The sequence below is a fragment of the Microcaecilia unicolor genome, chromosome 3 (assembly GCF_901765095.1).
Source record: "Microcaecilia unicolor chromosome 3, aMicUni1.1, whole genome shotgun sequence".
NCBI classification, from domain to species: Eukaryota; Metazoa; Chordata; class Amphibia; order Gymnophiona; family Siphonopidae; genus Microcaecilia; species Microcaecilia unicolor.
Genome location: NC_044033.1, coordinates 440,231,667 through 440,303,755, shown reverse-complemented (window position 1 = coordinate 440,303,755; position 72,089 = coordinate 440,231,667).

Genomic DNA, 72,089 nt, shown 5'->3' with positions numbered 1-72,089 from the left:
CTGCTCTTTCAGGAAACGTCTGACTCCCGTAGACAGGAAATCACCTTTGACAGGGCAGTTACTGGGTTCTCAGTGTAGTTTCTGGATTCTCAGTGTCACCAATGGTCACCCTTCTGTTTCTCCTTACCAGCACAGTTTATGTTCTATAATTCTACTTTACTCCCCCTCCTTTACCTTCATCTGTTACATAAGAGACAGATACTTAGAAACTAGGACCAGGTGACCAGCTCTGTGGTCAGTGGTGTAGCCACTTTGGGCTTAGGCCCACCCAGTAGCAGCATACCTATGATGTGACTGGCAGGGATCCCCAAGCCCCACCAGCCAAAAAATCCCAACAACTGTCCCTCCTGCATACCTTGTAAATAGCAGATCTTCACCTGCAGCGAGCAGCAATTGATACATACTGTTCGCACCGGCCCCACAGACTTCCCTCTGATGTATTCCTGCCTATGCAAAAACAGGAAGTTGCATCAGAGGGAAGGCTGAGGAGCCAACATGAGCAGTGTGTATTAGTTGCTGCTCGCTGATGGTGAAAATCTGCTATTTAATAGGTGTGGGGGAAGGGGGATGTTTGAGAGACCATATAGCATGCAGACGAGAGAGAGAGACAGAGAGAGAGAGAGAGAGAGACAGAGAGAGACAGAGACAGAGAGAGACCAAATCACTTGTGGGACAGAGCAGAGTTCTGTCCACCCATCTTGTGCCCAGACCCACCCAAAATTGAGTGTCTGGCTACACCCCTGTCTGCAGGGCCGCCGAGAGGGGGGGACAGGGGGGACAAAATTCCCAGGGCCTGGGCCTCCAAGGGCGGGACCAGAGCTGAGAGACAAACAACAAGGGAAGGCTGAAGCGCCTGCATGCTGCTCTCGCCCTAACCCCCGACGAAGTAAGAACAAGATCGCTTTTGAAATTCGGAAGGAGGGACGGAGGGGGGCCTTGGAATTCGGTCAGACGGACGGACAGACGGAGGGAGAGGGAGGCCTTGGATCTCAGAGGGAGGGAGGGAGTTTAGTAGCGCTAAAGAAATGATAAGTAGTAGTAGTAGTAGGGGGGCCTTGGATCTCAGAGGGAGGGGAGGCCTTGGATCTCAGAGGGAGGGGAGGCAGGCCTTGGATCTCAGAGGGGGGAGGCCTGGGGGAGAAAGAAGAGATTGCTGGACAAGAGGGCAGGGCAGGGGGGAGAGAGAAGAGATTGTTGGACAAGAGGGCAGGGCAGAGGGGAGAGGAGAATTGCTGAACATGGATGGATGATTGGGGGGCAGGGGAGAGAGGAAATGTACTGGATATGGGTGAATGGAGGAGAGGCCAGGGGAGAATGGGGAGTTGCTGGACATGGAGGGGAGGGAAGAGAGGGGAGGGAAGTCAGGAAGGAGATGCACATGGATGGAGGGAAGGGAAGAGAGGAGAAATGCTGAACATGGATGGATGGAGTGGAGGGCAGGGAAGAGAGAAGAAATGTTGGAAAAGGATGAAGGGAAGGAAAGACAAATGAAGGAGATGCACACGGATGGAGGGGAAGGGAGAGAGGAGAAATGCTGGATATGGATGGAGGGTAAATTGCTGAATTTAAGGGCTGGATCGGAACACTTTCAGGACAGATGCCGAAACTTGAGGAAGGATAGGGACAGGGCTACAGAAGGTAGACAGGATGCATAAGGACACAGGAGGATGGTGGACATGGTGAGAGAAAAAATATCAAATGGAAAGAAAACACTGCATAAAACAGAAGACAAGACCAAAGCGAATAGAAAAACTATGATCAGACAACAAAGGTAGAAAAAAGTATTTTATTCAGAATTTATTAATTGGAATATGTCAGCTGTGATATTTTTCATGCAAGTTTCAATTTTTCTAGTATTGCTGCATGCTGAGTCTGACTTCTTGAGGTAACTTTTTAGTTCAGTATTTTGCCTTCATATTTTTTTTATTTCTAGTTCCTTGTGTCATATCTGTTGCCATGTGTTTTTCATGTGTGATCAAGGTACAGTATTTTGCTAGTGTGTAGTATTTGCAGCCCTTTTTGTTTTGTTTTTCATTAGGTTGTGTACTGGTGTTTTAGAGTCCGGTGTAATTATAGTGCTGCCTTTCCACGCATAAGGTTGTAGCTCGTCCTGTCCTTGGAATTAGTGCTGTTATGGTTTGGTAAGGTTATGAGTGGGTTTTTGCACAAGTTTGTGTATAGTGTTTTGCAGTGGAGAGATTGTGTTTTGGCCTTACTGAGGTGGCACCAAAACATCAGAAAAGGTGTAGAGCCTAAATCATGACACACTACCTCTTGAAGGATCTACATATAGTGCAGGGGCCCGGCCCGGTGGCGGACGGAGGGGAGTGGGGGGGGGGGGAGTGGTAGTGACCTCGGGTGGGGGGGGGGCAGGGGCGGCCTTGTCTCGGGCCCGGCCCTGTCTCTTGGCGGCCCTGCCTGTCTGTGGTTCTCTTTTATACACCACCACCTACCTATTTCTGTCTCCAGTACTTCTGCTTTATCATCTGTACTGTGAGTAGAAAGATGTGGTAGCCCTGTTCATCCACTTTTAAAGGTAATCAATAGAAATAAAAGAAAATAAAAAGAGAAAGGAAAATAAGATGATACTTTTGTTATTGGACTAACTTAATACATTTTTTAATTAGCTTTCGAAGGTAACCCTTCTTCATCAGATCGGAAATAAGCACATGTTGATAAATAACAGTATATATAAGTGAAACATTAAAGCATTCCAATGACAGTCTCACAGGATGAGGGTGGGGTGGGTTAGCTGTGAGACAGGGAGAGCTGGGTGGATGAGGGACAGGGAGATATGCAAGGTGATAACAGGGTGACAAAGCACACCCAGATCTTTGCTAAGTCCTTTCTGGTGGATGTCAAAATATTTTATCATTCTGACTTCAAAGGTCTTACGTTCCAGGATTGTCTTAAAGTTTCCTTTTAGTATTCTTACCATAAAATCATTGATACAATGTTCTAGTTTTGTAAAGTGCTGCCCCACAGAGGTGACATCCTGTACTGCAATCTCTTCTGATCCAAAATTCCTAGTTAAGTGGCAGATTCTTTACCCAAAGACTATTACTGTGGTCAGGGCCGGTCTTAGCAAGTGCTGGGCCCTATGCAGACCAATTTGGTGGGGCCCCATCCTAGCCCCACCCACTGTAGCCCCACCCCCACCATAGCACCGCCCCCACTATAGCTCCGCCCCACTATAGTTCCGCCCCATTGATAAGATTATTCCATATTTACATTTTTTTTTTTTATGAAATTTCAAATAAAGACAAATGAAGCTAAACTTGTACAAAAAAACTGATTGAAATAATAAGCACAATGCTATCATGAAACCTCCCCTCCCCAGAAATTATTCAGTTCAAGTCCACTACAATTAGTAGTTCCAATTCTCATAACAAAGGAGAATACTGTGAAAAGGGCGGAAGCCATGTTGAGAATTATGCAGAAGGTTATACTTCTCAGTATAATTTACAAATTGAGATCCTACCACAAACTCAATTAACTTAGCAAGGAATGGAATATTAGCAATAGGTCTGAAATTAGAAACAGAGGTTGGATTACCAACAAGCTGTTTCATCAATATAGGCATCAGAACTATATTCCCGGCCTGACCCTATATTTTGAGAAAACCAACCCAATGTCAGTGCAGAGTTGACAAATAGACAGAAGCCAATTCAATAACTGACTGTAGAAGACCTCGAAAGCCTATTTAAGGGACTTAAAGAAGACTGTGAAATAGGTTCAATTTAGTGTAGTCCAGTCCAGTCCACACAATCATCTATCAACTGCCAATTTAGATTTGAATGCACATCAGACCATGGGACTTCAAATGATGAAACTTTAGAGGCAAAGTAATCAGCTAGTGCATCTGCACTGCAGAAGGGCCTGGCTGTAAAGAAGAAAAATAAATGTTCCATACACGGCCATGGGCCACTTTATTTATCTTTATGTTGACTCGCGATGATGGCTGCCTGCCCCTGCCTGCTGCTGCCTGCTAGTGCTCACCTGCTCCAACCACGACACTCCAGCTCCTTCCCAATGGCTGCCTCCTGCTCACCTCTGACCACGCTCTACAGGCAGCTCGCTCTACAGGCAGCTCCCTTTCCCTTCCCGCTCAGACTCCCGCCCGCCCGCCCTCGAGGAAACAAGAAGTACTCATCATCAGAAGGCGGGCGGGAAGGGAAAAGCTGGGGTGAGCTGCTGCACTGTCTGTCTTTCCGGGGTGGGCCGTTGCTGTCGTCGATGTCGTCGTCCTGACTCCTGGCCTGGGAGTGGACTGGGAGCTGTCGTCGGGCGGGCTCAGCGAGGGGGGAGGGGGGAGGCGGGAGGCGGGAGCGAGCGTCGGAGGCATTCGCGAGCAGCGGGCGGATCGGATCAGGATCATGATGCGAGCAGAGCAGCCGGGTCGACTCAGAGAGGCAGAGTTGAGGCGCGCCGCACGGGGCCCCCTTAAGCGCGGGGCCCTATGCGGCCGCCTCGGTCGCCTCTGCCTAGGACCGGCCCTGACTGTGGTCACATATATGAAGGCGTACCATTGCTAGTGGTCATTCAGCCATTCTCATTCCTCTCTTAGCACCACTGTTAAGTGTCCTCAGATGAGAGAGACATTCAGGGGCCATGTTACTAAACCATATTAAGCACTTACCCCTGGATTCTATTTAGCGCATCTAGATTTAAACACGATTCTGCATATAAATCCAGGCATATTTTATAACTATGCACATAGATTAATTGTTTTCACAAGCTAAGCGTTGTTAACAGCTCTTAACAAGCAATAATAAGCACTAATTGGCAAAAATTAGAATTTACATGCATATATTGCTTAGTGCATTCTGCATTTTACTGTGCATAAATTCTAATGTGCACAGGCAAAAATGGGAATGGTTAAGGGCGTGGAAATGGGCATTTTGTGGACGTTCCAAAATCTACACTTGTTGTTATAAAATATGGGCTAGTGTGCGTAAATCTGTGTGCAAGGATTTACACCAGCCTTTCCTTGGCGTAAATGAACACGCGTAGATTCAGTTGTATAAACTATGCCAAAGTGTATTCTTAATACCACACATAATTTTATGCACAGTATTTAGAATATGCTTAGGTGTAATTGCCTATCATGTGTTAATTTTAGGTGCCATATATAGAATCGGGCCCTTAATGCATGGTTTAATGCACAGTACAGTGTTGTCTTATGGGGCTTTGTTGTCATTTAGCAATTATAGTGTCACAGGGCTTGGCATGGGCAAAATGTGGGTGTGGAAAGCATTTGGCAGTTATCATATTACACTTACCTCTTGCTGTCTAACACAGAGTTAATGCTGGACCACTTACTGCCTCCTAAATAGGAGTGGCTTCCATGTTAACCGGGAATACAAATGTTAATGAATGACCTGCAATGGAAAATACAGGGAACTGGGACCACCAATATGTGCCACAATAAGGGGAGAAGTTGTCAAAGTGTAAACCAACAAAAAAGACATACAGAGAAGACAGAAACGAATGACAAACACTAGCTGAAAAGCTTTCACACAAACACAAAGTCTTCAGACAAATAGAAATAAACATTGTGGGGCAGAGTTCACACATAACACTCTCTATTTTGTCTCCTCTGCCTCATTCCAACAGAGTGCAGAGCTCACCTCCCACATTATAGCACTGCAAAGGAGAATGTATGTGCACCAGCTATATATAATGTCTGAAATGTGAGTTTTTTAGCATGAGCCTAAGGTAGGTTATGTTAACATGGTCTGCTTTACTTTATCAAGGTCCATGTATATTATTGATGACTATTGGTGAAAACACATTAGTAATATGCAGTAGAAACATATCTTACTATGCATACCTAGGGTTACCATACGTCCGGATTTACCCGGACATGTCCTCTTTTTGAGGACATGTCCAGGCGTCCGGACGGGTTTTGGCCAGTCTGCCCATTTGTCCGGATTTCTGGACAAATGGGCGGGCTGACGCTGACGTGCGGCAGACCTCCCCTCCCCTTACTCATGATCTTCCCTGGTGGTCTAGTGTCTTCGGGGCAGGAAAGAGCCCCCTCTTTCCTGCCCGGCACGCTGCTCTGCATCCTGTATGCTGCCTGTTACGGTCTCGGCGAGATTCAAAATGGCCGCCGAGAATTGAAGTCTCGCGAGGCCACTTCAATTCTCGGCAGCCATTTTGAATCTCGCCAAGACCGTCACAGGCAGCATACAGGATGCAGAGCAGCGCGCCGGGCAGGAAAGAGGGGGCTCTTTCATGCCCCGAAGTCACTAGACCACCAGGGAACATCGTGAGGGAGAGGTGGTGACGGGGCCGGGGGGAGGGGAGGTGAGGTGAGGGGGTGACCGGGGGAGGGGAAAATGCGACAGGGGGTGGGGCGAGGTGCAACAAGGGGTGGGGCGAGGTGTGGAAAGGGACGGGGAGAGGGCGTGAAAGGGGCAGGGTGAGGGTGTGAAATGGGGCGGGGTATGGGCAGGGCAAGTGTCCTCTTTTTTTAAGGACAAAAAATGGTAACTCTATGCATACCAAATTGTGGGGGCCTTTACCTAAGCCGCGTAAGCATCTACACATGCCTGAGTGCCAAAATGGAGTTACCGCTCAGCTACCACATGGCTCTTGCAGTAATTTCATTTTTGGCGTGCATCCAATACGCGCATCCGAAAAATAGCTTTTATTTTTGGATGCGCATATCAGACACGCACCAAGTAGCATTTGCCACGCGTAGGTCATTACCGCCCGGTTACTGCGTGAGTCTGTATTGCTAGGTCAGTGGCTGGCGGTAAGGTCGCAGACCCAAAATGGGTGCGCAGCAATTTTGATTTTGTTGCAAGTCCATTTTCGGCAAAAATTTTTTAAAGGCCTTTTTTATAGGCGTGCTGAAAAATGGATTGGCGCGCACCCAAAAGCTGCACCTACACTACTGCAAGCCATTTTTAGGCGCACCTTAGTAAAAGGACCCCTGTGTTCTTAATACACTTAATAAGCCTGAGAATATGTAGAGACTGATGGACAAAAATGTATCTTTATTCTACTGTATATTCTTGTACATTATTGCTTGCTCTGTGTGTCTTCTTGTCAGTACTATAAAGATTTGCTAGGTGTTGTTTTTCTCTTCTAGATCTCCAATTCTCATGCACTTAATACAGCCTACTGAGCATTACATTTGCAGCCAAAAGCCTAATATTCACAATATGAATTCCTTCACATTCCTTCCAAATGCAAACAAGATTAAATGAGCAATATGCATTTGTGTGTGGTACTTTTCTTGCCAGTAACAAGGCTTTCTATACTGCACATCAAATCCTTCTTAAGCTAAATTTGTGTGAGAGCTACAGCTTTGATTCTCATAGGCTCTATCTGCAACTGTTGGAACAAACATTGCCACCTTTTCTTGCTCACTGAATTGAAAGATTGCATTTCAAACTATTGTTTTGTGTAGATACTTATTAACCTGGTGGAATTTAGAACAGAGGATTGCACTCAGCCTCTATTGATTAGTAGTCAGTGGTGCAGTAATCCTGAGGCCTTGATCAATTCAAGCTGTTGACTAGGCCTTAGTGCACAGCAGTGCCCTTTTCTACAGCCATTGATATGCATATAAGGATGTGCAAGTGGCATGAGGGAAGGTTAGTGTGAAGTCAAGTGTTTATGCATTACAGGAAATTCCTAGTGAGGTGATGGCAGATCTTATCAGAGCCTGACACTGTCCAGAGGCTAAGCCAAGCAAGTTTCCTCCCACTCCCACCAACACATATGTAGTTTTTGAGACAGAATACTGAATCTACTATTAAATGATTAGAAATAAGAACAGCCCTGGAAGAAATACAATAAGCGCTTTAACAGTTTTTACTTTTCTAGTTTCTCTCTTTGTTTCCTTTCTGTGTTAATTTGAGTCTGATTTGGCAAAATAGTAACTGATGATATCAAAGCTTCTTTCTTTCTTATACCTAAAAGTTCATTATACCAAGGCTGCGGAAGCTTTTTTCTATTCAGCACTTTTGACAATTTTTACATTAACTGTGTCAAATTAATTCATGTGAGTTTACATGAATGTCTTCATCATAATCAGGATCAAAATGCAAATCTTGGCAGTTTTTTGTAAGTCAATGACTGTTCTTCGCATTGCCACATAAAATGATTCAGGCTTACTATTTTGCTTAGGTCTACTACTGCCTGGGTAATCAGGGCTGGATATGCTGCCACCCCTGCAGGGAGAGAGAATAATAGTCACTTATTCAACAGTGACACCTAGTGGATGGATTTAGGACCCATAATTGCAGGGTTTCAGAAGTCCCAGTGCATGACAAGAGCTCTTGCAACAATAATTGCACCCCCCCCCCCCCAAAAAAAAAAAAAGAAAAATCATGAATGGATATACAAAAGGGGGGAATCCCTGTATATTTGCAAATGTAGGTTCATAGTGCTGGGTGATCCAAATGAGCTGGATACTCAAAGGAGAATGCAGAAAATGCTAGGCACAAAAATATATAATGAAGTTTGTTGCAGCAGGTATAAGAACAGAAGCTGCCTTGACAACAACAGAAGCACGAGCAGAAAAAAAAGGCAATCATCCCATTTCTGAAGTAAGACTTTCAAACAAGTAAGAACTTCTATTTGCTAAACTACAATTGAACTAAGAAAGAATGATACGTGCGTGCATAACTGGACCTCTTCCATGGTTTATCTATTCTGTTAGGGTCCTTGCATAATTTTTGTCAGCTCCTAAGACTATTTTAAAATAGGACTTCCAGTAGAGGAAACTTCTCTGTCTACACCATGTTGCTTATTCACAGGACTTGCTTTTATTGTGACACATAACAGTGAAGCATTATCATCAACATACAGTTCAATTGCTTTCAATACCTCATATTCATTAACTGAACAGTCTTAAGCTTTATTTAGATAAAGTAAGGATTAGGCAATTGATATACCACCTTTGTACTAAAATCCTCAGTAAAATCAGTAATATTCACCTCTGGCTCCAAGTCCACTGGAATGTCTTTGTGCTTGAGACAGAATTTCTCTAAAAGGAGCGTGCTTATTGACCCTGTGGTGCTGTGTCCAAATCTGAAACAGGCCTCCCTCAGTTGCTACCCTATTTTCCCAGGAACATGATATAATCCTTTTAGAACAAGAGGTAAGTTTGCCCTCCAAAGGCTTCAAAATTCTTCTGGCATGACTCCAGGTGATATGTAAAACTGCAGTTCCATGGAGGAATACTGACTAGTCTGTTCTGCAGGCTCAGATCAGTGAAAACCTGGATTCAGCTTTTTGAATCAGAATATTACCAGGGAGTTCACTCACTCATTCCACAAGTATAAAATTTAACTCCTCAAGTAGCCATTTTCCTCCCCTCCTAGTGGAATTAGTACTCAGTTACATCAGAGGATTATAATACACTATACCATTCTCAATTCAAAGAACGGGTCTAGGGTATTTCTTATAAGAACAATGTTTACTAATTAGGGCAATGGATTTTTTTACACATATTTATTTATTAGGATTTATGAACTGCATCTATGAAGATATTTAACTAAGGTTCAGACAATTTCATTAGAATTACAAATGTCATAGTCACAAAGCCTATTTTACAATGACCAATAACCCAACCCCCACACTTTCAAACTCTCTATACCACACTATTTAGAACATTTTTAACTGACCATCAAAAAAAGCAAAAACATTGCATCTCTATTATTTCTCCAGTCTAATCATCAGTCCAATTTTTTTCACTATAGTTTATGCTTCATTTATGATGGTCCATTTAAAAGTGTTCTCTAAATAGTTTGGTATTGGGAATTTGAAAGTGGGATTATTTGGTTATTGGTTTTGGTATTTCCTGGCTTTTTTGCTGGATTGTTTTTCAAAGGCAACACATTTCATGTTAAACTGTACCTGCTGTACATTGCCTTGGGTGAATCTCTTCATAAAAGCAGTTAATAAATCCTAATAAATAAATAAGCATTTATGTGTGTCACAAAATGCCTAGCCATCTGCCTGGGTCTACTCCATGGCCACTTAGAGGATCTGTCTGCAGCACAGCTCAGGTCTGCCTACACCGGCCACTTATGCTCTACACTAGAACCCTCCTCCCACTGACTGGGTCCCAACCACCTCTGGGCGAGTCTCTTGCTTTCAAGGTGTTCCCAAGTGACTTCTAGGTTTCTGGGTCCACAATCCCAGTGGTCCCACAGTTCCTAGGATGCACTCACAGACCCAACACACAAACCACCAGGATTCTTAGTCAGTCTAGACAAGCAGAGGCAATAAACTAAAACATGTCTATTGTCATGAAAAAATTAGAACAATGAACAGAAAAGGTGCAGACAATAACAGATAGATAAATATGGATCAATTATAAAACTAACTAAACATTTGTATACTATCTAAATAGTATCTAGGGAGATAAGGACATATAGCTGCTCACAACTTATCAAATATAACTGTTCACAGAGCCTCAGCAAAAGATCTTTCTCTCTCTTCTCCCAGGCTAAGACTGGAGAAAATGCCAGTACATCCTAGATGAATTTTGAGCTCCTGGGCCAATCAGAGCCTAGAGCAATACGTTTTAAAATTAGCTGGCCACATCACTACAGGTTACCTCTTAACTGAGTTAACTAGGGGGGTCCTTTTACTAGAGTGCACTGAAAAATGGGCTGCATTGGTGTAGATGCATGTATTGGACACACACAAGTCCATTTTTCAGTGCACCTGCAAAAAAGGCCTTTTCTTTTGGCCGAAAATGGATGTGCGGCAAAATAAAAATTGGCGCGCATCCATTTTGCGTCTGAGACCTTACCGCCACCCATTGACTTAGTGGTAAGGTCTCACGCGTTAACCAGGTGGTAATCATCAGCATGCGTACACTGCCAACTACTGCCCGGTTAGCGCTGCAAGCTGGAAATGTTCTGGTGCATGTAGTGTGCGCACGTAAAAAATGAAATTACCGACCGGGCCATGCGGTAGCCGCGCGGTAGTTCCGAATTGGCACCTACACAGCTTACTAAAAGGGTCCCTAAAGAAAGAACAATCTGTTCTCTGTAACAGCTTTAAACATAAACATGCACCACCTGCTGGCCAGACTAGAGAAATACACATCAAGAAATAATACAGTTTTACAGGCTTTAAAAAAAACACTGTTTTGCCACACCTCCCTCCTTATGAGAGAGACCCCAGACTGCAGCCTTTACATATTGCTGATAGGGTCTCAACAGTTCAGTGTCAGGGCAGTTCTGGCTCTTCCTTTCTATAGAGTCCATCAGTATTGCCATGTTTACTGCCTTTCCCATGCTTATAACAGAAGCTTTTACCACACTCAGTACATGCTAATGGTTTTAATCCTGTATGCTTTATTTTGTGAATAATAAGGAGTATCTTCTGACAGAAGCTTTTACCACGCTCAGAACATGTGAATGGTTTTACTCCTGTGTAGATTCTCTGCTGCTTTGTTAGCTTTGATTTACGAATAAAGCTTTTTCTACATTCAGTGCATGTAAACGGTTTCATCCCTGAAGGGACTCTGTGCTACACTGACAATAATTTCCAGCAGCTGAAACTTTTCTTACACTCCTTCCTTGAAACTGGTTTCTTTCCTGGTGAAATTTTGTATTTCATATGGAGCTTTCTTCCTGGTTGAAGCTGCTGTCATTACCAGGACATGAAGATATTCTCTCATCAGTGTTTTTCTGATATTCTGTAATGTTTGCTTTATCAATAAAGCTTTTCCAATATTTTATACTTGTACATCTTTCAATTTCTTTATTTTTCAGGTGCTGCATTAGCTCTTTCTTCATACTGAAATCTTTCTCATACTTAGAGCAGGGGCGTAGCTACGGGTGGGCCTGGGTGGGCCCAGGCCCACCCAGTTTAGCCTCAGGCCCGCCCACCCAGATGCAGATCCTTACCCACTCCCACCCGTGCCGCCGCAACGTTTCATTTAATGCTGTCGGCGCTGCTGTTGTACAGTCTCCCACCCCCGCGGCGGCGCTTATACTTCGCTATGGCGCTGACAGCAACGCTACAGATGCGGCACCAACATCCAACGTGCTCCAGGGCCTTCCCTCTGTCGCGCTGATGTAACTTCCTGTTTACGGAGGCGGGACGTGGAAGGCCCCGGAGCAGGACGTCAGACGTTGGTGACGTATCTGTAGCGTTGCTGTCAGCGCCATAGCGAAGTATAAGCGCCGCCGCGGGGGTGGAAGACTGTGCAACAGCAGCGCCGACAGCATTAAATGAAACGCTGCGGCAGGGGTGGGAGAGGGTGAGGAGGAAGTCAGTGGGGTACTGGCCCAGTAAGGGGAGGCTGGGAGGGGAGGGGCCTGAAGGGAACAGAAGGGTGCTGGACTTGCCAGGGGGGAGGGTTAGGGAAGGGAGAGAGGTTTTGGATTTGCAGAGGGGAGGTTGGAAGGAAGGGGAGAGGTTTGGGATTTGCAGAGGGGAGGTTGGAAGGAAGGGGAGAGGTTGCAGGAGAAAGAGCCAGATGCATAAGGGGAAGGAAAGAGGAAGAGAAGCTGGTTGGGGGGTGGGATCAGAGAGGAGAGGGACACATTGGTATGGAGAAGGGAGAAAGGGGACATAGGGAAGTATACAGATACAGAAGGGAGATGATGGGCATTAGGTGGGAGCATGGGGACAGGGACACAAATGTGAGATGCTATATGGGGATGGCACATGGGCACAGAGGGGTAATGCCTGACAAGGGGGGGGGGGAACTGGGATATGGAATAGAGATAAAATGCTGGAGAGGAGGGTATATGGACACGGGGGTGGGGGGGAGAGATACCAGACAAGGGGGAAATAGGAACACAGAAGGGATATGCTGGGCATGGGGTGCATAGGTGCACAGAAGAATGATGATGGATGAGGGGATATGAACAGAGGGGAGATGCTGGACAAGGAAATAGAGGAAAACAGAGATGGGAGATAGATGATGAACGTGGAAAAAGAAGAAATGTCAAATAGGAGACCCTGGCAAGTGAGTTAAGAGAAGACAGAGGGAAGCAGAAACCAGAGACTGGGACCAATATGATTTGAGAAAAAATGACCAGACAACAAAAAGGTATAAAAAATTATTTTATTTTCAATGTTGTGAATATAATATGTTGGATTTGGAATGTAGATCTTGCCAAAGTTGCCTGCAGCAACTGAAGCCTGCACTGCAACCTTCATTGAAGTTATGGGGAGTGGGGTAGGGACAGAGCATGGGTGCATCAGGTTGCTGTTTTTTCTCTTTCAAAAAAGTTGGCAACTCTAGTGCCCACCCATCCAACCTGTTGGCCCACCCAAAAATTGCCTTCTGGCTACGCCACTGACTTAGAGTATGTAAAAATGTGTTTCTCTGATACATGTTTCCTGTTGTCCTTGTAGTTCTCCCTTTTGACTGAAGGGTTTTCTATAGTCTGTACATTTAAATAGTAACTCCTCAGGGTCAGATCCCTCTGGTAATGTCGCTACTAAGAGGTCAGGTATGTGTTCACCATCCTGACACTCTTCTGGTGGGCTATACACAGCTAGTACTATGGCTGTGCAATTTACATAGGCCTTTAACATATTAACCTGAAAGGTATGCTGCTTTCGTTCTTGAGAGTCCATAGATATAATATAGTTTGTATCATTCAGGCACCTTATGACCTTGTAAGGTCCTGCCCAGTTAGCCTCAAGTTTATTCTGATGTACTGGAACTAAAACAAGTATCTGCTGGCCCTCCTAAAACTCTCTATTTCAGGCCTTACAATCATACCAGGTCTTTTGCTTAGTTTGGGCTGCCTGCAAGTTACCTCTGACAAAGCCCAAAAGGTCTTCTAATTTCTGCCACATGTTAACTACATATTCAATTACAGGGGTGTCAGAAGTGTCAACTTTCCTTTTCCAATGTTCTCTTATTAGGTCAAGGGGCCCTCTCACCATCTGGCCATGAAGCAGCTCAAATGGGGAAAACTCTGCAGACTTATGGGGTACTTCTCTGTATGCAAACAGTAGGTAGGACGAGTATATTTCCCAGTCCCGGTTGCCTGTCTCCACGAAAGTCTTTAACATATGCTTTAAAGTCCCATTAAATCTCTCCACAAACCCATTAGTTTCAGGGTGGTATGGGGTGGTACGTACAGATTTCACTCCACAGTGTATCCACATATTTTGGATCAGCTCAGATATAAACTGTGAATCTTGGTCTGACAGCATTTCTCTTGGATATCCTACCCAGGAAAATATTTCTAACCGGGCAGTGGCCATTTTCTCTGCTTCTATGGAGGATAAGGCTCAGGATCCATGGATTTTTTTTACAAAAAGGTCTTTTTAAAGCAGTGGCGTAGCCAGACAGCCAATTTTGGGTGGGCCTGAGCACAAAGTGGGTGGGCACAAAATTTTCTCTCTCCCTCCTCTCCCCAAAATTGGCTGTCTGGCTACCCACTGCCCCGAACCCCCCCCCCCCCTCAAGCCACCGCTGCAGGTTTCTCCTGCACCACCTACCGGCACCCAATGGGCCTTCTTTCCCCTCCCTCCGTCGGGCAGCGCCAGCCTAACTGTACAACAAAGCTGCACAGCACCGGGTCCGTCAGCATGCTGCCGCTAGCTCCTACCTTGTCATCTTTCGGCAGAGGTGTTAGTTCTGCTGCTAAATCTGCAGCGGAACCACGCGGTGCCAGGGCTGTCTCTCTGTACGCTGCTGCGACTGCTTCCTCTGCGCTAGCCCCGCTTCACCTCCGATACTCTTTCTGAAGAGGCGGGACTAGCGCATAGGAAGCAGTCGCAGCAGCATATAGAGAGACAGCCCTGGCACCGCGTGGATCCGCTGCAGATTTAGCAGCAGAACTAACACCTCTGCCGAAAGATGACAAGGTAGGAGCTAGCGGCAGCATGCTGATGGACCCGGTGCCATGCAGCTTTGTTGTACAGTTAGGCTGGCGCGCGCTGTCCGACGGAGGGAGGGGAAAGAAGGCCCATTGGGTGCTCCATTGCTGAGTAGGCCTGAGCCCAAATTGGGTGGGCCCATACCCGCCCAGGCCTACCCGTGGCTACGCCCCTGTTTTAAAGACCTTATTTCTTCATCTCAATGTACCAGTGTTTATTGACTCCACCTTGATGTAAGCCACCACTACATACAGTGCATCCATATCCCACCACCACAGATGCAACTCATTAACCCCAGGCATACCACTGTGCACACCTCTACCTACGTATCTAGTGAGATCCACCACCAACAAACACCACCCAACACTCACTCTCCCACCACCAACTCACAGTCCTTACACACATGACACCAGCAATCACTCACTCTTCCATCACCAACAAACAATGCAGTCACACACACAGCAACAGCACACAGCAATCACTCTCTCAGCATCAGCAAGCATCATGTCATACCCACTAAGCACTCACTCTCACAGTCCTCACACACACAGCAGCAGCAAACAGGACAAACAGAGCAACAAGGATAAACAAAAGCCAAACAGGTAAGGAGGTGTGTGGGCTTGGGGACACTGAGTGTTGGGAGGGAGAGGGTGAGTTACAGAGGAAGGGGTGGTTCTGGCTGGGTTTGCTATTGGGGGTGGGAAAGGAGCTGAGGAGGTGAGACCATAGGCGCCCCGTATAAGAGGCTTGGGGAGGCTAAGCCTCCCCAGCCCAACCCTGACCATCTTGTGTTTCTTCTGCTGCCCGCCGTCTCCGTCGTCATTTTCACTGCACTGAAGAGTTCTGCCTCGGCACCGGCGAGATTCAGAGTCAGCTTTCTGCCAGCATCGGGGCTTTCTCTTCAGGCGCCTCTCACTCCTACCTCTGCGGAAAAGAGGAAGTTACGTTAGAGTCCAGGACGCCCCTGAGGAGAAGCCCCGACGCTGGCAGAAGGCTGACTCTGAATCGTCGGTGCCGAGGCAGAACTCTTCAGGGCAGTAAAAATGACGACGGAAGACAGCAGCTGCAGGCAGCAGAAGAAACAGGGAGAAAGATGCAAGACTCTGGGGGGGGGGGGGGAGAGCTGCCCAAGAGGAGTTGAAGTGAGCCTTTCTAGCCCAGTAAGTAAACAAGGAAGCCAATTTGGTTAATGTGTTTCCCCAGCATGACATCCTCACTGCCTTCAGCCCAAACAAAACAAACAAACTTTTGAGCTGCTGCATCCAGGTTGTTCTTGATTGTTGATCCGTAACAAGGCTAAAGCTGTTTCTGTTAATAGGCACGGTATTGCAGCTGGTAGAAAAAGCGATTATAAACTCTGTAGTTTGTGCTTATATATCCTGTTTCTGTTTCTTGAGCTTATACATCCTGTTTCCGTTTCTTGAGAGTTTATCTGTGTTTATGTTAACTGTTGTTGTTGTACTCTGCCTTGGGAAGCTGGTGTTATAAAGATGATAGAATACTGTATATTGAAATTAAATGGAAGTAGAATTAAACTCACCTTTCATTGGGGCACATGGAATCACATTTTAACGTCATCTCATTTGTAGGAATTTGCATTTTAGATACACAACTGGATTATTCTGTTTTTAGGCATGTTTCAGGGACAAGTGGTTTTATAGGTTAAAATAAAAATAAATATATTTTTTAATGCAGATCTCTTTTGTTTAAACATAACTAAATGGGCTATAAGCCCCTAATGGTGTATTAGGTTCTGCTCAGTGTAATATTTTTGGTACAGTAAGGTTCAGAGTGTGTTTTTGCACAAAGATGTGCATAGTGTTTTGCAGTTGAGCGATTGTGGTTAGTATATGCTTTGAACAACCACTTTATTCTTTGACATATGATACGTATCTAATATCTAAATTTAATAAAAGGTATTAATTGTGACTCTTATTTTTATTTTTTTTTCTGTGTGTTATCAGACAATTATGGATTTAAGCTCCACCCCTGGCCCCACCCTAACCCCGCCCCTTTAGCCTCCCCAAACAGTTGGGCCACCGACCGCCTATGGGTGAGACACAGAGGAGGGAAGTCAGGGAATGTAAGGGTGACAAGGTTCAGGCTAGGGCAAACAGACACAAGGTAACACAGCACTTAGCAGCTCTCAACTTTCTATCAAAACTATCACTTCCTCCATTCTCCAACTCCACAAATTCGCAAATGGGTCTGAAGACCGTTTTACTGTTACTCTAGACATTCTGATATCTGGTCTAATTCTGTACATTTGTCTTTCCACCACTGGGGAAACATTTTGCTGTCCGTTATGGGCTGGAGACATTCATTGCATAAGACTACCCATGTCATGCCCCCTCTGAAAATGTCCTGATCTAAACGTACTAGCGATTTGGACCAATTTTTTTTCTTTTCTTTGATTATTCGCTTTAGATGTTTTTTCTGCGAGAAATACATTTATCTGTCTTTTGTGTCATTTTTTGGATGTTTTTCTGTTTCGAAAATGAGCCCCAATGTGTACTGATGAACCACCTTTAATAAGGGCATCATAACAGGACTGAATTGGTAAAGCGGCTTAATGTGTCTGCAGCAAGGATTCAAGATAAGGAGAAGACATACTGTGCCATACCTTAAATACAATAAGCAATAACTTGATCTTAATCCATAAATTAGCAATGAATGGAGTTTCAATTAAACAAGGGATAACATGATTACACTTGTCCCTCCCCATTTTTGCTGCCAATTTTGTTGGAAGACCAATAAAGATGGCATTCACTGTAATCAAAGCACAGCAGCAGAAAGGGTTAGAATACAGTATGAAAAACCAAAGATGTCAGAAAACCTTACAGGCAATTTGGTAGGCATATTTTCAAAAAGGATGGTTGAACAACTCTTCTTATAGGGTATTTCATCTAACTGCAAATCTCCCAGTGGAATGGAACCAGATGCCCAGACTCCTAGCCAGGGGTTCTCAACCCAGCCCTCAGGACACATCTAGCCAGTCAGGTTTTCAGGACACCAACAATGAATATGCATGAGATAACCTTGCATCCACTATGTCCATTGTATGCAGATCTATCTCATTCATATTCATTGTGTGTATCCTGAACCTGACTGGCTGGGTATGTCCTGAGGACTGGGTTGAGAACCCCTGTCCTAGCCTCACCGATCCTTCTGCCACTCTTCACCATTTTCTCACATTGTATTTACTTTGAATATTAATTTTTGTTTCATCTGCCAGTTTCATCATGTCACTCCTTTCTCCAGATCACTTTTTAAATATGTTGAACAGCATGAGTCCCAGTACTAGTTCTTGGAGCACTCCACTGTTGGCCATTTTTCAGTTGAAAATTTGACCAAGTTGTCTTGCTTTCAGTTTGTTGTCCGTTAGCCAATTTCTAAATGACAGTAGGGCATTGCCTCCTATCCCATGACTTTTTCCACTTCATTATGGTCTTCCAAGAAAATCATATAATAATAAATGTGGACACTCTTGAGACAGAGCAGTAATTATTCTGAGACTGCACTTCAATCTTTCCCCTGATACCTAGTTTTCAACATTTCATATATCAATTGCATGTACCATGCTCACATATTAGTCACTGCTGTGTGTCTAGTCACTTTCTCTTAAGGCCATGCCTAACTGTACCAACATTAACTTTACAGAACATGTGCTAAATCAGTTTTAGAATAAGTGTTATTTATTCCTGAAATAAATTTAAAAAAAATAAAACATTGCAAGGACACTTTGAAGCGCAAAATATATCAAATCATACCATTATAATTATACTTCTATTATCAGGGGACTATAGATATGTATATTAAATTAAGGAAATGGATTGCCTCGGTTATTAACAGGAAGAGCCTCTGGTTTTCATATTATGTAAATCACTAAATTTAATTGCATTAGGCTTAGCTGAGAGAGCTATTTTTAGAAAGTAGCTCATCCACAAAACAATTTCTGTTGGTTGAATGGCTGCCTCAGCTTCATTTCAGAGATTTCCCTCATAAATGTCAACTTATTACTTCAGCCATGCTTTCGCAAAATAATACCTCATTAAAATTACCCCTACCTTAAAGGGATTTCAGCTCTACAATCTCTGTATTAAACTATTCATGAGGAAACGTGATTGAAGATTATTTTTTGCATTTAATAAAGAAAATTCATGTAACACAGTGCTGAATTTGAATTTCCAACAGTCCATGTCAGTGAAATAATAATTTTGTACTCAGTGATTGCATTCTATCATATAATTTAATTATATTTTAAAAACAGTTTCTAAATTATTGTTAGTAAATATATTTGGGAATTACACCATGGGTAAAAGATAATTTGCTTTAAAGGGCCAGTAAATGGCCATGTGCTAACAAAACACATTGGTGCATGGCCATTAGCTGGGAGATTCCTTATCGCCTCCTATTTAGAAGGTGGTGAGGGTTCTGGTGCTAATCTGGCAGTTACCATGCACTATTCATATAACAGGGGAAGCTAATATTACATATCTCTTGTGCTTTTTGAAACAATGACCTACTAAAATAGCACATCAAACAATCAAATTCAATACTATTCTAGACTATTATGATGATAGACATAACAATCACCACACTTAAATAAAATGCACTGCCTGATCACCACTGGGCACATCCCCAGTGCTAGAAAAAAAAAAAAAAGAATTCCTAGCACCAGAAACAGCACATGCCAGAAGCCAGAACTACCGACAGGTTCCTGAGCCAGCCCACTGGTAAGGCCGATTTCCCGCACACAAACCCAGCAGTAGCCCTGTCACCAGGTAGTAAAAGTGTCCCTTAGCTACTCAGATTTTGAGCAACCAAATTAAGGCATTTATTTACCATACTGCAGTAAAATGTGGACTTAGCACATCCTTATGTGGATCATTCCCATGTGCTATGGCCATTTTTACCTCAGGGTTTCTATTTTCACCATTAATGGCCACACACTAATTTTACCATTAGCACGTGAGCCCCTACCTCCACCCATTATGTAGGCGGTAAGGGCTCACGCACAAAGCACCCGCTAATTGGGTATCACATGGTAATGTAGCTGCACTAACCAATTAGTGCAGAATATGCCCAATCTCCACCCTAGACCCACCCCCAGTGCTAAAAAATAAATTTTATTTTTTTAATGCATGGGTAGTGTGTGAATATCCAAAACTTACTGCGGGATGTGTCACCGTGGTAAACATATGTTAGTGCTTACCACAGTTTAGTAAAAGGACCACTAAGCTTGTTTACAGGCTTGCCTAGACAGCTAGTTCTTGGCTGAAAATAAACTTAAATTAAATTTTCTAAATTATAGGTAATAAGATATATGCACTCAGGGGTCATTTTACTAAGGTGTACTGAAAAATGGCCTGCGGTAGTGTAGATGCATGTTTTGAGCACACGCAGATCCATTTTTCAGCATGCCTGCAAAAAATGTTATTTTTGCCCAAAGTGGACGTGGGGCAAAATCAAAATTGGAGCATGTGCATTTTGGGTCTGAGCTCTTACCGCCAGTCATTGACCTAGTGGTAAAGTCTCACACAGTAACTGGGCGGTAATTACCTATGTATGTCAAATGCCACTTGGCGTGCATCCAATACGTGCGTCCGAAAATAAAAATTATTTTTCAGATGTGCATATTGTGCACGTGCCGAAAATGAAAACAGCAAGAGCCATGCAGTAGCTGGGCGGAAACTCCATTTTGCCGTGCATAGACGCTTACGTGGCTTAGTAAAAGGGTCCCTCAGCCTCTGTTATCAAAATGTAGCTGGTTAGTGCTAGAAATCAATTCTAGATAGCTATACCACTGCATTCCTGTCTCCTTTTTATCAGAGTTTTCATGAATCCAAAAACGTACACACTTCCAGTTACCCAATCTTCCTACCACTAGTCCAACACAATGGCATTTTAATAACTCCACCTGAACTCCCCTTCCTTCTACCTCTAGTATACAATTCATTGAGTTTCAAGTTTCCATATTATTTGACAAGCCCTAAAGCCTGTTAAAATGGGCAACATTTTTGTTGTGAAAAATGTAATGAAATAGCCAAAGCAAGAAATGAGAGTGGATGTCTACAGTACACTTTTATATACTACGACCCTCCTCTCTCTCCTGCCCCCTCCAGCCACCCATGTCCAGCGACTCTCCTCTCTCCCTTGTCCCCCCTCCAGCCACCCATGTCCAGTGACCCTCCTCTCTCCCCTGCCCTCCCTCCAGCCACCCATGTCCAGCGACTCTCCTCTCTCCCTTGTCCCCCCCTCCAGTCACCCATATCCAGTGACCCTCCTCTCTCCCCTGCCCCCCCTTCAGCCACCCATGTCCAGCGACTCTCCTCTCTCCCTTGGAAAATGCTGTACCTAAGAAAAATCTTTGGGTTTTGAATTTTCCAAGGGTACCTAACTTTTCTCCACATGATATGTTTAAGAATTTTCTGAGTACGTCTTTAAAAATTCCAGCAGAGAATATTCCTCCTATTGCAAGGGTGTTCTATCTTCCTTAAGCAAAAAACAGTTTCTGACAAGCATTTTGCAATCTCCTCAGATTTCTATGGATAGTCTGGATTTGACACAATTCTTGTAAAGATCTGATTCTGCTGGTTCTCATACAATTGCAACGCTGCTTGTAATGCTGGCACTTGAATCAGATAGAGACCGGTTAATTTTATTTATTTTATTGCATTTGTATCCCACATTCCCCCACCTATTTGCATGCTCAATGTGGCTTACATAGATTTGTTGACATTGTCATATCAGGATATCAGATACAGTTAGTAGTGTGTAGCGATCAAGAAAGGGAGGGAGTGAATAGGATAGATGTATAAGGTAAGCTTTCATAGTTGAGAGGGTTGGTGAGGTGAGTTAATGAGGTTGTGGGTGCTCATTGTAGGCCTTATTGAAGAGGAATTTTTTCAGCAATTTTTGAAAGATATGTAGTTGTTTCGTTGATTGCTTTCAAGTCTGTGGGTAATGCATTCCATAACTGCGTGCTCATGTACGAGAAGGTAGTGGCATGCATCAATTTGTACTTCAGTCCTTTGCAACTGGGGTAGTGCAGGTTAAGATATTTGCGAGATGATCTTGTGGCGTTTCTGGGCGGTAGGTCCACGAGGTTTAGCATGTAGATTGGGGCGTCTGCATGAATGATTTTGTGTACAATTGTGCAGATCTTGAACACGATGCGTTCCTTCAGTGGAAGCCAGTGACGTTTCTCTCTTAGTGGTTTTGCACTTTCATATTTAGTTTTTCCAAATATGAGTCTGTCGGCTGTATTCTGGGCATTTTGGAGTTTTTTGATTGTCTGTTCTTTGCACCCGGCGTACAACAGTGCATTGCATAGTCCAGATGACTTATTACCATTGACTGTACAAGGGAACGGAAGATGTATCTCGGGATATGTTTTTCAAGGTTAAAGATTGTGTGTATATGAACTCCCACATACATATTTTTCCTTTTACAGAAAAGGCAACACCAGTTTATTTTGCTTCACCCTAAGATTCAGCAATTAGGTGGTCTTTCCTTCCTTCATTTTCCTAGTAAATGCCTGATTAAAATTGGAGGTTAAAATTATATTTTCTTTGATCCACAACAACTGACAATTTTTATTACTAATAGGATGTCAATTGATCCACAGTTAGTTCAGGGTTTGGAGCCAGCCTCATGAACAGAGGTTGTGCGATTTTGAGCATTAGAAGGTAGTGTTTCATTAACTAGAGGACTTTGTTTCCTTTTTTCTTATTATATGTGATTTGTGTCCTCTGTACCCCTTTATATTGTGAACTAGTAGAAAAAGTGTGTATTATTATCCTCAATAGCAGTTATTTGTAATTTTGTAATATTGAATGGTTGTGTAGTACTTTTTCTTTTTGTTTTGCAAGTTAATGCTTTTATTGTAATTTGAAATTTATAAAAATTTTTTAAAAAAGAAAAATGTTTTAAAATGGGTTTTGAAAATACCAATTTGAACATTTTGGCGAAAAAAAAGTGTCCATCTGCCAGTTTGTGCTGCTTTTTGGATGATTTTCTATCTTGAAAATGAGCACCTTTATAAAACAACTTCAAGAAAATATCTTTTTTTTTTTTTACGTTAAAGTTATTTTTCACTACATTCATAGAGTTTGTATGTTATAGAGTGTCAACAGTCAGCTTTTTGACTTCTGAGTAATGTTGATTGAGTAATTTGTGTGATACATTTCTCACCAAAATATTGTATATTCATAACTGACGTTAATTGTTAGATAAGTATAGGAGTGATAAATGTGTTTTTGAATGGTGGTGGTGTCCTGCAGAGATATAGTTTCTTTTGACAGGGCTTGTATATTATAAAGCACAGATAGAGAAAGCTTTCTGACTTCAGTTTAATGTCGATTGATTTGTGGGATGCATTTCCCACAAACTATTGCTTTGGTTCTGGGGCTGGGAGTGGATGTAGATGGGTCTGTGGTTGGAGAGGGATATCCATAATGAATGTGGGAGGGATGGTCACATATTTGTACCCACACTCCCTCCCTGTTTGGTATGTTGGTAACATTGCAGCATAAAGGTGTGGGTGGCAGGTACCTAAGCCCAGACACTGCCTATATGTAAGCATTTTGGTATATCATATATGGATGTCCATTTCTCATGTACTTTAGAACAGGATCTGCTGACATACAGCCTGAGAAATGAGAAATGGATGGCCAAGTGCTGGCTGCACCTAGTTCAGATTTTACAAACTGAAACTTCCAAACTATAAGCAGGGAAACACAAGGGACATGTTGGTCTTTGTGGCAGCATAGGGACATCCATATTATGACGTAGCAACCCAGGTGTAGGAGTAGCCTAATGGTTAGAGTAACTGGCTGAAGGCCAGAGCAGAGAAATAAAGGATGAAGGCTCAAATCCCACCCCCCCCCCCATGTAATTTTCTTATCCTTTTTTTTTTGTGTGTGTTTGTTTGATTTGTTTTTACTGTGAGCCCTTCAGGAAAATAAAAATTGCCTACAGTGACTCCCCTCACTCCCTCCAGTGGAGAATTCGAGCACATTACCGAACCTGGATGTGCCAAGTTACAGGCCTAAATATGGATAGCCATCTTTTTGGACATAAAAGTCCTTTCTCCTTCTGAAATTGGAGCTGGAGAGCCATATTTTGACCCTTCCCTAGTCCCACCCAAAATACAGCCAGACCATGCTCCCTTGCCATATGGACATTCTGCAGTTTTACACGACCATATCCTGGCTTTATAAAATTAGGATTTGGGCACTCATGCCATATGGACATCTAAATGCCAGTTTTCAGAAATTCAAAACAAGAAGAGGGTTTCTAAAATAATTACCATATTGTCTGAATTTTTCACCAAGGATCTTCTTTCCTGCCATAGAAAAATGTAGCCCATCATTACAATATAGCCTTTTATTTTACCATATATTGCATCATCATACTATGTATCTAAACCTACTGTAGAGATTTACATTGCTATTGTTCAGATGACATGGCCTTCTTTAATCAATCGGGGCCCTTTTACTAAGGCACACCTAAAAGTGACCTGCACTGGTGTAGGCGCATATTTTGGACTCGGGTTGGTCCATTTCCTCAGCGAGTCTGCAAAAAAGGTACTTTTTCTTGTGCCAGAAAATGGACGTGTGGCAAGTTTAAAACCACCACGTGTCCATTTTTGGCCTGAGACTTTACTGCCACCCATTGACTTAGCAGTAAGGTCTCACATGCTAACTGGGCAGTAAGAGTTCAATGCATGCAAACTGCCGATTACCATCAAGGAAGTGCCATGCAGTAGAAAATAGAAAAGAATTTCTACCATGTGTTTTGGGCACACGCCAAAAATGGAATTACCACCCGGGGCACGTGGTAGCCAGGCAGTAGTGCCAATTTGACATGCATTGGACACGCGTAGGTGCCTACTGTAATAACTGTACCCCGGTAGCAAACCTTCAGGGGGTGGTAGGCTCCCTTCAGCAGTCCCCAAACAAAGTCCTTCCAGACAACACAGCTTTTAGTTCCAAACAGTTTATTTCCCCTCCTCTACAAATCTCAGTTCAAGGGGGTTAAAGTCCCATTCAGTTTCCAAAACAAAGCAACAAGAAAAAAACTTCCCTTTAAATCCAAGTTCTCCCCCCAGTTCAACAGCCTGGGTTTCAGTTTTAAAAGACTTTCTGCTTGGGTGGTTGCAGAATGGCAGTACATCACCCACAACACAGCTAATTGACTCCTGTGACCACCCACTGCCTTCAGTCCCTGCAACTCTGCCCCAAAGTACAATTACAGCCCATGTCAACCGGCTCCTCCAAACCTGGGGTGCTGGTCCCTCCAGACTCTCCTTCCTCCAAGCACTCCATTAACTCTGCTTCTCTGCTAGGCTGTTGGTTGGAGACCTTCTCCCCCTCCCAGGTGGAAGGAATCTTGTACTGATTTCTAACCCAAGGGAATTGAGCTTTGTCATCCCTGCTCCCCCTTCTGGCCCTCGCCTGCCATAGCAGCTGCTCTTTCCAGTCCTTTTCCCCCTCCCTTCCACGTGGGGGCCATACTAGGTTTTGGGACCTACCACCCCAATCCCTTCTCTCAGGGCCTTGTGGGGAATGTAGTCTGGCCCCATACCTCCTCCTGACCTGCTTAGACCCTCCAACCTCCTTACACTACGCACCTTAGTAAAAGGGCCCCTCAGTTGTCACAAGACCATTTGACATCTTATGCATCCTTCTCTAGAGGTATTTACTCTGCTCAAGTTGTTGTCATTCTCAGTAGAGATGGAACATTGCCACCTGCAGTTACAGCAGTCATAGACCTGATATAAGTGCGAGTGTCCAAATGTAGTACGTGTAACTTACTGTAGTCCATAAATTGCATGTGTAAATGGCAGCTTTACCTATTCCCCTCCCATGTGTCACCCATGTGAATGCTCCTCTTGCATTTACACACTATCCCCTGGATTTTATATAGCATGACTTAAGTTATGCACGCAAATCTGGTCGTATTCTGGATTTGCACATGCAACTTAATTATTTAACAAGCCAATCGGTGCTGATAATTCCCACTTAACAAGCAATTATTGACACTAATTGGCATTAATTAGAATTTATGCGCGTAACAGTCTAAGCGTATTCTGTAATGTGATGCGTGCAAATTCTAAGTCACATAGTTGAAAAGGGGCATGGCCATAGGTGTGCAATGGTAAGGTCATGGGCATTTCTCAAATCTATGTGCATTGTTATAGAATACACCCGGTCTGTGCCTAATTTAGGTGTCAGCATTTACACCAAGTTTTACTTGGCATAACTGCCCGCTACCAAATATAGTCACGAGGACGAGCGCTTGGTTATAATCTGCATGGAAATTTAAGCTTATTCTATAAAGTACACCTAAATTTAGGCGTATTTTTAGATTCTTCAGGCGCCATATATAGAATCTAACCCTATGCCACTTATGCACCCCTTACAGAATAGCACATCATGTTTTGCTACCACTTAAGGGCATAGGTGTATACTTACCTGTAAATTTGATAGAATTTTGTACCTTCATGTTCATTTGGTGTGTAAATGTAGGCACCCTGTTACAGAATTGCCCCTGGTCATCGCATCATGGTTTAACGATGAATTGAAGGAACTAAAAACATAAGTCAGAAGACTGGAAAGAGCATGGAGCAAGAAAAAAGACGAAAACACACACAAAGACTGGAAACAACTACAAAGAAAATACAAATACACAATCAGACAAACTAAAAGGACCTATTACAAAACCAAAATAGGACCAAACTATAAGGACACACACAAGCTCTTCTCACTCGTAAACAATCTTCTAAATACTACTAAGGTCACTTCTAACAACGCAGATACTCCATCAGCAACCAACCTTGTGAAATACTTCAATGAAAAAATCATAAAACTCCGACTCATGATACCCACTAACACAATGGACTACACTAATATCCTTGAATGCCTGGACCCAAATCCTGGAGAATACCCAGCAGATCGATCATGGACCGACTTTGACACGCTCTCATCAAAAGAAATCTCATACTGGCTAGGAAAATACGCCAAATCACAATGCAAATTAGACACATGCCCTAACAGTCTAATAAAATCCGCACCCAAACAGTTTAAAACAGACCTCACCAAACACAAACTACAGGCTCCAAAATGGACTCTTTCCAACAGATAAAGGAAACATCCTACTCACTCCATTACAGAAAGATGCTAAAAAAAGCACAATGGACCTAACCAATTATCGACCAGTAGCATCCATTCCACTCATAACCAAACTCATGGAAGGCATAGCGACGAAACAATTGACTGAATACCTAAATAATTACTCAATTCTACACGAATCCCAATCAGGATTTCGGACGAATCACAGCACCGAAACTGTACTAGTGTCCGCAATGAACGCATTCAAACAAGCAATTGCGACTGGTAATAACATCCTCCTCCTGCAATTCGACATGTCCAGTGCCTTTAACATGGTTAACCATGATATACTACTACATACACTAGAATACTTCGGAGTAGGAGGCACTTTTCTCAAATGGTTCAAAGGATTCCTGACCACAAGATCATACCAAGTAACAACAAACGAGGACAGATCACCACCATGGATACCTGAGTGTGGAGTTCCCCAAGGATCCCCTCTCTCACCAACACTATTCAATCTAATGATGATACCTCTAGCCAAGCTACTAGCCAATCAAAACCTTAACCCCTACATTTATGCAGATGACATCACAATTTACATTCCATTCAAACATGATCTAAATGAAATCACCAACGAGATTAACCAAAGCCTCCAAATAATGCACACATGGGCAGACGCATTCCAAATAAAACTTAACGCAGAAAAAACACAATGCCTAGTACTCAGCTCACAACATAACACAAAAAACTTCAACACCATAACCACACCATACTGTTCCCTTCCGGCAGGGCCGTGCCGATGCGGTAAGTGGGGTAAGCACCGCAGGAGGGCGCCCACCTCTGGAGGGCGCCACCGCGGTGCTTACCCTCGCCCCGCGCCGCCGAGGCCTTTAAATCTTTTACTTGCAGTCGCAGCAGCGTCTGTGAAAGTGGAGCCCTGCTGACGTCTCCCTTCCCTTTGCGCTGTTGGTTCCCTCAGTGTCCCGCCTTCTTCTGACGTCAGAAGAAGGCGGGACACTGAGGGAACCAACAGCGCGAAGGGAAGGGAGACGGCAGCGCTCCGCTTTCACAGACGCTGCTACAACTGCAAGTAAAAGATTTAAAGGCCCCCAGGGCGCGCCGCGATCATCTTCACGGGGGGGGGGGCGCGCGCGCGCCAACTGTTCATCTGCGGGGGGGGGGGCACCAACTGTTCATTTGCGGGGGGCGGCACAGACCCTTGGCACGGGCCTGCCTTCCGGTCATACAAAACTTGAAAATTCTTGGAGTCACCATTGATCGAAACCTCACTCTCGATACCCACATGAATAACACGACCAAAAAGATGTTCTACACCATGTGGAAACTTAAAAGAGTAAAACCTTTCTTCCCAAGATACATCTTCCGTACCCTGGTACAGTCAATGGTAATAAGTCACCTCGACTATTGCAATGCACTGTACGTTGGATACAAAGAACAGACAATCAAAAAACTCCAAACTGCCCAGAATACGGCCGCCAGACTCATATTTGGAAAAACTAAATATGAATAAGAGAGAAACTTCACTGGCTCCCAATTAAGGAACGCATTGCGTTCAAGATCTGCACGATTGTACACAAAATCATTCATGCAGACGCTCCAACATACGTGTTAAACCTCGTGAACCTACCTCCCAGAAATGCCACAAGATCATCTCACAAATTTCTCAACCTGCACTACCCCAGCTGCAAAGGACTGAAGTACAAACTGATGCATGCCACTACCTTCTCATACAAGAGCACGCAATTATGGAATGCATTACCCGCAGACCTGAAAGCAATCAACGAAACAACTAGCTTTCGAAAATCTCTGAAAACATTCTTCTTCAACAAGGCCTACAATGAACACCTATAATCACTTCAAGGCACCTTACCAACCTGCTCAATTATGAAAGGTCACCTTATACAACTATCCTTATCACTACCTTCCTTCTCCCTCTTCCCGTCCTTGATCGTCACACATCACTAATTGTATCTGATATATTGTTACGATAATGTCAACAAATCTATGTAAGCCACATTGAACCTGCAAATAGGTGGGGGAATGTGGGATACAAATACAATAAATAATAATAATAATAATCTCAAAAAAAATATAGAAGAATTAGAAAAGGTGCAGAGAATGGTGATGAAATGATAAAGGGGATGGAATGACTTCCATATCAGGAAAGGCTAAGGAGGCTAGATCTCTTCAGCTTGGAGAAGAGAGAGTTGAGGGGAGATATGGCAGGTCTAAAAAATGCTGAGTGGAGTAGAATGGGTAGATGTGAATCACTTGTTTACTCATTCCAGAAATACAAGGACTAGAGAGCACACAATGAAGCTACTAAGTAGTAAATTTAAAACAAATTGAAGAAAATGGACAAAATCAAAATTGTCGTGTGTCCATTTTGGGTCTGCAACCTTATCACTAGCCATTAACCTAGCGGTAAAGTCTCATGCGGTAACCGGGCGGTAATGACCACACACACCAAATGCCGCTTGGCACGCATCCGATACCTGTGGCTGAAAATAAAAATTCTTTTTCAGACATGCGTAGTGGACCCACAGCAAAAATGAAATTACCATAAGTGTCACACAGTAGCCATGCGGTAACTCCATTTGGGCGCACATAGATGCTTACACGGCTTAGTAAAAGGGCCCCCTATTTTCTAGGCAGTAAGTGCTCATGTGCTAATGGTCACATGTTAATGGGGAAATTAGCCCATGGCAATTAATGGGAATAATAGAAAATTGGCCATTTTACTGTCATACTAAAAGTGGCCTCAATATGCAGGAAAGACTCATGCTAGGAATACTGCAGGTCAGCTTAAAGGGCCCCTAAACATTTATTCATGACACACATATGTTAATGTAGGTCCCTAACTTATAGCACTGCCCTTTATCCCCCAGATTCTATACATGGCGCCTTAATTTCTGTGGAGAAATCAAAGTGTATTCTATAACAATGCACATACCTTAATTGTTTAATGAGCTCATCAGCGCTGTTCATTGGATGTCAACAAGCAATTATCAACACTAATTGGCATTAATAATGATTTACGTGAACAAGTTGCAAAGCGTATTCTGTAACGTGGTGCACCTAAATTTTAAGTCGCATAGTTGAAAAGGAGGCATGGCCATGGGCAGGGTGTGGGCATTTCTGAAATCTATGTGCATTTTTATAGAATACACCCACTCTGTGCCTAATTTAGGTGCCATGTTTTGCGCTAAGTTAAATGTGGCCTAAATGGATGTGACCAAATTTGGTTGCGTGCATAGAATCTTGGTGTATTCTAAATACCGTGTGGAAATTTGTCTATTCTATAAAATTTAGGCGTACTTTATAGAATGTGCCTATGCGTATTTTTTTACTGCATAGATTTTTCAGGTGCCATATATAGAATCTGGCCTTATATGTTTTTTTATAAAAGCTAGGGCCAAAATGGCAGAAGATTGAAATCATGGACATTTAAGGCAATAAGAGTATAATCTCTAATGATATTTTCAATGCTCCAGATGTATACTGGAGCAAAGTGATCTTAATGAAACTTTAGGGAAACTTAAATTAGAGATCTTGCATGATGTTCCAATCTTTAGCTTTAATATAGTATTACCCTTAATTATAGCTCCATAAGTGTTCTGTAAAACGGTTATATTGTATTTACATGGTTCCAAAGATTGCCTCAGCACGCCCATTTCAGATACAATATAGTTAATCTTATTATCATGTTCCTGCACCCTCACGTTAAAAGCATTAATCTGTGGGCAAAGAGCTTGACCCAATTCCATTATCACAGTCCAAATGAACTCCAAAGTAAATTGCGCTGGATGCTGGAAATAGAACTGTAGGTCACCATTAACTGGCCTTGCTCAAATATGCTTTGTCCAGTTTGAAAAGAGAGGGACACTGTCTTCAAAGAAGAGAGAAATTCCAAAGTCTTGCCTGCAACAGCTTCCTCTGCAACTGGTGTGGTTTGCAAGACTGCACTCCTAAATGAATTTGCTCTAGTATCAACTCCTCAGACATTATTTTCTCTAACTACATCAATGTGCAATTGCTAATGACTTGTGTTGTGTATTGGAGAGAGTCCCATTCCAGCTGTAGCAGTGGTGTTTGCAGTTCTTTGTGGTGTCCAACACCAGGTTGCCACTGGCCCATCAAGCAGCGGCAGAGCTCCAATCAGCCTTGCTCTGGAACATTGAGACTGAGGACCCCCATGAAGTACAAACTGATCTATGGGGCCAGATGCTAGAGCAGTAGAGGGCTCCAAAGGAAAAACCTTAACTCTGCCTTTGCATTTATTCATCCTAAGAAAAGTTTTCAAAAAAGGTAAGCGAGCATAGGGATGTGTTAACTAGCACATTCTCTAACCTGAGTTACATCATATAAATATAAATTCAGTTCTTTTATTTCAGTAAACAATTAGTCATCAGCAAAAGCAAATGGACAGTTAGTTCATATCTCTCTATATAAAACGCACCTCCAACGTTCGAATGAAGCCTCTGTTAGCCAAAAGTGAAGGGGGTGAGATCGCATTGTGTCTGCCCCGCCCACGCGTCAAACGTGATGACGTCGAGGGCGGAGCAATGACACTCATCCAATCGCAACGCTCGGCAGCGAAGCGTCAGGGAAGGAGGCGGCGCTCTCAACGTCTAGCCTTCCCTTCGCTGTGTTCCGCCTTCTTCTGACATCAAGGATGACGTCAAAAGAAGGCGGAACACAGCGAAGGGAAGGCTAGACGTCGGGAGCACCGCCTCCTTCCCTGACGCTTCGCTGCCGGAACCGCCACGGAGGTACATTTAAAAACAAGAAAAAAAATAAAAACCATGTTGGGGGGAGCGAAGAGGGTGGCCACAAAAGAAAAACAATGGGAGCGGGAGGGCAGGGGAGAAACGACACCATGGATGCAAAGGGGGGGGGGGGAGAAGAGGGCGGCCCAGGCTGGGACATGGGAGAGAGAGGAGCATGGAAGCAAGGGGGGGTCATGGAAGGGAGACAGGGGACTTGCTGGAAAAGGATGAATGGAGTCGGCAGGGGACAGAGGAGCATGGATGGGCATGGATTGGGAGGGCAGGGCTCAGGGAGAGAGGGCAATTGCTGGAAAGGGATGAATGGAGGGGGCAGGGGACAGAGGAGCATGGATGGGCATGGATTGGGAGGGCAGGACTCAGGGAGAGAGGGAAATTGCTGGATAGGGATGAATAGAGGGGACAGATGGGCATGGATGGATATGGATTGCAGGGCAGGCCTCAGGGAGACAGGGCAATTGCTGGATAGGGAAAAATGGAGGGGCCAGGTGACAGATGAGCATGGATGGGCATGGATTGGAAGGGCAGGACTCAGGGAGACGGGAATTGCTGAATAGGGATAATGGAGGGGACAGATGGCCATGGATGGATATGGATTGCAGGGCAGGCCTCAGGCAGAGAGGGGAAATGCTGGATAGGGAAAAATGGAGGGGCCAGGTGACAGATGAGCATGGATGGGCATGGATTGGAAGGGCAGGACTCAGGGAGAGGGGAATTGCTGGATAGGGATGAATGGAGGGCACAGATGGGCATGGATGCATATGGATTGCAGGGCAGGCCTCAGGCAGAGAGGGGAATTGCTGGATAGGGATGAATGGAGGGGCCAGGTGAAAGAGGAGCATGGATTGGAAGGGCAGGACTCAGGGAGAGGAGAATTGCTGGATAGGGATGAATGGAGGGGACAGATGGCCATGGATGCATATGGATTGCAGGGCAGGCCTCAGGGAGACAGCGGAATTGCTGGATAGGGATGAATGGAGGGGCCAGGTGACAGAGGAGCATGGATTGGACTCACACTTTCACTCTGACTCTCAAACACTCACTCTCACATACACTCTCCCAAACACACACACTCCGAGGAAAACCTTGCTAGCGCCCGTTTCATTTGTGTCAGAAACGGGCCTTTTTTACTAGTATATATATATAAACAAGAGTGAAGCCAATATTCATCAGGGGAGCTGCCATTTTGGTTATCTCAGATTACCAAATGGTAGACCTCCTTGCCACCCAAAATAAGAAATATATAGGAATATACTAGATTCTGCAAAATCCTCAAATCGTTCCTATTCAAACAGACCCTCATAAAGAACAAGCATATCTCAAACAACTAATTATTACTTGAATTGGTTATTACTCTATTTACCATTAACCTGCTCTTTGCTTCATGTACAATTTCTTGTTCATAATAGATTTTCTACATGTTAAACATCCATAGCTATCCCAGTATGTTTATGATACTGGATTGTAGAATTGGATTCTTACAATAAATTACTTTCTTATGCATTATTCTTTGTTATGTATCCTATATTCTTTATTGTAAGCCACATTGAACTCGAACTTGTTTGGGATAATGTGGGATATAAATGTCACAAATAAATAAATTTTATCCAGATTTTTAAAAAATATGTTTATGCAGATATTTATCCAGACTATTTGTTTAAGTTGAAACTACTGAATATGCAGAGGAGTTGCCTAGTTATTAGAGTACTGCATTGAGAACTGAGGAAACTTGGTTCAAATGCTGCTGCTGCTCCTTATGATCTTGGGTAAGCCACTTAACTCTCCTTGCCTCTGGTATAAACAGATTGAAAACCCTAAGGGAACAGGGAAATACCTGGTGTACCTGAATGTAACTAACCTTCAGTTTCTACTGAAAAAGGTGTGAGCTAAATTCAAATAAAAACATACTTAAACAGGTATGATTTAAGAAAGAGCAGCTATTTATATAGTCCTATTTAAGTGAATCTACTGGAATGCATAAATCTTGCAAAATAATATCTCTGATGTCATGTAGGGCCCTGTTTACTAAGGGGCGCTAGCATTGGTAGAGCACGCTAGATCTAGAGACACCCATATATTCCTATGTGTGTCTCTAGTGTTAGCATATTCTAATTTTTGGAGTGCACTAAAAATATTAGTGCACCTACAGTACAGCTTAGCAAACAGGCCCCTAACTGAATAGGAACAAAACAGAATGATGGTAGAAGACCATGAGGTGTCCTCCAGGTAACACTAATCTGATCTGAAATAATTGAAAGGTCAGAATACTCTGTTCTTTCCAACAGATAATAAAAGTGGAAACAGCTCATTATGGTCCCTGTCTACAAAAGAATGATGTCAGCTGTCACCTTTTGGCAGTTAAGCCTTCTGATGAGGAAATGTCCTGTTCCACCAAGCTTAGGATTTCTAAAGACATAAATCTTCATTCTGCAGACCTGATGATGCTGTGCAGGGTTTCTGTCATAAATTGTTTGCTCAAGTGTAGTCCAGTGCCTAGGAAATATGGAAAATGTATTCATCCCTTCTATCAGATGATTATACCAAAATATAACTAGAGCCAAGTTCATGCAATTGGAGCACTTGTATACTGTGGATGTCTGCTGTAGACAGGTCAATACAATGTCTTATTTTCTTAGTACAACTTGGAATTTCTTTGTCAAATACTTCTGAATTCATAGCATTCTTAACATCCAGAGCCTGTTCCACAGACTTGCAATACTGTGCTGAGAATGCCTCAGTGTTAATAAGACATATGGACATTTCCTAGCCTAACATTTTTACACTAAATCCAAGCCTGACTGAAAGTTCTCAGAGAGGTTAGAGATTAAAAAAATGTATACATTTGTTTTTGCTATACCTAATAATTAATGCATCTGCATCCAACAGAGGTACTAATGATAAAAGTTGGGAATTTGATATATCTATTCTTGGTATGGTATATCACAAACAATCACAAAACTGAAGGAAGTAAATGTTTCCAAGAACTCCAATACCCAGCTGCTTTCCAAAACATCAATGTATTATTCTCCAATAGAAATAGCCAGTGTAGACCAGAACAACATGGGCCATGTTTTGGCATACAACCTTCCTCAGGTGGTCCTGAGTTAGAAGCAGATAGTGTCAAGGAGAATATACTTGATGTATAAACATACAATGAACTCATATTTCTTTCTTTTATTATTTTGTAGGATTTATTTATCACCTTTTTGAAGGAATTCACTTAAGGCGGTATACAATAAGAATAAATCAAACATGAGCAATAGAAAATTACAGCAGTAAAAACATTCAAATAGCAATACAAAGTTTGGCATAATACCAGCTGTGAAAAATCTTTACAAAATTACCTATAAAATGCTTACTGCTTATTGTACTGCTATCCTGTAATGAACAGGTAATGGAGATTAATGCTATTCTCATTACACTATTGAAAAAATATTATATTGGGGAAAGTTAGGAGTAGCCTAGTGATTAGTGCAATGGACCTTGATCCTGGGGAACTGGGTTCAATTCCCACTGCAGCTCCCTGTGACCCTGGTACAAATAAGTACCTGTATATACCATGTAAACCACCCTGAATGTAATTGCAAAACCCACAAAAAGGCAGCATATCAAGTTCCATTTCCCTTTACCCTTACAATGTGGTAAATACTATGTCTGCACTTGCATCTCAGCCATAGCAGTGATTCCCACATGGCAAATATGATGAAGCCCATAGGAACTGAATGGGCTTTGTTGTACTTGCTGCACTGGAAATCACCACCACAGCTTAGTAAAAGGAGCCCTTAAGTTGATAGTTGGATCAACAGCTTCTTTCTAATCAGAGATGACAAAAATCCACTGGAATATTTTGTTATAGATACTAGGGAATTTATTGTAATATTTCCTAATATCATTCTCTGTGTAGGCATATAGACTGGGCAGAATTTATTTATTCTATTTAAAAGTTTTCTTATATCCTGCCTATCTACTACAGCTGCTAGACTGATCTGTGGAAAATCGAGGTTCGAAAGTTCAAGACCACTATGTGAGAACCTACACTGGCTTCCCGTCAAAGACCGGATAACTTTTAAAGTTTGCACCCTGGTGCATAAAATCCTCTATGGTGAAGCTCCAGTTTATATGGATAACCTTAACAACTCACCACCTAGGAACTCTCACAGATCATCTCATTTGTACTTAATACTCCATTACCCCACATGTTCTGGCCTCAAGTATAAAGCCATTTATGCATCCACCTTTCCCTATGTAGGTGCTCATTTGTGGAATGGATTACCAAAATCTGTAATCCTGAGATTGAAGGAGGGTAGACTCAAGAAAAATGTCAGGAAGTATTTTTTCACGGAGAGAGTAGTGGATGCTTGGAATGCCCTCCCGCGGGAGGTGGTGGAAATGAAAACGGTAACGGAATTCAAACACGCATGGGATAAACATAAAGGAATCCTGTTCAGAAGGAATGGATCCTAAGGAGCTTAGCCGAGATTGGGTGGCAGAGCCGGTGGCAGGAGGCGGGGCTGGTGGTTGGGAGGCGGGGATAGTGCTGGGCAGACTTACACGGTCTGTGCCCTGAAAAGGACAGGTACAAATCAAGGTAAGGTATACACAAAAAGTAGCACATATGAGTTTATCTTGTAGGGCAGACTGGATGGACCATGCAGGTCTTTTTCTGCCGTCATTTACTATGTTACTATGTAAAAACTACTCCCGATCATCTGACCTTCAAAAAAACACTAAAGACCACCTTATTTGGAATAGCTTACGCAAAAGTCCTGCCATTGCATCCATAACTACTGAACTGTAACTATCTTAACAACATCATCAACTCTGTTACTCCTACTACTACTTATCACTTCTATAGCGCTACAAGGCATACGCAGTGCTGTACACCATACATGAAAAGACAATTCCTGCTCAAAGAACTCACAATCTAAATAGGACAGGCAAACAGACAGAACAATTAAGAGGTAAGGGAATTAAAGAGGTGGAGATAAAAGGGTACAGGGCAAGTGAGTAGTGGTTAGGAGTCAAAAGCAGTAGAGGAGAAGGGGACAGACAAGAGAGATTTATCCACAGAACGGATTACCCGAGGGGGGGTGTAGGGAGAGACAAGAGTGGAGAGGTACTGGGGAGCAGTTACCCCTTCCCCTTCTCTGTAATTACTCACTGATCTCTCCTACTTCCATGTACTTGTTTGTGCCGGATTGATGTATGCCTTTTCAGACTGCTGTAAGCCACATTGGGCCTGCTCGTGGTGGGAAAATGTGGGATATAAATGTTATAAATAAAATAAATACTAATCTAAGCAGTTTACAGGGGTATATGCACAATAAAATAAACAATTAACAAAACATCTTACAAAATAAAATACAGAATTGCAGAATTAAAATATATAATTACCAAACTAAAACATATAGCAACAGAATTAAAATATGGAAAAAGCTTCTTGAAATAACAATTTTTTTCAAAAGATGTACAATGATTCACTAAAACATAAAGATGATAGTAAAGAATTCCAAAATAATAGACCTGGAAACATGAACAGTGGATCCCTGTTTTCTTCCAATCTAATATGCCTGAAACTGGGAACCTCTAAAAGATACTGACTGCTAGATCTCAAAGTACAGGTTGGTACATGGATCTTTAAGATGGTGGCAAAACAAGAAGGAAGTTTATCAATAAGATCTTTAAAAATCAATGCCAAAATTTAAATGTATTCACCAAGGCAATTGGCAACCAATGAGTTGTATTAGTGTGTGGGGTGTACATCCCATCACTGAGATCCAGGAAGCTCAGGAGAGAGGAAATGCGAACCAGATAATTTAATCCCCAGAATAAAGACAGAGAAAAGGTCAGAACTGAGGTAAGAACCACAAAATGAAAGCCTTAGCAGGCAGAGCTGAGCGGAGTCCAAGCCAATCAGAGAAGCAAAAGAGTTAAAGTTCATGAGAGATGGGAGGGAACAAGTTCCTGGCCAATCGGAGAGGAGAGAATTAGGAGAAGGGGGGGGGGGGGTCAACAGGCCTATAAAAGAGAAGAGACAGGATCAGACCTCAGTCTCTGTTGAGAGATTGAAGAATGCTGAGAGATTGAAGAATGCGGCGCTCCTAGTCAGAGGTCATCACAGCACCATAAGGTACTGACCTGTTTGGTATTTTTCTATTTGGGACTGTGGCATTGAGACTGACTCCTTGATAATTATATTTGGCCTAAACTGTAACTGTTTTTTGTTTGTTTGTTTGTTTGTTTTGTTGATTTTGTTGATTTTATCTGCCAGTGGGAGAATGTATCCCTGGAATGAGGGATAGACTCCAAGAGATATGAGAGTTGTGTGGCAGGCAGTCAAGCAAGCCTTGCCTTTTTTTTTTCTTTTTTATGTGATTACTAGTAAAAAAGGCCCGTTTCTGATGCAAATGAAACGGGGGCTAGCAAGGTTTTCTTCAGAGTGTGCATGTGTGTCCCTGCCCTCTGCCCTCTCTTCCTTCCTCTGTGCTGTCTGTCCCCTCTCCCTCCCCCCTCCGAGTCCAGTCCTTCAGTGTTAAGTTTCCTGCTGTGCTGTGTTTGTGTTACAGAGAGAGTGAGGGCTTCTCTCTCCCCTCCCCCCTCTGAGTCCTTCACTGTTACAGAGAGAGGGATTTCGTGCTTTGCTGTTTTCCTTCACTCATGGGGAAACCGGATATCTCTGGCGCTTCACACTTCCGGCTGGAGGCTTCATTAGAACGTTGGTGGTGCCTTTTATATATAGAGATTTGGAGACTTTTTTTGAATAAAGCTATCCCTGAGGAGTGTTACACAGGTTTTGAATACTGAGGGGAACTGAGTTAAATCCTATTGGCCCAAGGAGGACTGGGACGTTTCCATCTCCCCAGAGGGGCTTACCTTGGGGAGGATAAAGAAGTCAAGGAACTTGAGTCAAGAAGGGGAACTAGATACTGTGGGCCCCTTTTACTAAGCAGCGGTAAGCCTATCATGGGCTTACTGCTCACTAAACAGGAAGTACCTCTGGGCTACCGCAGCAACCTAGTGGTACTTCCCTCCCCTAGAGCATCGTCATCTAAACTTTGTATCGCTTTACTCTGAGTCATTAGCTGTAAAATCTGCTGTTCTGTGATTGGTTTGCCTTCTAAGAATTCACTCATCACTGGTCACCAATGAATCCTTGGCTGATATGCATTTCTCTGTTACCCATAATTTGATAAGGGGTGTACAAAGCAGGGGTAGACATTGATCTAAGCTCAAGATTTTTGGTATTTTGAATCCCAGACTTTTCCACTGAAAAATTTATTCAGGGCATGGCCAGTCTATTTAACTTCCTTTCAGCATTCAGTGTATCACATAATTGTTTCAGTACCAGCCCTAGTCAGTATGGTCCTTAGTTAGAGGTGGTTGTTTGAGGGAGATTCTACCTACTGAATATTTCTGAATAAGTGTTTAGCAATGGTTTGAACAGTATTATTCTTGGTGAGAAGAGTTTCTATCCCTTTTCTAAAGGAATCCACAATTACTATATAATATTTATTTCCTCAGACAGTCATTTATAGGGGATCTATAGTACCAAGTATCATTTGGCAAGCATTCTTTAGGACTTGGAATATGCTAATGTTTAAAGGACTCTTTACCAACCCAGACATGCTATCAGGCTCAATTTCGAAAGAGGACGTCCATCTTTTGACATAAATTGGAAGATGGACGTCCTTCTCACAGAGACGTCCAAATCGGTATAATCGAAACCCGATTTTGGACGACTCCAACTGCAGTCCGTCGCAAGGACATCCAAATTTCAAGGGGGCATGTCAGAGGCATAGCGAAGGAGGGACTTGGGCATGCCTAACAGTTGAACATCTTTGACCCATAATCGAAAAAAGCAAGGTCGTCTCTGACGAACACTTGGATGTTTCCACCTGGACGTGTTTTTTTTTTTACGAATAAGGCACAAAAAGGTGTCTAAAATGACCTCCTGTTACTCCCACAGTGGTCACTAATCCCCTCCCACCCTAAAAAAACATCTTTAAAAATATTTTGTGCCAGCTTCTATGCTAGCCTCAGATGTCATACTCAGGTCCATGACAGCGCATGCAGGTCCCTGGAGCAGTTTTAGTGGGTGCAGTGCATTTCAGACAGGCAGACCCAGGCCCATACCCCCCTACTCCGCTCCATGGATAAATCCTTCTTATCTGTTCCCTTCTCCACTACTGCCAACTCCAGATTTGCACCTTCTGTCTCGCTGCACCCTACACCTGGAATAAACTTCCTGAGCCCCTACGTCTTGCCCCATCCTTGGCCACCTTTAAATCTAGACTGAAAGCCCACCTCTTTAACATTGCTTTTGACTCTTAACCACTTGTAACCACTCGCCTCCACCTACCCTCCTCTCTTCCTTCCCGTTCACATTAATTGATTTGATTTGCTTACTTTATTTATTTTTTTGTCTATTAGATTGTAAGCTCTTTGAGCAGGGACTGTCTTTCTTCTATGTTTGTGCAGTGCTGCGTATGCCTTGTAGCGCTATAGAAATGCTAAATAGTAGTAGTAGTAGTAGTACTACCTGTTATGTTTGTGGAGGAAACAGCAAACTCTCCAAAACCCACCACAAACCCACTGTACCCATATATAGGCGCCCCATTCACCCGTAAAGGCTATGGTAGTGGTGTACAGTTGAGGGTAGTGGGTTTGGGGGGGGGGGGGTTGGGGTCTCAGCACACAAGGTAAGGGAGCTATGTTCCTGGGAGCATTTTATGAAGTCCACTGCAGTGCCCCCTAGGGTGCCCAGTTGGTGTCCTAGCATGTCAGGAGGTCCAGTGCACTAGAAATGCTGGCTCCTCCCACATCCAAATGGTTTTCATTTGGATGTTTTTGACATGGACGTCTTTGGTTTCAAAAATCGCTGAAAGTCAAAGACATCCATGTCTAGCGACGTCCAAATCCAAGGACGTACATGGTATTTTCTAAACGAAAGATGGACGTCCATCTTTTTTCAAAAATATGCTTTTCCCCACCCCTGGATTTGGATGTTTTATAAAGACATCCAAATCCCAACTTGGACGTTTCTTTCGAAAATGCCCCTCCTTCTAAGTCTCACTCATTAGGAATGTGTCATACTCATTTGAAGGTCATCTCACCCTCACACACTTTGATCCCCTTCTATCACTCAGAGAACTTCAATGACAGTGCACCTAGCCTGATCCCTACTTACATGACAGACAAGCTTAAGAGAAGACATGTCAAATGGCCTATCCACTACAAAGAAATCTGAGCATGTGTTACGTTCCTCACCTGATTCCAGGCCTGCGCGTCTGATTCGCCGGCGAGGTGTGGTCCGGCAGAGCTAGCCGGCTTTTTGATGTTTCTCCAGGATGGGTCGGTTTCAGTTTCCCAAGTCTGGCAGCCATCATCCGGCTTAGAGCACAGGCAGCGGCCATCTTGGCCAGCTCAGGAGGGGGCGGCCATCTCGTATAAACGAGATCAGGAAGGAAATCCATATTTGGTCTTGGGAGGATCTCCTATGGGGGCAGCCATGTTGGCTTCACCTGAGTGTGGTTTGCTCAGATTTCCTCACTATTTAAAGCACTGCCTCCAGGCCTTCATTGCTTTGGCCTCATTTGTTCTGAGGATTTGCTGTTGGAGTGCTGTTCACTGACTTTCTTCTGTTCCTGGTTTTCCTGTGTACCAAACCTTGGCTAGTTCTCTCAGATTTCACTTGTTTGCTGCCTGCCTTGACTCTGGACTGATTTGACTATTTCTTTGCCTGTTGGAGTACTGGTTCTGGATAGTGTCTGTTTCCTGCTATCCTGGTCAGCGGCTGTGCAACCCCGCCGGTTCCTGAAGTCCTGGTGGCTGCCTGCAGCTGGGGGCTCAACTCCCGGTGAACGGTGGTCGCTTCCCAGGTGAAACTAGGGGTTGTCTGGCTGCCTGACCGAGTGCGGTGTCACTCCATCTCTGCCGTGCTCAGTCAGGGCACAGGGGCTCACCACTACTGGGTCATAACAGTATGTCATCCTGTGTGCTTTACCTCTCTTTGCCACATACCTTTTCCCAGTACCTACAAGAGCATGTGCCCTGAAACCTGTGCACATACTTCTAGCTACTGAGTGAAGGGTACTTGTTAGTCCTGAAAATTTACATAGGTAAGTTATTTTATTTATTTATTTATTTATCTATTTATTTATTTATTTATTCATTCATTCATTCTTATATCCCACAATTATCCAAAAACAAATTTCAGTTCAATGTGGCCTACAATTAACAGTTAGTAGAAATTATAATGTTATTATTAAATTCTAAGTGGTATAGAACATTAGTGGCATGTATGATTAACCATAAACTTTCTTGAAAAGATATGTTTTTAGTCCTTTTCTGAACTGGAGAGAGTTCAGTTCAGAAAAGGACTAAAAATATATAGCTAAAAACATAACTGGAGATAGTTATTGATGCTTTTTATGACATTGGGAATTGAGTTCCACCATTTGGAACCCAGATAGCTAAATCCAGCCATGTAGATGGTTTTGTGGGTGATGTTTCTGTAACTGGAGTAATAGGTAATCCCTGGTTCCTGGATTTGCATTTCCTGATGATAATTCATTCAAAGCTAGCATGTAATTGAGAGACATGCCAAACAGTATTTAGAAAATTAGAGTGCTAGCTTTAAAGAATAATCTAGCCTTGATTGGGAGCCAGTGTAACATTACAAGTAGTGCAGCATTTTGACTTTTTGAACATTATTCTTGCTGTCGTGTTTTAAATGGTCTGCAGTGATTTTTGCATGTTTTCTTTGCAGCATACATACGCTGTGTTGCAATAGTCTAGTTGTGGCAATATCAAAGATTATACTATAAGGTGGAATGATTGTCTGGGAAAATAGTCTCTCATCCTTCTCAGTTTCCATAGCATTTTGAAGCTCTTTGATGTTACTTCTGAGACCTGATTATCGAGAGATAGTGTTTAGAATAATTCATATTTTTAGTTGTGATTCAATAGGGAATGTTTGGTCAATTGTGAGATTTTGGTACAAGGATTGTGTGAGCTAGATAATACCAGTAATTTGTTTTATCTCTATTTATTTTAAGTTTGAAAGTTTTGGCCCAGTTATCCATACCTTTTTTTAACCTTGTCCAATATCTGTGATACTGTTATTAAAAGGTACATAGATAGTGATTATGGTACCCCATATTCCTGGATCCAAGAGACTGAAAACTGGTTGGATATTTTTACTATATATGATCTAGTCTTTAAAAAGCCAGTTAGCCAAGCTGCCACTGTACCACCGATTCCCATGTTGTCTAGCAGAGTAATTAGTGTTATGTGGTCTACTGCATCGAAAGCACTCAACATATCAAAATATAGTAGTAGAATTTTCTGACCTTGGTCTATCAGTCTTCTGAATTTTGTTATCAACATAGTTATGACTATCTCTGTGCTGTATAGTGGTCTAAAACCTGATTAGGAGCTATAGAAGGTTGAGAAGTGCATCAAATATTCCATTAATTGCGGTGCTACTAGACTATCATTTTGGTCAGTAATGGTATTGAAGCCACTGGTCTATCATTTGTGAGGTCACTGATCTTATTTATGGCATTTTTAGGGATTGGAGTGAGTATAATCTTGCCCTTGTCTGAGGTAAAATGACCATTTGAAAACATATATTCTATGTGTTCAGCGAATAGTTGAATGAATCAGTCTGATGGATTTTTCATCATATTATTAGGCAGTTGTCTAGTAGATAGCTTGCAAGTGTTGTAGAAAAGATCCTGCTGGTCCTCAGCTCAGAGCCCTTTTCCTCTGTTGTCTCACTTCCTTAGGGATCTTTCCACTCAAAACCCGGCTCCCTGGGGAGACAGGCTGTTTCCAGCACCTTTCAATTTACAGCAAGGCTTTTAAACACAGTTCCACTTGCAGCCGGGCCTTTCCAAACACAGCCCTAAATGTAGCCTGGCTTTTCAAACACAGTCTCAAAAAGTAGCAAGGCCTTTAAACACAGTTCCACTTGCAGCAGGGCTTTTCCAAACACAGCCCTAAATGTAGCCAGGCTTTTCAAACACAGTATCACAAAGTAGCAAGGCTTTTAAACACAGTTCCACTTGCAGCAGGGCTTTTCCAAACACAGCCCTAAATGTAGCCAGGCTTTTCAAACACAGTATCACAAAGTAGCAAGGCTTTTAAACACAGTTCCACTTGCAGCAGGGCCTTTCCAAAAACAGCCCTAAATGTAGCCTGGCTTTTCAAACACCGTCTCAAAAAGTAGCAAGGCCTTTAAACACAGTTCCACTTGCAGCAGGGCTTTTCCAAACACAGCCCTAAATGTAGCCAGGCTTTTCAAACACAGTATCACAAAGTAGCAAGGCTTTGCGCGGGCTCAAAGCCTCCGGGTCCTACCCTCTTGGTCAGCCTTTTCTCCTGACCTCCTCCCGCTTGACCCGGACAGCCCCCTATACCTCCTGCTCTGACTGAGTCAGAGCCAACAGCTCCATCGGTTCCTCAGGGACCTCCTCTGGCTCTCCTTGTTCCATTGCCTCTGGCTCCTCTCCTCCTCTCTCCTCTGGAGCCCAGTCCATTTTCTCCTCTCCCCTCCCCTCCTCCAGCTGATTCCCTTTTCCCTCATTAACCGGGTTCTGGGGTTGTTCTTTCTCCGCCCCTTTTTTCCACCACCACCTTTTCCACCAGGGTAGGGCTTCAGCTTTCTCCCTTTTTGGTTGGCCCCCTTTTGGAGCCTCTGGGAGGTGCACCCTATTTCTCCCCCTTACCAGGTGCTCTCCTGGGGCTTTCTGGGACTTGTAGTGTTCTACTCTTATGTCCTTTTTGGGCAGGATCGGAACCCCCACCGTGTCTTCTTTCCCTTTTTGGTAGCTGGGGCTCCTCCCCATCCCCTTTCTTTCTCCAGACTCCTTACCACACTCCTTACATACCCCCCCTTAAGCTTTCACTCCCCCCCCCCCCCCCCGTTTTCCCTTTTCCTCTGTATCGTCCCCTATCCGGGATAGGGCGTCCACATTCGCCAAACACTTCCCCGGACGATGCTCCACTGTGTACTGGAAGGGTTGCAAGGCTAAATACCAGCGCATCAGCCTTCCATTGTTGTTTTTCATTAAATTAAGCCACTTCAGTGGAGCATGATCCGTCACCAACTTGAAGGGGCGCCCTTCCAGATAGACTGTACATTCCTGCACCGCCCATCTTATAGCTAGACACTCCTTCTCTATGGTGGAATAATGGGTCTCATGCGGTAGGAGTTTTCGGCTTAGATACAGAACAGGGTGCTCTGCCTCTTCGTGTTCTTGAGACAGCACTGCCCCTAGCCCCCTACCCAAAGCATCGGTTTGCAGGATAAAAGGTTTTCTGAAATCTACTGCCTTCAACACCGGTTCCTGGCACAGGGCATTCTGCATCTGCTCTAGGGCCCGTAACTCCTCCTCCCCCCATCTCAGCTGATCGGGGTTCTTACCCTTCAACATATCGGTTAAGGGGCTAGCTATTTCGGAAAAGTGAGGGATGAATCGCCTGTAATAGCCCACCATACCTAGGAATCGTCGCAACTGTTTTTTTCGGCTGGGCCTGGGAAATTCTTGGATGCCTTGAACTTTGTTCAATAAGGGCCGCACCTCTCCTCGGCCTACGTTATAGCCTAAGTACTTGACCCTATATTGGGCAAAGCAACACTTTCTAGGGTTAAGGGTAAGACCCGCCTCCCTAAAAGCTTGCAGCACTGCCCCTACCTGCTTTAAATGGGTGTCCCAGTCCTCACTGTGGATTACCACATCATCCATATACGCTGCCGCATAGGTCTGATGTGGTCTGAGGACTTGGTCAAGCAAGCGTTGGCAGCTGGCCGCAGCTGAATTGAGGCCAAAAGGCAGCCTTTTAAATTGGTATAAGCCCATGGGGGTACTAAAAGCGGTTTTTGCTTGGGCCTCGTGAGACAGGGGGATTTGCCAGTACCCTTTTGTTAAATCGAGAGTAGTTAGATACTGGGCAGATCCCAACTGGTCCACTAGCTCCTCTATATACGGCATAGGATAAGCATCCGTTTGGGAGATTGTATTAAGTTGCCTGAAATCAATACAAAATCTCCATTCGCCTTCAGGCTTAGGTACTAACACTACCGGGCTGGACCAAGGACTATGGGACTCCTCAATTACCCCAAAGTCTAACATTTCTTGTACTTGGGTAATGACTTCCCTCCTTTTCATCGGGGAGAGTCTATAGGGCCTTTGCCTTACAATCTTCCCTGGCTCGGTGATTATCTCGTGCTCTATTAAGTGGGTTTTCCCCGGACAGGCCGTCAACACATCCTTAAAGCGCTCTAAGAGCCTTCCTATTTCCTTCCTTTTCTCCTGGGGTAACTGGGGATTAACTCCGGGCTCGCCGTGCTTAAAAATCTCCCTTATTTGAGGCCCTAACTCCTCGCCCCCCCTTTCTTCCTCACAGGTTTGATACCCTACCCTAGCTACCCAGGGCTTCATTAGGTTAACGTGAAATGTTTGTACTCTACCCCTCTCATTCGCCACCTCATAGGTGAGGGGACCGAGTCTCCTCCTTACCACCCAAGGTCCTTTCCACCGGGAGGAGAACCTATGTGGATCTTCCGAAATTAATATCAAGACCCTATCCCCTGGGGAAAACTCCCTTCCCCGGGTCCCTTTGTCATAATACCCCTTCTGTTGTTCTTGGCTATGTTCTAGTTGGTCTTGGGCATATTCTTGTATCTTGTCTAACCGGCCCCTTAGATCCTGTAAATACTCCACCACGGTTTTATCGGTCGTTTCGGGGGGCACCCAGTGCTCCTGCACTATATCTAACATACCCCTGGGGCGCCTCCCAAACATTAATTCAAAAGGGGAAACCCCTAAGGAGGCTTGCACCTTTTCTCGGTAGGCGTACAACACGAATGGTAAAAGCTGGTCCCACCCGGTCCTGTCCGACCCCAAGGCTTTTTTTAGCATACCCTTTAAGGTTCGGTTAAAACGTTCCACCATCCCATTTGTTTGGGGATGGTAAGCCGCCGTGCGTATATGTTTTATTCCAAAGGCCTCCCATACCTGCCTCAATGTCTGCGACATAAAATTGGACCCCCGGTCGGTCAATACTTCTTGGGGGAACCCTACCTCGCAAAAAATTTTTATAAGCTCCCTAGCGATATTCCTCGCTGAAATATTCCTTAAGGGCAGGGCCCATGGATATCGGGTGGCCATGTCCATCACCACTAACACGTAGAGGAACCCTCTCTGTGACCTTGTCACCGGCCCCACGATATCCATGGCCATTCTCCTCCCAGGTTGGTCTACCCTAGGCAGCGGCATTAAAGGGGCTTTTGGCGGGAATCTGTCTGATACCTTTTGACAGTTGGGACAGGATTTACAGTATCTTTCCACCTCCCCATAAATCCCTGGCCAATAAAATCGGGCCAATATTTGGTTTAGAGTAGCTTGGGAGCCCTTATGCCCCCCAGGGGATGATCATGGGCCAGCCTTACCACCAGAGAACGGAACGCCCGGGGTACCACTAGCTGTTTCCCTCCCCCCGAGTTCTCCCAGCTAGGCACCTTCCTATACAATATATCCCCGTCCACCATGAACCCGGAGGCTGCCTGGCCTTCCCCCTGGTGGGCCCTCTCCCACGCATACTCCAGAGTAGGGTCTGTGGCCTGCTCTCGGTGAAATTGGGGAAACTGTTCCCTCAATTCCTCCGGGGCCACCGGCAGGTAACTTTCCCTCTGTACCCTCTGAAGAGCCTCCCTTCTATCCTTCTGTTCCTTTCTTTTCAAGGATTTTCCTTTCCTTTCTCGGCCTGGATCCCCCAGGACCTCGCCTTGAAAAGGAAAAACACCCCCGAGGTACTCCCCGCCCCTATCGGCCTCACGGCTAGACTGAGCTCTGGTGGTAACCAACACTTTTTTTTCTCCCATACATTCCCTAAACTGGGGCCAATCCCTTCCTAAGATCATATCTTGGGGTAATCTGGGCAGAATAGCCACCGCAAGTTTTATGTCCCCCAGGGGTCCCTGTAAGTTGACCCTGTGGAGGGCATAAGGCGTCTTAGCCCCATGAATACATTGTATGGCCACTTTTCCTTCATAGATCTCCCTCCCCGGGGGTCTCCTCCTCCGTATCTGTTCCCAGAGCCCTCTAGAGATCATGGACTGATCTGCGCCTGAGTCTAACATTGCCGTAACGGGTACCCCCTCTACCTTAACCTGAGTCAGGTACCGGGGCATACCCCCTTTTTCCAGACGCGAGATCCATCCCTCCCGCCACTTATGTCCCTTTTGGGCAGGATCGGAACCCCCACCGTGTCTTCTTTCCCTTTTTGGTAGCTGGGGCTCCTCCCCATCCCCTTTCTTTCTCCAGACTCCTTACCACACTCCTTACAGTGTGTATTTCGTTAGCAATATTTTGACTGAGCTGGTTGTATTTTAAAGGAGGACCAGATTCTGTCTGCCTTGATATGACCATTGTTGGTTTCGTACTCGTGTAAGAAGTCTATGAGGGATGTTTGTGGTGCAGCAAGAATTGATCTTATTTTTTGCTCAAAATATTGTGCGAGTTCATCTGCCATTGGTGTTAGTAAATGTGGAGTGTTTAGTAAACTGTTCATATACTTTTTTTTCGTGTTGATCTGTTCTGGGCTTACATATTTGCTATAGTATTCTGCTTTAGCTTTCTTTATGCTGTGCTTGAACATTCTTAAAGCTTTTCTCCATGTGTTTTTGTTCAGGTCAGATTTATTTTTGGACCAATTTCTTTTCAGTTTCCTGCAAAGTTTTTTCATCTCTAGTAGCTCATCATTAAACCAGGGGTGAGGTTATTTTTTGCTTATTGTTTTCGTTATGAATGGTGCTATTTTGTGCAGTGTTTTCACTTAATTCATCCCAGTTTCTCATGAAGTGGATGGTATGGGTGATATGTCTGTTCGTTCATTCTGCACTGTTAGCCAGACATTATGATTGTCCACCTTTCCTCTAGTTATGAAGTTGTGTGGTGTTCCTGGTTCCTTGTTCTTGACATTTTCTTTCCACTGGATTGTGAATATCAGTTTGCTAGGATCTGACCGTATCACTTCTTCCCAGTTATCATTTTCTAGTATATGGTTATTTGCGTTACAAGACGTATGAGGAGAGGCTTGCTGACCTGAACATGTATACCCTGCTAAGAACCTGCTATGAGTGGGAAAGCACGAGGTACAAATGTAACAAAAAAAAAAAAGGAGAAACAGGGGTGGTATGATACAGACGTTCAAATATTTGAAAGGTATTAATTCACAATCAAACCTTTTCTGTAGATGGGAAGGCGGTAGAACTAGAGGACATGAAATGAGATTGAAGGGGGCAGACTCAAGAAAAATGTCAGGAAGTATTTTTTCACTGAGAGAGTGGTGAATACTTGGAATGCCCTCCCGCGGGAGGTGGTGGAGATAAAAACGGTAACGGAATTCAAACACGCGTGGGATAAACATAAAGGAATCCTGTTCAGAAGGAATGGATCCTCAGAAGCTTAGCCGAGATTGGGTGGCAGAGCCGGTGGTTGGGAGGTGGGGCTAGTACTGGGCAGACTTCTACAGTCTGTGCCCTGAAAATGGCAGATGGAAAACAACAGAGCAGATCAGTGGAAAATCAACATGAATTTATTAATAAAACATTAAAAAGCTCGACACATGCCGTGTTTCGCCCAATAGGGCTGTGTCAGGGGCTACAAGGAAACAAAGCACGTAAATAAACATGAAAATAATAATGATGATAAATATAAAATAAATATAAAAACCCAGCTAAAAACATATTAGCACCATGACAACCTACTATCATAAATTTAGAATATATAAATACATTCCACAAATATATCAATATACAGTACGTAAAAAGTAAATAATAATAATAATTAATAATGTAAGAAGTGAATATTATTATTATTTAGTCCCAGGCCTGACTTTGGTTCAGGATCCAAAATGAGAGAAAAACTTACAGGCCTGTGACTCTGACTTGAACTCCAGTGTTGCTCAAAGGCTCATGAGCTATTGGGACACTGCAGAGCAAGCAGAAACCCGCAAGGGCGGAGGTCTAACTTGCAGAGTTGCATGAATGCGGCAATATGGTGGTAACAGATGTTCAGAAAGACAGAACTGGATAATTCCACAGGAAGATGACCAGGTGCAACAGAAAGTGTTTTGAGGAAGATAAAAAAAGGCAGGTCTAAGCTCAGGAATTCCATAGACTTGTATGTTAAGTGAAGTCTATATAAGTGATTGAAATAGATCATTACGTTGGAGAGTCAGATTCTGATAATACCAATGGTTGTATTGCTTGCTGTCCTCCCGATGAGAACTGCTGATTTGACTTGTACCTGGTAAATAAAATTGAGTTGTACTTCTAATCACAAATGGTGTTCTGTAAACTGCACTTACTGAGCAATGGCTAATCGTAATTGTACTTGGTGGTTAAGAAATAAAAGTATCTAATTGCTTTCTCAATCGCTGCCTTGGGTGATGTGTTCCATTCCTATGTATTGGTAGGAGAACTGTCATATTGCAGACTAAACTTGGAAACTGTCAATATAAATCAATAGATAAAGTAAACTGCATTAATAATATTAAATTACACTGAATAAATTATACAAAAAGTATATATTAAAAATGTATATAGGACACCCACCTACTCACAGATCCTTACTGCCAATATTGGAAACTGTTATACAGTGTGGTGCAGTTTATAGAATTTGCTGAGCGTCCATCTATGCAACTAAATTTAGTTGTCAGCAGTTATGCCAAGTAATGCTGATGACTAAATTAGGTGTGGATTGGATGTTTTTTATAACAATGCACATAGATTTTAGAAATGCCTATTCCATGCCCTTGGCCATGCCCCCTTTTCAACTGTTTGAATTTACGCTCACAGTGTTACAGAATATGCTTAGACAGTTGTGTATGTATAAATTCTAATTAATGCCAGTGTCAATAATTGCTTGTTGATTGGCAACTATTAGCCCTGACTGGCTTCTTAACTAAATAAATTGTGCACAACTGGATTTGCACATGCAACTTAAAACATGCTATATAGAATCCAAGGGAAAGTGGCTAGGGCTCTTCAGCTTGAAGAAGAGATGGCTGAGAGGAGATATGTTAGAGGTCTACAAAATAGTGAGTGAAGTGAAATGGGTAGCAGTGAATTGCTTGCTTATTCTTTCCAAAACTACTAGGTCTAGAGAGCATGCAATGAAGCTACTAAGTAATAAATTTAAAACAAACTGGAGAAAATATTTCTTCACTCAATGTGTAATTAAACTCTGGAATTTGTTGCCAGAGAATGTGGTAAAAGCAGTTAGCTTAGCAGGGTTTAAAAAAAAGTTTGGATACATTTCTAGAAGGAAATGTCATTAAACCATTATTAAGATGGGCTTGGGAAAATCCATCTCTTATTTCTAGGATTTGCAGCATAAAATCTGTTCAGGGATCTTGCCAGGTATTTGTGACCTGGATTGACCACTGTTGAAAACAGGATACTGGGCTTGATGGACCTTCAGTCTGATCCAGTATGGCAACTACTACTACTACTATTTAGCATTTCTGTAGCGCTACAAGGCGTACGCAGCACTGCACAGACATAGAAGAAAGACAGTCCCTGCTCAAAGAGCTTACAAATAATAGATAAAAAATAAAATAAGCAAATCAAATCATTTAATGTGTACAGGAAGGAGGAGAGGAGGGTAGGTGGAGGTGAGTGGTTACAAGTGGTTACAAGTCAAAAGCAATGTTAAAGAGGTGGGCTTTCAGTCTAGATTTAAAGGTGGCCAAGGATGGGGCAAGACATAGGGGCTCAGGAAGTTTATTCCAGGCGTACGGTGCATCAAGACAGAAGGCGTGAAGTCTGGAGTTGGCAGTAGTGGAGAAGGGAACAGATAAGAAGGATTTATCCATGGAGCGGAGTGCACGGGAAGGGGTGTAGGGAAGGACAAGTGTGGAGAGATACTGGGGAGCAGCAGAGTGAGTACATTTATAGGTTAGTAGAAGAAGTTTGAACAGGATACGAAAACGGATAGGGAGCCAGTGAAGCGACTTGAGGAGAGGGGTAGTATGAGTAACGCGACCCTGGCGGAAGACGAGACGGGCAGCAGAGTTTTGAACCGATTGGAGAGGGGAGAGGTGACTAAGTGGGAGGCCAGCAAGAAGCAGATTGCAGTAGTCTAAACGAGAGGTGACAAAGGTGTGGATGAGGGTTTTGGTAGAGTGCTCGGAAAGAAAGGGGCGGATTTTACAGATGTTGTAAAGAAAGAAACGACAGATCTTGGTGATCTGCTGGATATGAGCAGAGAAGGAGAGAGAAGAGTCAAAGATGACCCCAAGGTTTCGAGCTGAGGAGACAGGGAGAATGAGAGAGCCATCAACAGACATAGAAAACGGGGGGGGGGGGGGGGGGGGGGGAAGGGGGAGGTGGGTTTGGGGGGAAAAATGAGAAGCTCGGTTTTGGTCATGTTTAATTTCAGGTGGCGTTGAGACATCCAGACAGCAATGTCAGACAAGCACGCTGAAACTTTGGTTTGGATGCAAGGTGAGATATCAGGGGTAGAAAGGTAGATTTGGGAGTCATCAGCATAGAGATGGTAGGAAAAGCCATGGGATGAGATTAATGAACCAAGGGAAGAAGTGTAGATAGAAAAGAGGAGGGGACCAAGAACAGAACTCTGAGGTATGCCGACAGGCAGAGGGATAGAAGTAGAAGAGGATCCACCAGAGTGAACACTAAAGGTGTGGAGGGAGAGGTAGGAAGAGAACCAGGAAAGGACAGAGCCCTGGAATCCAAGTGAGGACAGGGTATCGAGAAGTATGCTGTGATCGACAGTGTCAAAAGCAGCGGAAAGATCAAGAAGAATGAGGATGTAATATTGACCTCTGGATTTAGCCAGTAATAGGTCATTGGAGACTTTAGTAAGTGCAGTTTTGGTTGAGTGGAGAGGGCGAAAACCAGATTGTAGTGGGTCAAGAATAGCATGTGAGGAGAGAAAATCAAGGCAGTGGTGGTGAACATGCTCAAGTAATTTGGAGAGAAAAGGGAGGCGGGAGATGGGTCGGTAATTAGAGGGACAAGTAGGGTTGAGTGAAGGCTTCTTAAGGAGAGGTGTGACCACAGCATGTTTAAAGGCAGTAGGGACAGTTGCAGTGGAAAGTGAGAGGTTGAGAATGTGACAGATAAAAGGAATAAGAGCAGGTAAGATGGCATTAAGAAGGTGGGTGGGAATGGGATCAGAGGAACAGGTGGTACATTTTGAGGAAGAAAGGAGAAGTGTAGTTTCCTCTGTAGTAACTTCAGGAAAGGAGGAAAAGGAATGAGGGAAGGAGAGAGAGGGGAACGGACTAGTGGTGGCGAGGTAGAGAATTCAAGGTTTATCTTTTGAACCTTGTCGTGAAGGAATTCAGCAAGGGTCTGAGGAGATAATGAAGGGGGGGTTGGGGGAGGGGGCACCTTGAGGAGAGAGTTCAATGTGGTGAAGAGAAGTCGAGGGTTAGAGCCAAGAGAGTTGGTCAGTTGGATATAATAATCCTGTTTGGCACGTAAAAGAGCAGATTGGAAGGAGGTCAGCATGAACTTAAAGTGTAAGAAATCAGCAAGGGCCCGAGATTTCCGCCAGAGGCATTCAGCTACGTTTATGTTCTTATACTCTTATAAAGAACTGCCATTCATATGACTCAGAAAATTCATGGGTAGGGCCTACTATAGCAAATATCTGGATATTTGCTTTTGAATATCAGGGCCTTAATTTGGGGGCTACTTCTAACCTGGCCTATATTTATATGGATAGTAACAAGCCATAGAGGGATTTAAACTATCCAGTACAACCTATGTAACTTTTAAAAATCTATGGATAAGGAAGTTACATGTTCATTAGCAACTGATGAATGCATAATTTGCTGGGAATATTGGCCTGACTATTTCTTATTTGAACAGCCACTAAGGTTTGAGATTACAATTTCAAAACAAAGTCTGAATACCTTTAAGTTTCTAGACAGTTTGCACTTAAATAATTATCAGCAAGTAGTTTCATATAATGCATGCATTCTTTTGTCAATTTACCCAGCTACAGCAACTTCATTAGTATGCCATGTGCTTTTATAACAGCTGAATTCTATGACATCCTGTCACCAGGTTTAGAAAGCTATCTGTGCCTTTTAAATGTAAGTTCAGATGATACTAAGACAGCTTCATTAGTCTGGCATATTTAGCAGCTGCTATGCTGTTCATTAGCAGTTCAGCCTGCATTGTACAAATAAAATAATAATAATTCAGTATAACAGACAATTATAGTAGTGTAGACATAGAAACACAACCAAGCATGCATAAATCCAGACACAAACTAGGCAGATTATACACTGCATACAAAATAATTGCATACCTATCATAACTGGAAATGGCCTATTTAAAGCTAACCCCCCCCCCCCCCCAAAAAAAAAAGATGTGTACCTGTACCTCGGTGTGCATTTTTTCTTAAATATTTTAAAGATTTTACATAGAATGGAAAATAATTATTTATTTAGAACAATTTGCCATCTGAAAAGCAAAATTTAATAAAAAGCAAAATTATAAGAGGCACAAAAGCATAGTACAGATTAGCAGTTTCGCTTTGAACACTGATTGGGGATAATATTATGAGACACATATACCAAACCATAGTTAACTGATGTTAGGTTCCACCTTAGGAGTCAGCCAGTACTCAAGAAAGATCTAGGTGTCATTGTGGATACTATACTGAAATCTTCCACCCAGTGTGTGGTGGCAGCCGAAACAGCAAACAGAATGCTAGGAATGATTAGGAAAGGGATAGAAAATAAGACCAAGAATACTATAATGCCTCTGTATTGCTCCATGGTGCATCTTCATTTTGAGTATACTGCTGTTCATAAGAGCATGGCAGAGTGGTTCAACTATATATAAAATATGAAGAAAAGAACTCCAATTAGTGACAGGAAAGAAAAGTAGGGACTAGAGAGAAGGAATAGAGTGTGTCTAGCCATCCCCAGTCACCAAATCTGGTCACTCAGTAATTGCTGTAGGCCTTTTGAAATAAAAACATATTTAGTGCAGCTTTAAATTTAAGAATTGATGGCAGGAAGTGAAGTATTTTTTTTAATGTAGCCTACATATTATACATTATTTGTTGTGTTAACCATTTAATGCTCTTTAACACCACCTACTGTTAATTGAAGGCCTACTCCCCACTCCTTCACAGTCCCCTAAGGTATTTAACATGCTAGTTAATATGTACTGATTGCTAAAATCATATTAACTGTTGTTGAGCTCCATGCTAACAATTAACACACAAACCTGCTTATAATCGAAAGAGAAAAACGCCTATATTTCGACCCAAATCGGGAGATAGACGTTTATCTCACAAAAACGAATAAATCGGTATAATCGAACGCCGATTTTAGATGTTTTCAACTGCACTCCTTGGCGGATGCGGACAAAGTTGACAGGGATGTGTCAGAGGCGTGGTGAAGGCGGGACTGGGGCATGGTTATCGGCCGAGGAGAGATGGGCGTCCTCGGCCGATAATCGAAAAAAGAAAGGCGTTTTTAACGAGAATTTAGGGAATTTTTGCTGGACCCTTTTTTTTCACGAGTAAGTCCCAAAAAAGTGCCCTAAATGACCAGATGACCACTACAGGGAATCAGGGGGTGGGCACTAACCCCCTCCCACCAAAAAAAAAGTTTAAAAACTTTTTTTCCAGCCTGTATGCGAGCCTCAAATGTGATACCCAGCTCCATCACAGCAGTATGCCGGTCACTAGAGCAGTTGTTAGTGGGTGCAGTGGACTTCAGGCAGGTAGACCCAGGCCCATCCCCCCCTACCTGTTACACTTGTGGTGCGTAATACTGAGCCCTCAACCCCCCCAAACCCACTGTACCCACATGTAGGTGCCCCCCCCTTCACCCCATAGGACTATGGTAATGGTGTAGACTTGTGGGCAGTGGGTTTTGGGGGAGATTTGGGGGGCTCAGTACACAAGGGAAAGCTGCTATGCCCTTGGGAGCTCGTTTACGGTTTTTCTTTGATTTGTAAAAGTGCCCCCTAAGGTGCCCGGTTGGTGTCCTGGCATGTGAGGGGGACCAGTGCACTGCGACTCCTGGTCCCTCCCATGAACAAATGCCTTGGATGTATTCGTTTTTGAGCTGGGTGCTTTCGGTTTCCATTATCGCTGAAAAACAAAAGCACCCAGCTCAAAAACGAACACATCCAAGGCATTTGCCCTGCACAACCCGTATTTTCGGGAAAAAATATGAACGTCCATTTTTTTTCGAAAATACGGTTTGTCCCGCCCCTTCATGTACCCGTTATCGGAGATAAACGTCCATTGAGATAGGCGTTTTCGTTCGATTATGCCCCTCAGAATGTCCAAAGTTGGCCTTTCATGTCATATCGAAAATGCCCCTCCACGTGATATAAACTTGTATCTAGACAACCTAAATAATACACACACCATAGAACTAAATGAATTCCTAAATTCATGGAGTTTCATCCATCCCCTCACAACCTCCTCTCATTACAAAATACATCACTTAGACATGTTTACTTTAAGATTCCCATTCATAAATTCACACTTCATTGACAACTATATCTGAGAAACAATACCCAGGTCAGACCACAAAAAAACTCACATTCAAACTCAACTGGAGGGAAAAGTCTCACAAAGTTAATACTCCCCTACCCCCATCTACTTATATAACAAGAAGCAAAATAGACATGTCAGAATTTTTGGATTCAACAACAAAATAACTCTTGTATATTACTTGATAACCTTAGCAACGTCACCCAATACTGGGATGAAATAGCAAAAAAATATACTAGATCGAATAGCCCCAGAACAATCAAACACAAAAAAGAAGTTAAAAACTTCTCCTTGGTTTGACACAAACATCCTAAATGCAAAGAGACTTTGCAGGAAACTTGAAAGGAAATGATATAAACATAATACAAATAAAAACAAAATCAAATGGAGAAAAGGAATATAAATTCTTTTATTTTGCCAGAAAGTTTATTGTAAGTTTTCAATATTTATAATAATACAGTGCAATAAGGGGGGAAAGAACAAGGAACCAATTCCTCAAAGGAGGAAGAGAGAGAATAAACCACTAGTCAAGACATACTGCACCAATCAGCATAATAAAGCAATCAAATAACAAGACATAATAATAAAGGAAATAAATAGTCCATAATGTAATTAATGGTCTACAGTCAAGATGTCGTACTTTGTAAATAATCAACTGGAGACCATAATTTCTTCTTAATGTGAAGTAAACCATATTTCTCCGCTAAGGCAAATTCCAGCTTTTGATGCTGTAGAACCGAGTTCCACCAAAAATGCACATTCAGCAAATTAGCTAATTTCCAATTAGCCAATATAATAGACTGTTCTATAGTGAGAAAAGCATCAAAAAGTCTAGCATAATCAGCAGACAAATTCACATGAGAATGGGATTTAAATACCACAATAGATGAAGAGATATCATTATTTAAATGAAAACTGGATTGAACGGTAGTCCATATCTGTGTCCAAAAAGAGCAAACAAAATTACATTCAAATATCATATGCATTAAAGTTCCCCGTGAAATATCACAATGCCAACATTTTTGCTGTTTAATAGACCTGCTTTGTTCAGTTTATTTGGGGTCCAAGTAGTTCTCTGATATAAGAAGTAGTTTGATTGTTGTGATGAAGCCGAGACTAATGGTCTCATTGTATGCAACCAAAAAGAGTTCCATACTTTTGCAGATAAAACATGACCAACATCTGTTTCCCATACTGAAAAAAGAGATGAGTTTTGTGGCAAAGCTATAGATAAAAGAAGCTTATAGAGGGCAGAGGCCACATGACCATTATTAATCAATGTTCTAGCAAGAGAAAATATAAAAGGTTCCTCTAGTGAGTATTTTTGATGAAAGTCAACTCCAGCAAAGCAATGCTGAAGTTGTAACCATTTAAATGCATTTGCTGAGTTTAGGTGATATCTCTGTTGCAGGAAAATGAAGGAAGCCAAAGATTGATCATCTAGTAGAATATCCTGTAATGTCTGTATTCCTTTATCAATCCATTCTTTCCAGAAAAAAGGTGTTTATTAATCTTAATCAAAGGATTATACCAAAGAGAGAGGTATACAGTTGTATACATTGGATATTGCAAGGTACAGTCCAAGGTACATTTAAATAGAAGGTTCAAAAATTGATCAGGTATAGCAGAAGCAGATACAAGAGATTGCAGTGACAAAGGTGAAACCAAAGATTCCTCAACATCTACCACAATGGTTTATAATCAGCTTTAGTATGAAACCAATTGCATGCTTGCTGTAAAACAAAAGTTGGTAGTTAATAAAATCTGGAAAAAATACACCACCATACATTTTGATGTTTTTTGAGTGCTTTGAGTACTATTCTAGGTTGTCTATGTTTCCACAAAAAATTGGATAAAAGTTTATCTAGATTCAGATAAAGAGACTGGAAATAATACCAGAATCACAATATGAAATTGACCTTGGGAGAAATCATCATCTTAATTGTTTCCAATCTTCCCCACCAGGAGAGAGAAAGAGGATGCCAAGTATGGAGTAGTACCTTCATAAATTTAAGTATCAAGTCACTGTTAATAATAGTATCAGATAATAAAGTATACAAATTAATACCCAAATATCTAATTTTCATATTAGTCTACACTAAATTAAATGAGTTAGCCAATTCTGGATTTGCAAAATGATTTAGGGACAACATTTGTTTTCTGTGATTTATCTTATATCCACATAATAGGTATTTCCGGATTAGATAAATACAGAAGAACATCATCAGCATACACTGCGAGTTTAATTTTTTTGTCCGCAAATGGAATACCAGAGATTTGTGGATGTTGTCTGATAGCTAACAGCAAGGGTTCCGAAACAAAATTGAATAAGTATGGAGAAAGGGGACAGCCCTGCCTTGTTCCTCTTCCCAAATAAACATAATCAGAAAGAATATTATTAGTAAGAATTTTTGCAGAAGGGTTGGCGTTTAACACTTTAATTTTTGGATAAAGAATTCTGGAAATCCAAACCATTTGAAAACAGAAAATAACTATATCCACTCCACTCTATTGAAAGCTTTTTCTGCATCTAAAGACAGAGCAATCATAGGATATTGTTTTAAATGAGCAATATGAGAGAGATGGAAAAACATACATGAATTATCGGTAATCAAACGATCTGGCATAAAGTCAACTTGATTAGGGTGAATTAATACACCAACCATTTTTTTTGATCAAGTGTCCAGAATTTTTGCAAAAATTTTGTAATCTACATTAAGAAAGGACGATAATTTTGAACCAACAAGGAATTTTTATCAGGCTTGGGGATTACTGTAATAATAGCATCTGAAAACGTATTCTGAAAATGAATTGAAAAGAGGAATCAAGAAGGGAATCAAACTCTTCTTATGTAGTTTATAAAATTCAATTGGTATTCCAAAACACATGGAGCGGCATAATCAAATGCAAACGCCTATCTCCATGGGCGTTTATCTCCGAGAACGGGTCCGTGAAGGGGCGGGCCAAACCGTATTTTCGAAAAAATGGACGTTTTTGAGCTGGGCGTTTGTTTTGTTTAGCGATAATGGAAACTAAAAATGCCCAGCTCAAAAACGTCCTAATCTGAGCCATTTGGTCGTGGGAGGGGCCAGGATTGGTAGTACACTGGCCCCCCTGATATGCCAGGACACCAACTGGGCACCCTAGGTCAGTGCGGTGGACTTCAGAAAAAGCTCCCACATGCATAGCACCCTTACCACGGGTGCTGAGCTCCCAACACCCCTCCTCCAAAACCCACTACCCACAAATGTACAACACTACCATAGCTCTTAGGGGTGAAGGGGGCACCTACATGTGGGTACAGTGGGTTTTGGAGGCCTCCCATTTACCAGCACAGTTGTTACAGGTAGGGGGGATGGGCCTGGGTCCGCCTGCCTGAAGTGCACTGCGGTACCCACTAAAAGTGCTCCAAGGACCTGCATACACGCAGGCCTCTAGGACTTGTTGCTGCTGTATAACATTGGCACACCAGTTGACACCTGAAGACTAATCTCTCCAAAAACGTCCTTTATTGGAATAAGCACGTTTACTCACAGTTAACTGCAGAGGTTGTGCCCCACTGGCAACGAGTCTCCCTGGTACTGAGATGAGCAGTAGGTCAGAGCTGGCAGAATGCTGTACAATGCCCTCTTTCAGCCACATTCAAGGTAAGAACTAAGTTGTCTAATGTGGCTAACACAGGAAAGGGAACTAAAACTGGCTTACAAAAATGGCCACTACCGCATGGACTACAACAGGAAACACAACAGGGCACACTCTGACCCAGTAAGCAGGGGAAAAAGCACCATGGGAGAAGAGCCTACCAACTACCAACATCGTGAAACTGTAATACAAGCTAAGGAAATCACGGAGCCCAATACCCTACACCCACCACAATGCAATGCTGATGTGACCCTGTAGTGCACCCGAGAGCCACATCTGACCCAGGGAAAGGCTGTGAGAGGATCGAACACATTCTGCTGTCATGGAGGTGGGTACGGCATTTGAGGCTGGCATACAGGCTGGGAAAAATGTTTTTAAAGTGGGGGTTTTTTGGTGGGAGGGGGTTAGTGACCACTGGGGGAGTTGGGGCACTTTTTTGGGACTTGTTCGTGAAAAAAAAGGGTAAAAAAAAAGTGACCCAAAATCACGGTAAAAACGCCTTTTTTTTGATTATTAGGTAAAGACTCCCATCTTTCCTCGGCTGATAACCACGCCTCAGTCCCGCCTCCGACACGCCCCCGTCAACTTTATTCATTTCCGCGACGGAGTGCAGTTGGAAATGCCCAAAAATCGGCTCTTGATTATACCAATTTGGGCGCCTTTGCGAGAAAAACGCCCATATTCCAATTTGGGTCAAAATATAGGCATTTTTCTCTTTCGATTATAAGCTGGATAGCCTACAAAACTACCTCAATAATCCATACAGCTACTACAATTCACTTCTATACTACCTAACACCGCCCGTCTATCTTCCCTTACCTAACCTTCAAACATCAATAATTGTACCTGTTACAATGAAATGATTCTGTAGATCTTCCCGTACCTAATCTTCAAACATTAAGCACTTTACCTGTTATCTTGAATTGACTGTCATAACCACACTCTGTAAGCCACATTGAGCCTGCAAATAGGTGGGATAATGTGGGATACAAATGCAATAAATAAATAAATTTTTGGACCTGGAGTTTTGCCAGAAGAAATGTCCTGTATTGCCTGTAAGACTTCAGTATCATCAATCAATTTATGTAATAAGCGTAATGTGAAACTGCAATCTTAGGACCTTGCAGAGGAGATAAGAATTGTTGTATAGGAATTTCAGGATCGAGGGTCTCAGATTGGTAAAGGGAAGAGTAGAAACTATGAAAAGCTTGGGAAATCTCCTGTGGGGAAGAATGCACAACTTGAGACAATGATTGAATAGCAGGCATCTGCACTTTGGTTCTTTTTCTTTTTAAATAACAAGCAAGTAAATGACTACTTTATTTTTTTCTGACCAGTCTGCACAACAAGGTAAACTCATATATGCTACTTTTTGTGTATACCTTACCTTGATTTGTACCTGTCCTTTTCAGGGCACAGACCATATAAGTCTGCCCAGCACTATCCCCGCCTCCCATCACCGGCTCTGGCATAGACCATATAAGTCTGCCCAGCACCATCCCCGCCTCCCGCCACTGGCTCTGCCACCCAATCTTGGCTAAGCTCCTTAGGATCCATTCCTTCTGAACAGGATAAACATAAAGAGATCCTGTTCAGAAGGAATGGATCTTAAGGAGCTTAGCCAAGATTGGGTGGCAGAGCCGGTGGCGGGAGGCGGGGATGGTGCTGGGCAGACTTATACGGTCTGTGCCAGAGCCGGTGATAGGAGGCGGGACTGGTGGTTGGGAGGCGAGGATAGTGCTGGGCAGACTTATATGGTCTGTGCCCTGAAAAGGACAGGTACAAATCAAGGTAAGGTATACACAAAAAGTAGCACATATGAGTTTATCTTGTTGGGCAGACTGGATGGACCGTGCAGGTCTTTTTCTGCCGTCATCTACTATGTTACTATGTATATGTTAGTGTTTAGAGTGATAGTCAAACAATTCTTGCCCTGCCTTAACACTGAGCAATTTATTTAACTCTCATTTGCATTTATATATCTTATTTAATATTGAAGAATCATTAGAAATAAAAAAATTCTTGTTCAAGCTCTTTAATTATTTTTTCCAGAGAAACAATTTGGGCAATATCTACCTTATATTTATGAGCACTTATGGAGATTAATTCTCCTCACAAGGCAGCTTCATAAACTTCCCAAATAGTGAGCAGAGGGATATCAGGAGAATTATTTAATTGAAAAAATTCTTGTGTAAAATTTTGAAGTCTAGTTTTTATGGCATCATCTGAAAGTAAATGGCAAGGTATGCGCCATATAGGAGACCTAGCAGATGGGGGAGATTTCCATTCTAAGGATATAGAAACAAGAGCATGGTCCGACACTACAATAGAAGAAATAGTCATATTTGACACTAGCGATATTAGCGATTATGAGATTAAAAATAATCTATTCTAGAAAAACTGTTGTGGGGTGCAGAAAAAAAGTATTTTTATCAGTAGGATGCTGTAATCTCCATGGGTCTTGCAATTGTAATTGAGAAATGATAGATTGCGAGGCTATAGGTGCCTTAGCAGGTGATAATTTAGTTCTAGAATATCTATCCATAACAATATCTAAAGGTAAGTTAAAATCACCCGCCATGATAATAGGCAATGACTCATATAATTGTAATTTCTCACATAAGGAAAGAAAAAAACTCAGGAGAATCAGCATTCGGTGTGTATATATTAACTAGGAGCATGGTGGATTGATATAAAGATACCTTCAATATCAGCCATCTGCCTTGAACATCTACCTCTTAATGTAAAACCTGCAAAGGGATATCTTTGTGAATCAAAATGGATACTCCGTGTTTTCTGCCCTCAGCTGGAGCATCATAGGAACTAGCAATCCACTTAGTTCCTTAAACAAATAGATTAGTATTAGCAACATGGGTTTCCTGTAAAAATATGATATGAGGACAAAACTTTAAGATATGAGAATTTTTTTCCCATTTGATCGGGTGGCGTAGGCCATTAACATTCCAAGAAACTATATTAATATGATTCTTTGCTTTAGGTGACATCAGTAGTATTACTCAAATTGTACTCAATGATTGCAAAATAAGACTAAAGATAGACCCATACAAAGGTGTAGAAAAGGCTGCAGCATATTTGAAAGCAGTTAAATATTAAAGGCATAAAGAACTTAAACAGTTCAACCAGGCAATAACCAAGAAAATGGAGGTTAAGTGAGAACAAGAGGCCACTTAAATATACCACTCCCAGTAAAAGTGACATAAACAATGTCTGAGCGCTATCAGCCAAAAAGAAAAAAACAAACAGACAAGTAACCATGTCTTGCGACTAGTATTGATTCAAATAATGTTATAACTGCTCTGAAAAATCAAGAGATCTAGTGGAATTATTTAAGATGATAGTCATGCTCGCTAGGTGTTGCAAACCATGTCTGGCTCCCATAGATTTTAAGCATGTCCTCATATCCAAAAAGGACTTGCATTTTCTCGCTGTATATTTTGCCAAAATGGGTACAATGAGAATTTTCTTCCCTTCAAAGTGCATTTCTTTTGCAATGCAAGCTGCATATTTGAATCCCTTGTGAAAATCAAAACAAAAAAGTTGGCTACTAAAGGCCTAGAATATTCCATGCCTGCTATCAATTTTGAAGGAGTACAGTGGGCTCTTTCAAACTCTATTTTCGGGTCTGCAGGAAAATGAAGAATAATTGGAAGCCACAGTTAGTGGGGTTCCTCAGGGGTCTGTGCTAGGACCGCTGCTTTTTAATATATTTATAAATGATTTAGAGGTGGGAGTAACTAGCGAGGTAATTAAATTTGCTGATGACACAAAGTTATTCAAAGTCTCAGGAGAGGGAGGAAAGTACCAATACCAGAAGGTGTAGGGGAATGGAAAGGATAGTCTCACAAGCAATGCCTCATGGTACAGTAATAAATTGGTTGGAAGTTCTATGGGATTAAGAGAACCAGCTGACAAAAGGGCAGTGCCACTTCCCTTACAGAAGGAACATGAAGTCAAAAAAAGTTGGTTAGAATACTGTAACTCTTTATACATGGGTTTCCATGTCAAGGATTGCCAACGATTACAAATTGTCTAAAACACAGCTATCAAGATCATAAATGGATTAAGAAAATTTGACCACGTTACACCTCACCTGATACATGCTTACTGGTTACCATTAATACATCGTATTACATATAAAATTCTGCTACTAGCATTCAAAGTCTGTAATACAAATGAGCCACTTTACCTTGCATGCTACTTGGTCTCGTATGTTCCCTCACGCTCCCCTAGGTCTGCACAACTGCATCATCTTAATGATCCCACTTTTAGGGAAATACATCATGAACACACAAGACAAAGCAATATTTCTGTCAAAGCCTTGGAAACCTTGAACTCCTTTTCAGCTCCTTTGAAACAATGTAGTTCTTTAACAACTTTTAAAACTGATCCGAAAACGTTACATTTTAAGGATGCTTTTTCCATTAACTAAGAATCTTTCTCTTACTAATTTTGCATTAGAATTCTGATTCAGCAGTGATCTGAATTTTGTTCTAACCATCCAGCTTATTTTCGAAGGAGATCGCTGGCCATCTTCCGACACAAATATGATAAATCTGGGTCTATTATGCTTGTTCTTTTGTTTTATACAAGACTTCTTTCTGTTTATTTAGTAAACTGCATTTTTATTCATTGCTAATTTTTATTTATTATTTTTAAATTGTTCTTTTGTATGTTATACAGTTGTATTTACTGATAGTTATTCCACAATTTTCCATATGTTATGTTAAATGATTGAATTTGAGTATTTATTATTTGTTGTTTTTTTCTTTGTGAATTGCAGTCTGTTTTCAACAAGTATTTCAAAGAAGAATATAAGATTTAATTTCAAATTTATTATATTGAGTATTTACAGTATATACACGCTATTGCTGCTGAGGGGGTAGAAAGTAAAACTTGTGTGTTGGTACTTTTACTCTAGTGGTAGGGTTGATGGCTCATTATCTCACCTTTTTCATAGCTGTCATAATTTAGGTTTTAAATCTTTCATATGGAGCAGGAAGGGTCGAAAGGTAAGATATAAACAATTTGAAGATACATCATTACACCATCAGAGGATATGTTAAATCTTAGCACAGTACCATAAAAACACCAGTCTACTTCTGTGCACTAAGTGAAGTTTGCAAGATTGATAGTTCTGCCAGAGCTAGTTGCTCTTACTGGCATTGCTGAGCCACTGAATTAAAGATTTCAAAGATTTTTATGACAACAAGATATATTCTTCTTTGCTCAAAATCCATGCTGAACCTTATAATAAGATGATCTCATAACTGGCTCTCTGGGGAGGACTCTGATAAGCCAACCTATTGTAAAAATCTTTTATCAGACCTCCAGCCATGTCTAGTGTATTCATTTAATTTTGGATCATAAATATTATAATTTTATAAGGGGGGCACCTAATTGCAGTGACTATGTGCAGTCTATCTTAGAAAGACCTAAGTCAGTTACAGACATGGACATTTACATCAGCTCTATAGCAGATATTAATGTCCATAACAATATTTGTCAAGCATGTGAATAAAGTATAGCTTTATATAATACGATGTAGACACAGAAGAACACTAGTCTTCATACACTCAAAATCACACAGGACACAGCAAAGAAGGCACAAAAATATGGACTGTTAAAGCATCGTCTAGAGACCATATTTTTGTGTCATCTTCGCTGTGTCCTGTGTGTAGCATTACATAATATACAGGAGAACTTGCACACTCTGCCCAAACTCAACTCCTGCAAAGTACATGCATCATTTCAAAGCACATACTTTTGTGTCAGTCAGTCAGTATTTTATGAAATCATTTATGCACACATGTGGCCTGATCTGTCTGCAAATGAATAAAACATCTCAACTTGAAGTACTTGCTCCCTTATAAAATTATGATGCAGTTATTTTTTTCTTTTTTTTTCAGTTGGATGTTCAATGTATGGCAAAAGTCACAGAATGAAATCAATATGTATCAAAGGAATGTTGTATTATGATTCCTTCCCTCAATCATTTTATGATGCATTGCAAATAATCTTATTATTGCCAGACCACCATCTTTAAACACTCTAAATGATCTTTTGGCATTACATTTTAAGATGTGCTAACAATGTGTTCAAATATAAACATAATATCCTATTTTTCTAGTGGTTTTGCCATTGCAACAACAAAGGAAAAATATAAAAACAGAACCAAAGGCAGGAGCATTTACTCACTTCACATTGCTATAGTCTATTACATTATCAGTCAAAGGGATACTCTTGATGAAATGATATCTTACATCATGACAGTTGTAGATTGCTGGTCCAGTTACAGACCAGTCAGAAGCCAGTTGTCCCTTCATGTGCAGCTGAAAAAATAAATAAAAAAAATTAAAAAAACACCACTTTACATAAGATCTAAACATTAGAAGTTACAACATAAATTACAAGGCTCCCAATCTCCTACTTCACAGATGTGGAGGGGAATTTCGATATGATGTCTAAATCAGAATTTGGACGTTTTGCTGAAAACATCCAAAAATCAAGTGGTGAACATAGCAATTTTCAAACCAGAAAAATGTCTCTTTTAGTTTCAAAAATAGCCATTTCCTAGACATTTTATAGATGTTTTGTGCTCAGTGCATTTTCATTTGTGACTATTTAAAAAAAATCCAAGGGAAAAATGCACAAAAAACCAGTTTTGAAAATACCGTCAGACGTCCAAATCCTTAAATTTGGATGTCCCTAGATTTGGACATCCTTAGATTTGGACGTTTGACTTTCGGCAATTTTCAAAACCAAAAACGTCCGATGCAAGCCATTTGGATGTGGGAGGAGCCAGAATTTGTAGTGCACTGGTCCCCCTGACATGACAGGACACCAACAGGGAACCCTAGGTGGCACTGCAGTGGACTTCATAAAATGCTCCCAGGAACATAGCTCCCTTACATTGTGTGCTGAGACCCCAACCCCCCCCCCAAACCCACTACCCACAACTGTACACCACTACCGTAGCCCTTACGGGTGAAGGGGGCACCTAGATGTGGGTACAGTGGGTTTGTGGTGGGTTTGGGAGAGCTCGCTGTTTCTTCCACAAATGTAACAAGTAGAGAGGGTATGGGCCTGGGTCCGTCTGTCTGAAGTGTACTGCAGTACCCACTAAAACTGCTCCTGGGACCTTCATGTGCTGTGATGGACCTGAGGCTGGCATAGAGGCTGGCACAAAATATTTTTAAAGATGTTTTTTGAGGGTGGGAGGGGGTTAGTGACCACTGGGGGAATAACGGGAGGTCACCCCCGATTCCCTCTGGTGGTCATCTGGTCATTTTGGGCACCTTTTTGTGCCTTTTTCATAAAAAGACACGTCTAGTGAAAATGTCCAAGTGTTCATCAGGGACGTCCTTGCTTTTTTCGATTATGGATGAAAGACGTCCAAGTGTTAGGCACGCCCAAGTCCTGCCTTCGCTACGCCTCCGACATGCCTCCTTGAAATTTGAACGTCCTTGCAACGGACTGCAGTTGGAGACGTCCAAAATCGGGTTTCGATTATACCGATTTGGAAGTCTCTGGGAGATGGATGTCCATCTTCCGATTTATGTCGAAAGATGGACGTCCTTCTTCTCTTTTGAAAATGAGCCTGATAGTAACATAGTAAATGATGGCAGGTAAAGACCAGCACAGTCCGTTCAGTCCTCCCAGAAAGGCAACCAGGGATGTACTTATGGCTCAATGTGTTTTACCTCTTCTTTGTCTTTAGTAGCTGACACCCACTGCAGTCTACCCCCTCCAGCCTATTATTATTATTATTATTAATGTGAGTTATTTCAGTTTTACTGTGAGTGCAAATAACATATAGGAAACCTTTGGGTTAATCCCACTCCTTTAAAAAAATTCTGTCACTGTTTTGTATCCCATCACTTCCTGTGGAAGAACATCCCAGGCATCTATCACCGTCTCAATGAAAAACTATTTCCTTGTGTTGCTTTTTTAAGTTTCCCTTCTTTCATCTACTATACTTAGGGAGACATAAATATTTACTTCAGAAACGTCAAACTATACAAAATGTAACAGCTCAATTAATATTCAGAGTACGTTAATCGGAGTTAATTTCCCCTCTTTTGATTCAGCTGCTCTGGTTACCAGTTGAAGCAAGGATTCTATTTAAACTGTGTATGGTAGTTTTCAAAATCTTTCATGGTAAAGCTATATTATACCTATCAAATGTACTGCTTTTCCCAGAAAATCCATCCTCTAGATTGATGTGGAAGAAACTTGATTTAAACTTTCCAAATCATAGTGGAATTCAGTCTAAAAGATTATTTACTATACCCTTTTCATATCAAGCTGCAATAATCTGGAATTCTTTACCTCTATAAATTAGACATTTATCTAACTATCTGTTACATTACATTACATTTTATGCTTCTATACCACAATATACCCGAAGAGTTCTCTGTGTTGTACAATCTGAAGAAGCAGAGTGCAACCCTGGAAATACATTTGTTTACAATCACAATCTAACTATCTGTCATATGGAAAGGCTGTTAAAACATTAATGTTTCAAAAAGTATTTATTGAACATATATAAACAAATTTTGCATTCATACTAATGTGAAATAAATAAATCAAGGGGTCTTTTTATTAAGCTGTGGTAAAAAGTGGCCTGCGGTAGTGTAGGCGTGGGTTTTGGGCACGCACAGAATTATTTTTCAGTGCGCCTGTAAAAAAAGGCCTCTTCCTCCCCCCCCCCCCCCCTGAAAATGGACATGTGACAAAATCAAAATTGCCGCTTATCCATTTTGGGTCTCAGACCTTACCACCAGCCATAGATCTAGTGGTAATGAATTTGGGTGGTAATGACCTAAGTGCATCAGATGCCACGTGGCATGCATCCGCTACACGCGCCAGAAAATAAAAAATATTTTCCAGATGCACATATCAGGCGCACACCAAAAATGAAATTACCGCAGAAGCCACATTTTAGTCAGGCAGTAAGTCCATTTTGGCGTGCGTTGGGCACATGTAGACGCTTACGTGGCTTAGTAAAAGGGTCCCCAAGGAACGCAATTTACCAACTTATTTCATATAAGAAATAATGGGGGTCTTTTACTAAGGCACACTCACATTTTTGGTGCACACTAAAATTATAGGTGCGCTAAATGTTAGAGATGCCGATGCAATTAGAAACAGATCAATGTCTTCACGCACTTACCTCAATTTACACCTTCCCAGCTGCAAAAGAATTAAATATAAAACCTCTTATGCATCCAGCTTCTCCTTCTTAGGCAGCCAGCTTTGGAACGCTCTACCAAGATCCATCCGAACAGTGAATGACTATCTACCGTTTAGAAAAATGTCGAAAACTCACCTCTTTAAACAAGCTTACCCAAACATCCCGAATTAACCTTTAAGCGCGCCCTCATGACCCTGTTTTGACATTGTTTATATCTTAAACCATGTCTCCCAATAGCCTTCATGCTTACCCCCTTGTCTTTTCCTTCACCATCTTCTTCCTTACACCATACTCCTTCCTTTCCCTTTCCCTTTTCCTTTTCCTTTTACTTATCCTATCCTTGTAGCTCCTTTCCATGGTCATATTACATGTTATTAAGTCCTTTATTCTATGGTTACTATAGTTTGTTATATTCTCCTTGCTAGACTTGTAATTTGTTTATGTAAGCCACATTGAACCTGCTATGTGTAGGAAAGCGTGGGGTACAAATGTAATAAATAAATAAATAAAATCTGCAATGTCTAGTGTGCCCACAATTTTAGCATGTGCTAAAAATGCGAGCGCACCTTAGTAAAAGATGCCCATTGTATCAATAAAGTACTTACCTGCCAGCATAGCTGTATTCATTGACTTTTCTGTCAAAAATCCAACTCAGCAGCTCCACTTACCCCTGGATTCTTTATATCACACCTAGTGTTCTGCGCCAAAATCCAAGTGTATTCTATAACAATGCACATAACTTAATTGGCTTAACAAGCTAATCAGCATTGATAGCAGGTCTTGATGAGCAATTATGAGTACTAAATGGCAATAATTAGAATTTACGTGTACAACTTGCTAACTGTATTCTGTAATGCAGAGCACCTAAATTCTAAAGTGTTCATCCAAAAAGGGGCATGGTGATAGATGGGGAAATGGGCATTTAGTGGGCATTCCAAAATTTATGCTCACTGTTATAGAATATGGCCTACTGGACCTAAATCTGTGCCAGTATTTACGCCACATTTCGTTGGTGTAAATGGGTGCATATAATTCTAGGCACTGGGATACTATCTAAGTATATTCTATACACCGCACCTAAATCTAAGCTTATAGAATATGCTTAGGTGGAAATTTGATCTATGCAGATTTTTCAGGCACCTCGAATATTGTGTCCAATTCTGGTCACTACATCTCAAAAAAGATATAGTGGAATTAGAAAAGGTACAGAGAAGGGCAACGAAAATGATAAAGGAGATGGGATGACTTCCCTGTGAGGAAAGGCTGAAGCAGCTATGGCTTTTCAGCTTGGAGAAAAGACGGCTGAGGGGAGATATGATAGAGGTCTATAAAATAATGAGTGGAGTAGAACGGGTAGATGTGAATCGTTTGTTTACTCTTTCCAAAAATACTAGGACTAGGGGACATGCAAGCTTTAAAAGTTCTCACAGAAAGCAAAATGTCTCAGTACCAACCAATCAATAACAAAAACAATCCCTGCATGCAATGCTAAATTATATATCTATATCTATGGGTGTCTCAGCGTTTACTGCCAACTGATTTTTACCCCGAGCTAAAAATGCTAGTATGGCTTTGTAAAAGCTCCCCTTATGCAGTTTAGTATCACTAAATATTGCAGCTAGCCCCGACCAAGCGATTTAACCGGTCAGTGGCTGGTTAAATCATTTTGAATATTGGTCCCTTTATTAATATATTTCTAAAGTGACATTGGGTTCCTTCATTTATTCATTTCACATTAGTATGAATGCACTATTTTGTTTTGTATATGTGCACTCGTGTTTGCCCCATGTGGATAAGACATTTGTGTGGCTCATTTTCTCAGAAAAACGTCCAAATTACAATTTTTGAAACTCAAATTTGAGATGTTTCTCTGCAGTGAGTCCAGATCACAAGGGTACGGTATTTGGGCATTCTCAAAACTTGGATTTTTTCTGCCATAATGAAACAAAGCAAAAGCGTCCAGGGCTAAAAGTTAAACGATTTAATGTAAACCTGCTTCAATTGTGCCTAAGTCACAAAAATGTGCCCTAAATGACATAATGACCACTGGAGGGATAAGGCATGACTCCCTTACTCCCCTGGTGGGCACTGATCTCCTCCCACCCCCCCAAAGATGTGAAAGAAATGTATACTAGCCTCTATAACAGCTTCAGATGTTATGGCCAGTCCTATTAGAGCAGCAATCAGGACCCTCGAGTAGCCTATTGGTCAGTGCAGTAGACTGTAGAGAAAGGAACCCAGGCATAGGTGGTCGGTGGCCCAACTTTCTGGGGAGGCTAAAGGGGGTGGTGTTAGGGGCGGGACCAGGGGTGGGGCTTACATCCATAATTATCTGACAACACAGAAAAAAAAGAAGTAAAGATAAAATAGTCACAATTACCGTATTTTTCGGACTATAAGACGCACTTTTTTCCCCTAAAATTTGGGAGGAAAATGGGGGGTGCGTCTTATAGTCTGAAGGTAGCGAGTTTTGGATCAATGTCCCCTACTTACGCGATGCCATGTTCCCTGGTGGTCTAGTGACGTCGGGGCAGGAAAGAGCCCCCTCTTTCCTGCCCATCGCGCTGCTCTCCGTGCTCCTGACTGCTTCCTGACGGTCTCGGCGATATTCAAAATGGCCGCCGAGATTCTCGGCGGCCATTTTGAATCTCGCCGAGACCATCAGGAAGCAGTCAGGAGCACGGAGAGCAGCGCGATGGGCAGGAAAGAGGGGGCTCTTTCCTGCCCCGACGTCACTAGACCACCAGGGAACATGGCATCGCGTAAGTAGGGGACGGCGATCCAAAACTCGGACAAGACGCACCGGAGCACCTAGGTTTTAGAGGAGGTAAAAAGGAAAACATTTTTTTTCCTATTTCCCTCCTCTAAAACCTAGGTGCGTCTTATAGTCCGAAAAATACGG